At 46.7% G+C, this 72,089-nt stretch overlaps 3 protein-coding genes across 3 annotated transcripts; 2 read left to right on the top strand and 1 right to left on the bottom strand.

Annotated features, from left to right (window-relative positions):
• Positions 1-27,099: 27,099 nt before the first annotated feature.
• On the bottom strand, positions 27,100-27,578 carry LOC123440826 (RNA-binding protein 25-like). Its single transcript, XM_045117375.1, has one exon. It carries the CDS (start codon positions 27,576-27,578, stop codon positions 27,231-27,233), a length of 348 nt encoding a protein of 115 aa, XP_044973310.1. The 3' UTR covers positions 27,100-27,230.
• Positions 27,579-31,542: 3,964 nt separating this feature from the next.
• Positions 31,543-33,358, top strand: LOC123440825. Its single transcript, XM_045117374.1, has 2 exons — positions 31,543-31,716; positions 31,809-33,358. The coding sequence occupies exon 2, from the start codon at positions 31,857-31,859 to the stop codon at positions 33,108-33,110; it is 1,254 nt and encodes a 417-aa protein (XP_044973309.1). The 5' UTR covers positions 31,543-31,716; positions 31,809-31,856; the 3' UTR covers positions 33,111-33,358.
• Positions 33,359-68,247: 34,889 nt separating this feature from the next.
• Positions 68,248-69,842, top strand: LOC123445384. Its single transcript, XM_045122358.1, has one exon. The coding sequence runs from the start codon at positions 68,281-68,283 to the stop codon at positions 69,601-69,603; it is 1,323 nt and encodes a 440-aa protein (XP_044978293.1). The 5' UTR covers positions 68,248-68,280; the 3' UTR covers positions 69,604-69,842.
• Positions 69,843-72,089: the final 2,247 nt, after the last annotated feature.

Genomic DNA, 72,089 nt, shown 5'->3' with positions numbered 1-72,089 from the left:
CTCCGAGTGCCCCCACTGGTAATATTCGGGCAGACCAGCTCAGATCTTCTCAGATAACGGGAGATACATATAAAGACAACTGCCGGTGCAAGCACCCGACAGAAGTCTCGGGGACTACACCCACTGGGTTCACTCTGAGTGAACCCACTACAAACTAATCCTACTGTATCCGAGTATATCACTTGGACCCCCAGTGGGTTAGAAGAGGGAAGTAAACACTTACTAGCGCACTTACTCGGATATCGTCTCGGAGCTCCAAGCTTCTCTTGTACAAAGACGCGATGGAGTCGTACACTCCCTTGGCATCACCCACCATCAACTCCACCTGCACCATGGCCTCCTTGGCGGCTCCCACTTGGTCTTCCGGGAGGTGTCGGGCGTCGTACTCGACGGTCGATGGACCTAGCACGACAGAAGACTCCTTGGGCATCCCAAGTCCCGCTCCAGTCGGTTCCGCCGCGAGTGACACCGCCTCAGTCGACGGCATTGGCTCGGTCGGTGGTGCGTCCACGGTGGGAGCAGCAGCAGATGGAACAACCTCAAGGACAGGCGCCAAAGTTGGCCCTGATCCCCTTTGGTCGTCCTCCTCCAGATGAATCACCTCCGAAGGAAGCCCGACTGAACAACATGAGGTTGCAGAAAAAGGGCAAGATTAAAGACAGCACTCACGAAATAATAATGCAAACTCTCGGAGTCGTCACAACGTACCTTGCTGAGATGTGGCAGTGTTATCCGTATCCATGGGATCATCGTCCTGGCGCAGCAGAGAGGTGGCGGAGGTGGCAGCTCTGTCGAGTAAAATCCACTCGTCCGATAAGCATGAGTTCAGTCAAATATTGAAAGAAGATGGGAGAACAAGACACTTACGCTGAGGCAACTGGAACAGCGATCCTCATCCGAGGCAAAGCTTTCCGAGGCTTGGGCCCATTCGGTTTGGCCACCTTGGACGGTTGGTCTGTAGGCTCGGCAGCAGCGTCCCTGGTCCTCTTCACGCTCCGAGCACTCGGAGCCACGGGAGGAGCTGGCGGAGCACTCGGTGCCACGGGAGAAGCAGGCGGAGCACTCGGAACTGCTGGAGGAGTCGGCGGAGCCGCGGGTTCGTGACGGCGCTTAGTTCGAGGCTCTGATGGTGGAGGTGGCGAGCTCTGCTCCCCGGCCTCCCCCTCCTCCTCTTCAGACTCCTCCTCCGTCTCCCCACTGTCGGAGACGTACTCGGCGCTATCCACGCTGCCCTCCTGGCTGCCCTCCTCTTCCTCAGCGGGATTCCCGTTCGAGACGGGAGAATGCCAGTTGGTCCACTCCTGCACAAAATACAGTCAACAACGTCAGACACCAAGCGGCGACACAAGAAAAGAGATAAATCTAAGAAGATTGAAAGCACTCGACAAGATGCGCTCACCTCATTCGGAGGAGGGTTGTCAGCGCGGAAGGGCCTCACTCGCCGGGCTCCTTGGGGGTTGTCGCATGCGCCTGTGATGTCGCAGACCCACGCTGTCACCGTCTCACCGGTCACGCACTCTGGGTGAGTCCGAGTGGAATCCTCAGGCCCCACATAGTGCCACATGGTGTGGTGTCGGGCTTGCAGCGGCTGGATGCGCCAACCCAGAAAGGTCTCCAGCAAGTCCGTGCCGGTGACTCCCTTGCGGACGACGGCTATCAGCGCGTCGACCAGAGGCTGGATCTGGATCTTTTCCAACTTGGAGAGCGCAAGTTGCCTGGGAGGAGTCGGACGGTCTAGGCTAAAGGGCGGCAACCCAGTCGCAGCATTCGGACAAGCTATGTCCTGGCAGTAGAACCAGGTCGACTGCCAGTTCCTAACTGACTCGGACAACTGGAGAGGGGGGTAGCTACTCTTCGTTTTCTTTTGGAAGCCTAAGCCCCCGCAGAGCTGGAGGAGATGGGTTTTATCGTCCGACTGGCTAAGCTTTTTTACAGTCTGAGACCTAGCGGAGAAGATGTACTTAAAGAGCCCCCACTGGGGGGGGGACATCCAATAAAGCACTCGCACAGAGTGATGAATGCGGCGAGATGGGCTATCGCGTTGGGAGGAAAATGATGGAGCTGCGCCCCGAAGTGATTCATAATACCTCTAAAGAAGGGGTGGGGAGGCTAGGAGAAGCCCATGTACACGTGGCTGAGCAGCAAGACGCGCTCTCCCTCCTGCGGCGTCGGCTCCATCTCGCCCTCCGCCGGCAACCTCCACGACTTAATGGCAATCATGCCTTCTCCACCAGCTCCAGCAGGTCGTCCGCCGTCACCGTGGAGGGGAGGAAATCCCCCTGGATCCAACCCGCCGGTAGTGCTCAATGTCGCCGCTCAGCAGGAGCCGCCGCCTTCTTCTTCTTCTTCTGCGACTCGAGCTTGCTCGTCTGCCCCTTCGTCATGGTGAAGGTAGCAGATCCGTAGAGGAGGAGACGAAGGAGGAGGCTTGGAACGCGCAGGGAGCTATGGGAGAAGCGAGGCCAGTGCGAGTAACAAGGGCAGCGCAACAAGAAACCCCCACCGGAGAAGCTTAAATAAGGTTCCGACTGGGTCACTAACAGGTGGCCCCGAAATCTTATCCCCCGACCGGCTACTGCGATATTAGTGGAGAAGATAAAGGCCCGGTAATCGAGGCGGCAGAAACTACTCGATGACGATGTCGACATCCCCGCTGAGCGCGCGGCAACCGAAATTTGAAGAACCCAGAAAATCCACCGCTGTAAGTTTGACCGGTCACATCGAAAGATTCCTCGGAAGCACTCGGTCCCTGACGGTTCGTTTCCCTCGTATATTCACTCGGATCACTGGTCGAAAGGATAAAATGGATCGAGGCAAATAACACCAAAGTCACATTCATACCAATCGGATCCATACTCCAGGCACCACTTCGTCGTTCCAACCCCGATCCATTCGGGGACTAATGATGGGGTTATAGTCCCAGGGTAGGGTCATAGGCCTGCCCTATAGGTCCAACCCAAGGACTACCCTTCATAGAGGGCAAGGCCCTTAGACAGTTCCGACTAAACTGAGGACTTGTTGGGGAACGTCGCATGGGAAACAAAAAATTTCCTACGCGCATGAAGACCTATCATGGTGATGTCCATCTACGAGAGGGGATTTCCGATCTACGTACCCTTGTAGATCGCACAGCAGAAGCGTTAAGAAACGCGGTTGATGTAGTGGAACGTCCTCACATCCCTCGATCCGCCCCGTGAACTATCCCACGAACTGTCCCGCGATCCGTCCCACGATCCGCTCCGATCTAGTGCCGAACGGACGGCACCTCCGCGTTCAGCACACGTACAGCTCGACGATGATCTCGGCCTTCTTGATCCAGCAAGAGATACGGAGAGGTAGATGATTTCTCCGGCAGCGTGACGGCACTTCGGAGGTTGGTGGTGATCTAATCTCAGCAGGGCTCCGCCCGAGCTCCGCAGAAACGTGATCTAGAGGTAAAACCGTGGAGGTATGTGGTCGGGCTGCCGTGGAAAAAGTTGTCTCAAATCAGCCCTCAAACCCCACTATATATAGGAGGGAGGGAGGGGAGGAGGCAACCTCAAACCCTCAAGGTTTGGCCGAAATTTGAGGTGGAGGAGTCCTACTTCAATCCTACTTGGAGTAGGATTCCACCTTCCCACTTGGAAACTCTTTCCACCTTGTGTTTTTCCCTTCTCCAACCTTATGGGCCTTAGTGGGAACTTATTCCAGCCCACTAGGGGCTGGTTTATCTCTTCCCATAGCCCATGAGACCCCTTGGGGCGTGACACCCCTCTCGATGGTCCCCGTCACCCCTCCCGGACTCCCGGTACACTACCAATGAGCCCGAAACTTTTCGGGTAATGCCCGAAAACTTTCCGGTAACCAAATGAGGTCATCCTATATATCAATCTTCGTCTCCGGACCATTCCGGAAACCCTCGTGACGTCCGTGATCCCATCCGGGACTCCGAACAACATTCGGTAACCAACCATATAACTCAAATACGCATAAAACAACGTCGAACCTTAAGTGTGCACACCCTGCGGGCTCGAGAAGTATGTAGACATGACCCGAGTGACTCCTCGGTCAATATCCAATAGCGGGACCTGGATGCCCATATTGGATCCTACATATTCTAAGAAAATCTTATCGTTTGAACCTCAGTGCCAAGGATTCATATAATCTCGTATGTCATTCCCTTTGTCCTTCGGTATGTTACTTGCCCGAGATTCGATCGTCAGTATCCGCATACCTATTTCAATCCCGTTTACCGGCAAGTCTCTTTACTCGTTCCATAATACAAGATCCCGCAACTTACACTAAGTCACATTGCTTGCAAGGCTTGTGTGTGATGTTGTATTACCGAGTGGGCCCCGAGATACCTCTCCGTCATACGGAGTGACAAATCCCAGTCTTGATCCATACTAACTCAACGAACACCTTCGGAGATACCTGTGGAGCATATTTATAGTCACCAAGTTACGTTGCAACGTTTGATACACACAAAGCATTCCTCCGGTGTCAGTGAGTTATATGATCTCATGGTCATAGGAACAAATACTTGACACGCAGAAAACAGTAGCAACAAAATGACACGATCAACATGCTACGTCTATTAATTTGGGTCTAGTCCATCACATGATTCTCCTAATGATGTGATCCCGTTATCAAGTGACAACACTTGTCTATGGTCACAAAACCTTGACCATCTTTGATCAACGAGCTAGTCAACTAGAGGCTTACTAGGGACAGTGTTTTGTCTATGTATCCACACATGCACTGTGTTTCCAATCAATACAGTTATAGCATGGATAATAAACGATTATCATGAACAAAGAAGTATAATAATAACTAATTTATTATTGCCTCTAGGGCATATTTCCAACAGTCTCCCACTTGCACTAGAGTCAATAATCTAGTTCACATCACCATGTGATTCCAACGAATCCAACACCCATATAGTTCTGGGGTCTGATCACGTCTTGCTCGTGAGAGAGGTTTTAGTCAACGGTTCTGAAACTTTCAGATCCATGTGTTCTATACAAATCTTTATGTCATCTTATAGATGCTGCTACTATGTGCTATTCGGAAATACTCCAAATATCTACTCTACTAAACGAATCCGTTTCACTACTCATAGTTATTCGGATTAGTGTCAAAGCTTGCATCGACGTAACCCTTTACGACGAACTCTTTAACCACCTCCATAATCGAGAAAAATTCCTTAGTCCATCAGTTACTAAGGATAAATTTTGACCGCTGCTAGTGATTCCATCATGGATCACTCTTTGTACCTCTCAACAGACTTTGAGTCAAGGCACACATCAGGTGCGGTACCCAGCATGGCATACTTCAGATTCTATGGCCAAGGCATAGAAGACGACCTTCGTCTATTCTCTTTATTCTGCCGTGGTCGGGTTTTGAGTCTTACTCAAATCCACACCTTACAACACAACCAAGAACTCCTTCTTTGCTGATCTATTTTGAACTCCTTCAAAAACTTGTCAAGGCATGCATCTTGTTGAAACTTCCATTAAGCGCTTTCGATCTATCTCCATAGATCTTTGATGCTCAACGTTCAAGTAGCGCAATCCAGGTACTCCTTTGAAAACTCCTTTCAAACAACCTTGTATGCTTTACAGAAATTCTACATTACTTCTGATCCACAATATGTCAACCACATATACTCATCAGAAATTCTATAGTGCTCCCACTCACTTATTTGGAAATACAAGTTTCTCATAAACCTTGTACAAACCCAAAATCTTTGATCATCTCATCAAAGTGTATATTCCAACTCCGAGATGCTTGCACCAGTCCATTGAAGGATCGCTGGAGCTTGCATACTTGCTAGTATCTTTAGGATCGACAAAACCTCCTGGTTGTATCACATACAATGTTTGCTCAAGGAAACCATCGAGGAAACAATGTTTTGACATCCTATGTGCAATATTTCATAAATAATGCAGCAACTACTAACATGATTCTAACAGACTTTTAGCATAGCTACGAGTGAGAAAGTCTCATCATAGTCAACTGTTTGATCTTGTCGGAAACATCTTTGCGACAAGTGAAACTTTTCTTAATAATGACTTATCACCATCATCGTCTGTCTTCCTTTTAAAGATCCATCGTTACTCAATAGTCCTATGACCATCAAGTAGTTCTTCCAAAGTCTACACTTTGTTTTCATACATGGATCCTCTCTCGGATCTCATGGCCTCCAGCCATTTGTCGGAATCCGGGCCCACCATTGCTTTCTTCATAACTCGTAGGTTCACTGTTGCTCAACAACATGACCTCCAAGAGAGGGTTACCATACCACTCTGCAGTAGTACGCGACCTTGTCAACCTACAAGGTTTGTAGTAACTTGATCCGATGCTCGATGATCACCATCATCAGCTTTCACTTCAATTGGTGTAGTCGCCACAGGAACAACTTCCTGCGCCCTCCTACACACTGGTTGAAGTGATGGTTCAATAACCTCATCAAGTTCTACCACCCTCCCACTCAATTCTTTCGAGAGAAACCTTTCCTCGAGAAAGGATCCGTTTCTAGAAACAAACACTTTGCTTTCGGATCTGAGATAGGAGATGTACCCAACTGTTTTGGATATCCTATGAAGATGCATTTATCCTCTTTGGGTTCGAGCTTATCAGACTGAAACTTTTTCACATAAGTGTCGAAGCCCCAAACTTTCAAGAAACGACAGTTTAGATTTCTCTAAACCTCAGTCTATACTGTGTCATCTCAACGGAAATACGCGGTGCCCTATTTAAAGTGAATGCGGTTGTCTCTAATGCATAACCCATAAATGATAGTGGTAATTCGATAAGAGACATCATAGCATGCACCATACCAAACAGTGCGTGGCTATGACGTTCAGACACATCATCACACTATGATGTTCTAGGTGGCATGAACTGCGAAACAATTTCCACATTGTCTTAACTGCGTACCAAAACTCGTAACTCAGATATTCATTTCTATGATCATATCGTAGATCGTTTATCCTCTTGTTACGACGAACTTCACTCTGAAACAGAATTGAACTTTTCAATATTTCAGACTTGTGATTCATTAAGTAAATACTCTTGTATCTACTCGAATCGTCATTGAAGTAAGAACATAATGATATCCACTGCGTGCCTCAGCACCCACGGGACTGCATACATCAAAATGTATCACTTCCAACAAGTTACTATCTTGTTTCATCTCAATGAAAACAAGGCTTTGCTCATGTGGTATGATTTGCATGTCACTAGTGATTCAAAATCAAGTGAGTATAAAGATCCATCAGCATGGAGCCTCTTCATGCAATTTATACCAACATGACTCAAGCGGTAGTGCCACAAGTAAGTGGTACTATCATCATTACCTCGTATCTTTTGGCACCAATATCATGAACATGTGTAACACTACAATCGAGATTCAATAAACCATTGAAGGTGATTATTCAAGCAAATAGAGTAACCATTATTCTCTTTAAATGAATAATCGTATTGCAATAAACACGATCCAATCATGTTCATGCTTAACGCAAGCACCAAATAACAATTATTTAGGTTTAACACCAATCCCGATGGTAGAGGGAGCGTGCGACGTTTGATCATATCAACCTTGGAAACACTTCCAACACGTATCATCACCTCGCCTTTAGCTAGTCTCCGTTTATGCCGTAGCTTTCATTTCGTGTTACTAATCACTTAGCAACTGAACCGGTATCCAATACCCTCGTGCTACTAGGAGTACTAGTAAAGTACACATCAACATCATGTATATCCAATATACTTCTTTCCACTTTTGCCAACCTTCATATCTACCAAGTATCTAGAGTTGCTCCGCCTCAGTGACTGTTCCCCTCATTACAGAAGCACTTAGTCTCGGGTTTGGGTTTAATCTTGGGTCTCTTCATTAGTGCAGCAATTGTTTTGCCGTTTCACGAGGTTTCCCTTCTAGCCCTTGCCTTTCTTGAAACTTAGTGGTTTTACTAACCATCAACTATTGATGCTCCTTCTTGATTTCTACTTTCGCAGTGTCAAACATCGCAAATTGCTCAAGGATCATTGTATCTATCCTTGATATGTTATAGTTCATCACGAAGCTCTCACAGCTTGCTGGCAGTGACTTTGGAGAACCATCACTATCTCATCTGGAAGATTTAACTCCCACTTGATTCAAGCGATTGTCGTACTCAGATAATCTGAGCACACACTCAACGATTGAGCTTTTGTCCCTTACTTTGTGGACAAAGAATCTTGTCAGAGGTCTCGTACCTCTTAACAAGGGCACAAGCATGAAATCACAATTTCATCTCTTTAGAACATCTCTTATGTTCCGTGACGTTTGAAAACGTCTTCGGCGCCTTGCTTCTAAGCCATTAAGTATTTTGTACTGAACTATCGTGTAGTCATCAAAAACGTGTATGTCGGATGTTCACAGCATCCACAGACGACGCTCGAGGTGCAGCACACCGAGTGGTGCATTAAGGACATAAGCCTTCTGCGCAGCAACGAGGACAATCCTGTGCAAAGTTTGCTACTATCAACTTTCAACTAAATTTTCTCTAGGAACACATAAAAATAGTAGAGCTATAGCGCAAGCTACATCGTAATTCGCAAAGACCATTAGACTATGTTCATGACAATTAGTTCAATTAATCATATTACTTAAGAACTCCCACTCAAAAAGTACATCTCTCTAGTCATTTGAGTGGTACATGATCCAAATCCACTATCTCAAGTCCGATCATCACGTGAGTCGAGAATAGTTTCAGTGGTAAGCATCTCTATGCTAATCATATCAACTATACGATTCATGCTCGACCTTTCGGTCTCATGTGTTCCGAGGCCATGTCTGCACATGCTAGGCTCGTCAAGCTTAACCCGAGTGTTCCGCGTGTGCAACTGTTTTGCACCCGTTGTATGTGAACGTTGAGTCTATCACACCCAATCATCACATGGTGTCTCGAAATGAAGAACTGTCGCAACGGTGCACAGTCGGGGAGAACACAATTTCGTCTTGAAATTTTAGTGAGAGATCATCTCATAATGCTACCGTCGCTCTAAGCAAGATAAGGTGCATAAAGGATTAACATCACATGCAATTCATAAGTGACATGATATGGCCATCATCATGTGCTTCTTGATCTCCATCACCAAAGCACCGGCACGATCTTCTTGTCACCGGCGTCACACCATGATCTCCATCATCATGATCTCCATCAACGTGTCGCCATCGGGGTTGTCGTGCTACTCATGCTATTACTACTAAAGCTACGTCCTAGCAATATAGTAGACGCATTTGCAAGCACAAATGTTAGTTTAAAGACAACCCTATGGCTCCTGCCGGTTGTCGTACCATCGACGTGCAAGTCGATATTAACTATTACAACATGATCATCTCATACATCCAATATATCACATCACATCGTTGGCCAGATCACATCACAAGCATACCCTGCAAAAACAAGTTAGACGTCCTCTAATTGTTGCTGCATGTTTTACGTGATGACCATGGGTATCTAGTAGGATCGCATCTTACTTACGCAAACACCACAATGGAGATGTATGAATTGCTATTTAACCTCATCCAAGGACCTCCTCGGTCAAATCCGATTAAACTAAAGTTGGAGAAACCGACACTCGCCGGTCATCTTTGAGCAACGGAGTTACTCGTAGCGATGAAACCAGTCTCTCGTAAGCGTACGAGTAATGTCGGTCCGAGCCGCTTCGATCCAACAATACCGCGGAATCAAGAAAAGACTAAGGAGGGCAGCAAAACGCACATCACCGCCCACAAAAACTTTTGTGTTCTACTCGAGATTACATCTACGCATCAACCTAGCTCATGATGCCACTGTTGGGGAACGTCGCATGGGAAACAAAAAATTTCCTAGGCGCATGAAGACCTATCATGGTGATGTCCATCTACGAGAGGGGATTTCCGATCTACGTACCCTTGTAGATCGCACAGCAGAAGCGTTAAGAAACGCGGTTGATGTAGTGGAACGTCCTCACGTCCCTCGATCCGCCCCGCGAACCGTCCCACGAACCGTTCCCGCGATCCGTCCCACGATCCGCTCCGATCTAGTGCCGAACGGACGGCACCTCCGCGTTCAGCACACGTACAGCTCGACGATGATCTCGGCCTTCTTGATCCAGCAAGAGAGACGGAGAGGTAGATGAGTTCTCCGGCAGCGTGACGACCCTCCGGAGGTTGGTGGTGATCTAATCTCAGCAGGGCTCCGTCCGAGCTCCGCAGAAACGCGATCTAGAGGTAAAACCGTGGAGGTATGTGGTCGGGATGCCGTGGCAAAAGTTGTCTCAAATCAGCCCTAAAACCCCACTATATATAGGAGGGAGGGAGGGGAGGAGGCAGCCTCAAACCCTCAAGGTTTGGCCGAAATTTGAGGTGGAGGAGTCCTACTCCAATCCTACTTGGAGTAGGATTCCACCTTCCCACTTGGAAACTCTTTCCACCTTGTGTTTTTCCCTTCTCCAACCTTATGGGCCTTAGTGGGAACTTATTCCAGCCCACAAGGGGCTGGTTTATCTCTTCCCATAGCCCATGAGACCTCTTGGGGCGTAACACCCCTCTCGATGGTCCCCGTCACCCCTCCCGGCACTCCCGGTACACTACCGATGAGCCCGAAACTTTTCCAGTAATGCCCGAAAACTTTCCGGTAACCAAATGAGGTCATCCTATATATCAATCTTCGTCTCCGGACCATTCCGGAAACCCTCGTGACGTATGTGATCCCATCCGGGACTCCGAACAACATTAGGTAACCAACCATATAACTCAAATACGCATAAAACAACGTCGAATCTTAAGTGTGCAGACCCTGCGGGCTCGAGAACTATGTAGACATGACCCGAGTGACTCCTCGGTCAATATACAATAGCGGGACCTGGATGCCCATATTGAATCCTACATATTCTACGAAGATCTTATCGTTTGAACCTCAGTGCCAAGGATTCATATAATCCCGTATGTCATTCCCTTTGTCCTTCGATATGTTACTTGCCCGAGATTCGATCGTCAGTATCCGCATACCTATTTCAATCTCGTTTACCGGCAAGTCTCTTTACTCGTTCCGTAATACAAGATCCCGCAACTTACACTAAGTCACATTGGTTGCAAGGCTTGTGTGTGATGTTGTATTACCGAGTGGGCCCCGAGATACCTCTCCGTCGTACGGAGTGACAAATCCCAGTCTTGATCCATACTAACTCAACGAACACCTTCGGAGATACCTGTAGTGCATATTTATAGTCACCCAGTTACGTTGCAACGTTTGATACACACAAAGCATTTCTCCGGTGTCAGTGAGTTATATGATCTCATGGTCATAGGAACAAATACTTGACACGCAGAAAACAGTAGCAACAAAATGACACGATCAACATGCTACGTCTATTAATTTGGGTCTAGTCCATCACATGATTCTCCTAATGATGTGATCCCGTTATAAAGTGACAACACTTGCCTATGGTCAGGAAACCTTGACCATCTTTGATCAACGAGCTAGTCAACTAGAGGCTTACTAGGGACAGTGTTTTGTCTATATATCCACACATGCACTGTGTTTCCAATCAATACAATTATAGCATGGATAATAAACGATTATCATGAACAAAGAAATATAATAATAACTAATTTATTATTGCCTCTAGGGCATATTTCCAACAGGACCCCCCATCATCGAGTCGGCGACGAGCATTCGGAGCATATTTATCGTACCGACTGAATTCCACTCTGTACATCGTAACCTGCCACGAGGACAACGGTCATACTTTTTCATACACCATTATTAGCATTTAGGGTATACGTTACCTGTAACGTAGGCATTTATTCGCCACTACTCCACCCCTGTCCACCGGGCCGTTGTGAAGGGCAGCGCACTCTATGTAAGCCGCCCTTCCCCACTGGTGCAGGGGTTGGCATTTACTGTAATCCTATATTCCACTCGACACTAAGCTCCCAAGAGCACTGAGACGCAGGGCTTTTACCTCCACCGCAGAGGGGCCTGAACTCATACAACCTCGACGTAGCTAAGACTCTGCCCATCCTTTCGTACCCTACACATCTACTGTCAGACTTATACCCACAACAATAAGGTCAATGCGTGACATAAGATCGTCCGGGGGAGAAAGGCGTTTTGGCACCACGGCTTCATGGAGGCCGATTTTTTAAAAAAATAAATCAAAAATCAAAATTTTTGATTTCAAAAGATTTGGAAAAATTGTACATCTAAACAAATGTGTGATTGATGTGTATGTAAAATTTTAGGCTGAATTTTTTTAAGACGCAACCTATATAAAATAAATAAATTCATAGTCTGAAAAGATAAATAGTATAATGGGTTAAAAATCTTAAGATTTTACATAACCTTTTATTTCAACGTATTTAGTTCTGAAAATTTACATATTTGATTATTATATCTTCTTCTATCTATGTATTTTATTATTATATTTTAAAATATTAAAATTCAAATTCTATAAAATTTAAATTTTGCATTTAAAGGTCTCCATGGGGCTTGGCCACCAAAAGCAATTTCCGCGTCCGGAGGCCATTTAAAATTTAAAAATAACACTCGGTTGGGCACACCACATTCATCAGTTGGACGGGAGGCAAAATTGACAAAAATGATCCTGGGGGGAAAGAACGCACAGAGTGACCCCTCGGGGGAAAGATTTCACCCCTCCGACCCTTTTGTGTGGCGCCCGACACCTAGGCACCACACTACACTGTGTGACGCCTAGCCGTTCGGCGCCACACGCCCCGACCACCTGGCAGAGAGGGCCCATCCCCCAGGCCGTGTGACGCCTAAGACTCAGGCGTCACACATTGTAATGTGTGGCGCCGAACGCTTAGGCGCCACACATTGACTTATACAGCCATGGGCCAGCCCCCCTCCCCACCCCCTCCCCATTCCCCTCCCCCATTCAAACCGGCGGCGGCTGGCTCTACTCCAAGCCCGAATCCCCTCCCCCATCCCCTTCAGATCTGGTGATTTCTTCCTTGGATTGATCCCCCAAGTTTGGCTACTAGGTAATCTCTTCTGTTTCCCATCCTTGTATCCAAATGGAATAGGTTTTTGTTTGAGTAGATGAGTAGATTGATATGAGTAGATTCATATGAGTAGTTAGCATATGATTAGATTCATATGAGTAGTTAGGATATGATTAGATTCATATGATTAGTTAGGATATGAGTAGATTCATATGAGTAGTTAGGATATGAGTAGTTAGGATATGAGTAGATTCATATTAGTACTTAGGATATGAGTAGATTCATATGAGTAATATGTAGATGAGTGGATTAGTAGATGAGTAATTTTTTGTGATTTGTAGGATGGTGTGGATTTTGAATGATGTTTATGACGTTGAACACCGGGCCTATTTGATGTCGGAGAAGAAAATGGTAAGTAGTTTTGGGGAACGTCGCATGGGAAACAAAAATTTTCCTACGCGCACGAAGACCTATCATGGTGATGTCCATCTACGAGAGGGGATGAGTGATCTACGTACCCTTCTAGATCGTACAGCAGAAGCGTTAGAGAACGCGGTTGATGTAGTGGAACGTCCTCACGTCCCTCGATCCGCCCCGCGAACAATCCCGCGATCAGTCCCACGATCTAGTACCGAACGGACGGCACCTCCGCGTTCAGCACACGTACAGCTCGACGATGATCTCGGCCTTCTTGATCCAGCAAGAGAGACGGAGAGGTAGAAGAGTTCTCCGGCAGCGTGACGGCGCTCCGGAGGTTGGTGATGACCTTGTCTCAGCAGGGCTCCGCCCGAGCTCCGCAGAAACGCGATCTAGAGGAAAAACTATGGAGGTATGTGGTCGGGCAGCCGTGAGAAAGTCGTCTCAAATCTGCCCTAAAAGCTCCATATATATAGGAGGAGGGAGGGGGACCTTGCCTTGGGGTCCAAGGGACCCTCAAGGGGTCGGCCGAGCCAAGGGGGGGAGGACTCCCCCCCCCCAAACCGAGTTGGACTTGGTTTGGTGGGAGGAGTCCCCCTCCCTTCCCACTTCCTCCCTCTTTTTTTTTCTTTTCCTTTGATTTCTTTTTCTTGGCGCATAGGCCCCCTTGGGGCTGTCCCACCAGCCCACTAAGGGCTGGTGTGTCTCCCCAAAGCCTATGGGCTTCCCCGGGGTGGGTTGCCCCCCCCCTCCCCCGGTGAACTCCCGGAACCCATTCGTCATTCCCGGTACATTCCCGGTAACTCCGAAAACCTTCCGGTAATCAAATGAGGTCATCCTATATATCAATCTTCGTTTCCGGACCATTCCGGAAACCCTCGTGACGTCCGTGATCTCATCCGGGACTCCGAACAACATTCGGTAACCAACCATATAACTCAAATACGCATAAAACAACGTCGAACCTTAAGTGTGCAGACCCTGCGGGTTCGAGAACTATGTAGACATGACCCGAGAGACTCCTCGGTCAATATCCAATAGCGGGACCTGGATGCCCATATTGGATCCTACATATTCTACGAAGATCTTATCGTTTGAACCTCAGTGCCAAGGATTCGTATAATCCCGTATGTCATTCCCTTTGTCCTTCGGTATGTTACTTGCCCGAGATTCGATCGTCGGTATCCGCATACCTATTTCAATCTCGTTTACCGGCAAGTCTCTTTACTCGTTCCGTAATACAAGATCCCGCAAATTACACTAAGTTACATTGCTTTCAAGGCTTATGTGTGATGTTGTATTACCGAGTGGGCCCCGAGATACCTCTCCGTCACACGGAGTGACAAATCCCAGTCTTGATCCATACTAACTCAACTAACACCTTCGGAGATACCTGTAGAGCATCTTTATAGTCACCCAGTTACGTTGCGATGTTTGATACACACAAAGCATTCCTCCGGTGTCAGTGAGTTATATGATCTCATGGTCATAGGAATAAATACTTGACACGCAGAAAACAGTAGCAACAAAATGACACGATCAACATGCTACGTCTATTAGTTTGGGTCTAGTCCATCACGTGATTCTCCCAATGACGTGATCCAGTTATCAAGCAACAACACCTTGTTCATAATCAGAAGACACTGACTATCATCGATCAACTGGCTAGCCAACTAGAGGCATGCTAGGGACGGTGTTTTGTCTATGTATCCACACATGTAAATGAGTCTTCATTCAATACAATTATAGCATGGATAATAAACTATTATCTTGATACAGGAATTATAATAATAACTATACATTTATTATTGCCTCTAGGGCATAATTCCAACAGTCTCCCACTTGCACTAGAGTCAATAATCTAGCCCTCACATCACCATGTGAATTACATTGTAATAAATCTAACACCCATACAGTTCTGGTGTCGATCATGTTTTGGCCGTGGAAGAGGTTTAGTCAGCGGGTCTGCTACATTCAGATCCGTGTGCACCTTGCATATATTTACGTCCTCTTCCTCGATGTAGTCGCGGATGAGGTTGAAGCGTCGTTTGATGTGTCTGGTCTTCTTGTGAAACCATGGTTCCTTTGCTAAGGCAATGTCACCAGTGTTGTCACAGAACAAGGTTATTGGATCCACTGCACTTGGCACCACTCCAAGATCCGTCATGAACTGCTTCATCCAGACACCCTCCTTAGCCGCCTCCGAGGCAGCCATGTACTCTGCTTCACATGTAGAATCTGCTACGACGCTTTGCTTGGAACTGCACCAGCTTACTGCACCCCCATTAAGAATAAATACGTATCCGGTTTGCGACTTAGAGTCGTCCGGATCTGTGTCAAAGCTTGCATCGACGTAACCTTTTACGGCGAGCTCTTCGTCACCTCCATACACGAGAAACATCTCCTTAGTCCTTTTCAGGTACTTCAGGATATTCTTGACCGCTGTCTAGTGATCCACTCCTGGATTACTCTGGAACCTACCTGCCATACTTATGGCCAGGCTAACATCCGGTCTAGTGCACGGCATTGCATACATGATAGAACCTATGGCTGAAGCATAGGGGACGGAGCGCATATGCTCTCTATCTTCATCAGTTGCTGGGCACTGAGTCTTACTCAATCTCGTACCTTGTAACACTGGCAAGAACCCTTTCTTGGACTGTTCCATTTTGAACCTCTTCACAACTTTATCAAGGTATGTGCTTTGTGAAAGTCCTATCAGGCGTTTTGATCTATCCCTATAGATCTTAATGCCTAGAATGTAAGCAGCTTCTCCTAGGTCCTTCATAGAGAAACTTTTATTCAAGTAACCTTTTATGCTCTCCAAAAGCTCTACGTTGTTTCCAATCAGTAATATGTCATCCACATATAATATTAGAAACGCCACAGAGCTCCCACTCACTTTCTTGTAAATACAAGATTCTCCAACCACTTGTATAAACCCAAATGCCTTGATCACCTCATCAAAGCGTTTGTTCCAACTTCGAGATGCTTGCACCAGTCCATAAATGGATCGCTGGAGCTTGCACACCTTGTCAGCATTTTTAGGATCGACAAAACCTTCGGGTTGCATCATATACAACTCTTCCTTAAGAAAACCGTTAAGGAACGCCGTTTTGACATCCATCTGCCAGATTTCATAATCGAAAAATGCAGCTATTGCCAACATGATTCTGACGGACTTAAGCATCGCTACGGGTGAGAAGGTCTCATCGTAGTCAACTCCTGGAACTTGTGAAAAACCCTTTGCCACAAGTCGAGCTTTATAAACGGTCACATTACCGTCAGCGTCCGTCTTCTTCTTAAAGATCCATTTGTTCTGAATAGCCTTGCGGCCCTCAGGCAGTATCTCCAAAGTCCACACTTTGTTCTCATACATGGATCCTATCTCGGATTTCATGGCTTCTAGCCATTTGTTGGAATCTGGGCCCACCATTGCTTCTTCATAATTTGCAGGTTCATTGTTGTCTAACAACATGATTGATAAGACGGGATTACCGTACCACTCTGGAGCAGCGCGTGATCTCGTCGACCTGCGTGGTTCAACAGAAACTTGAACTGGAGTTTCATGATCATCATCATTAACTTCCTCCTCAACCGGCGTCGCAATGACAGAGGTTTCCCCTTGCCCTGCGCCACCATCCAGAGGGATGAGAGGTTCGACAACCTCGTCAAGTTCTATCTTCCTCCCACTCAATTCTCTCGAGAGAAACTCCTTCTCGAGAAAAGTTCCGTTCTTAGCAACAAACACTTTTCCCTCAGATTTGAGATAGAAGGTGTACCCAACTGTCTCTTTTGGGTAACCTATGAAGACGCACTTTTCCGCTTTGGGTTCCAGCTTTTCAGGCTGAAGCTTTTTGACATAAGCATCACATCCCCAAACTTTAAGAAACGACAACTTTGGCCTTTTGCCATACCACAGTTCGTATGGTGTCGTCTCAACGGATTTCGATGGTGCCCTATTTAAAGTGAATGCAGCTGTTTCTAATGCATAACCCCAAAATGATAACGGCAAATCAGTAAGAGACATCATAGATCGCACCATCTCTAACAAAGTACGATTTCGACGTTCGGACACACCATTACGCTGTGGTGTTCCAGGCGGTGTTAACTGCGAAACAATTCCACATTGTCTTAAGTGAGTACCAAACTCGAAACTCAGATATTCACCCCCACGATCAGACCGTAGGAACTTGATCTTCTTGTTACGATGATTTTCCACTTCACTCTGAAATTGCTTGAACTTTTCAAATGTCTCAGACTTGTGCTTCATCAAGTAGACGTAACCATATCTACTTAAATCGTCAGTGAAGGTGAGGAAATAACAATATCCGCCGCGTGCCTCCACGCTCATTGGACCACACACATCGGTATGTATGATTTCCAACAAGTCACTTGCACGCTCCATTGTTCCGGAGAACGGAGTCTTAGTCATCTTGCCCATGAGGCATGGTTCGCACGTGTCAAGTGAATCAAAGTCAAGTGACTCCAAAAGTCCATCAGCATGGAGTTTCTTCATGCGCTTTACACCAATATGAGCCAAGCGGCAGTGCCACAAAAATATGGCGCTATCATTGTTCACTCTAACTCTTTTGGTCTCAATGTTATGTATATGCGTATCGCTATCAAGATTCAATATGAACAATCCTCTCACATTCGGTGCATGACCATAAAAGATGTTACTCATAGAAATAGAACAACCATTATTCTCAGACTTAAAAGAGTAACCGTCTCGCAATAAACAAGATCCAGATATAATGTTCATGCTCAACGCAGGCACTAAATAACAATGATTTAAGTTCATCACTAATCCTGATGGTAGCTGAAGTGACACTGTGCCGACGGCGATTGCATCAACCTTGGAACCGTTTCCTACGCACATCGTCACTTCGTCTTTCGCCAGCCTTCGTCTATTCCGCAGTTCCTGCTTCGAGTTGCAAATGTGAGCAACAGAACCGGTATCGAATACCCAGGCACTACTAAGAGAGCCGGTTAAGTACACATCAATAACATGTATATCAAATATACCTGATTTTTCTTTGCCCGCCTTCTTATCTGCCAGATACTTGGGGCAATTGCGCTTCCAGTGACCCATACCCTTGCAATAGAAGCACTCTGTTTCAGGCTTAGGTCCAGCCTTGGGTTTCTTCGACGGATTGGCAACAGGCTTGCCGCTCTTCTTCGAATTTTCCTTCTTGCCTTTGCCGTTTCTCTTGAAACTAGTGGTCTTGCTCACCATCAACACTTGATGCTCTTTACGGAGTTCAGACTCTGCGACTTTCAGCATCGCAAACAACTCGCCGGGAGACTTGTTCATCCCTTGCATGTTGTAGTTCAACACAAAGCCTTTATAGCTTGGCGGCAGTGATTGAAGGATTCTGTCAGTGATAGCTTCTTGCGGGAGTTCAATCCCCAGTTCAGCTAGACGATTTGAGTACCCAGACATTTTGAGCACATGTTCACTGACAGACGAGTTTTCCTCCATCTTGCAAGCATAGAATTTATCGGAGGTCTCATACCTCTCGATCCGGGTGTTCTTCTGAAAGATAAACTTCAACTCCTGGAACATCTCAAATGCTCCATGACGCTCAAAGCGACGTTGAAGTCCCGGTTCTAAGCCATACAAGACTGCACATTGAACTATTGAGTAGTCCTCCTTACGCGCTAACCAAGCGTTCTTAACATCCTGATCAGCCGTAGCGGGTGGTTCATCTTCTAGCGCAGCATTAAGGACATAATCCTTCTTCCCAGCTTGTAAGATTAGCTTAAGATTACGAGCCCAGTCTACAAAGTTGCTTCCATCATCTTTCAACTTAGCTTTCTCTAGGAACGTATTAAAATTCAGGATGACACTTGCGTGAGCCATGATCTACAACACAAATATATTCAAAGTGGACTTAGACTATGTTCAAGATAATTAGAGTTTAACTTAATCAAAGTATATGCTAAACTCCCACTCAAAAAGTACATCTCTCTAGTCATTTGAGTGGTTCATGATCCACTTACACTATCCCAAGTCCGATCATCACGTGAGTTGAGTATACTTTCAGTGGTAAGCATCCCTATGCTAATCATATCAACTATATGATTCATGATCGACCTTTCGGTCTCATGTGTTCCGAGGCCATGTCTGCACATGCTAGGCTCGTCAAGCTAAACCCGAGTGTTCTGCGTGCGCAACTGTTTTGCACCCGTTGTATGTGAACGTTGAGTCTATCACACCCGATCATCACGTGGTGTCTCGAAACGAGGAACTGTAGCAACGGTGCACAGTCGGGGAGAACACAATTTCGTCTTGAAATTTTAGTGAGATATCACCTCATAATGCTACCGTCGTTCTAAGCAAAATAAGGTGCATAAAAGGATTAACATCACATGCAATTCATAAGTGACATGATATGGCCATCATCACGTGCTTCTTGATCTCCATCACCAAAGCCCCGGCACGATCTTCTTGTCACCGGCGCCACACCATGATCATCCATCAACGTGTGGCCATCGGGGTTGTCGTGCTACTTATGCTATTACTACTAAAGCTACATCCTAGCAAAATAGTAAACGCATCTGCAAGCACATATGTTAGTATAAAGACAACCCTATGGCTCCTGCCGGTTGCCGTACCATCGACGTGCAAGTCGATATTTCTATTACAACATGATCATCTCATACATCCAATATATCACATCACATCGTTGGCCATATCACATCACAATCATACCCTGCAAAAACAAGTTAGACGTCCTCTAATTTTGTTGTTGCATGTTTTACGTGGTGACCAAGGGTATCCAGTAGGATCGCATCTTACTTACGCAAACACCACAACGGAGATCTATGAGTTGCTATTTAACCTCATCCAAGGACCTCCTCGGTCAAATCCGATTCAACTAAAGTTGTAGAAACCGTCACTTGCCAGTCATCTTTGAGAAAAGGGGGTTACTCGTAACGATGAAACCAATCTCTTGTAAGCGTACGAGTAATGTCGGTCCAAGCCGCTTCAATCCAACAATACCGCGGAATCAAGAAAAGACTAAGGAGGGCAGCAAAACGCACATCACCGCCCACAAAAACTTTGTGTTCTACTCGAGAAGACATCTACGCATGAACCTAGCTCATGATGCCACTTTTGGGGAACGTCGCATGGGAAACAAAAAATTTCCTACGCGCACGAAGACCTATCATGGTGATGTCCATCTACGAGAGGGGATGAGTGATCTACGTACCCTTGTAGATCGTACAGCAGAAGCGTTAGAGAACGTGGTTGATGTGCTACTTATGCTATTACTACCTCTCCGTCTCTCTTGCTGCATCAAGAAGGCCGAGATCATCGTCGAGCTGTACGTGTGCTGAACGCGGAGGTGTCGTCCGTTCGGTACTAGATCGTGGGACTGATCGCGGGATTGTTCGCGGGGCGGATCGAGGGACGTGAGGACGTTCCACTACATCAACCACGTTCTCTAACGCTTCTGCTGTACGATCTACAAGGGTACGTAGATCACTCATCCCCTCTCGTAGATGGACATCACCATGATAGGTCTTCGTGCGCGTAGGAAATTTTTTGTTTCCCATGCGACGTTCCCCAACAGTGGCATCATGAGCTAGGTTCATGCGTAGATGTCTTCTCGAGTAGAACACAAAGTTTTTGTGGGCGGTGATGTGCGTTTTGCTGCCCTCCTTAGTCTTTTCTTGATTCCGCGGTATTGTTGGATTGGAGCGGCTTGGACCGACATTACTCGTACGCTTACAAGAGATTGGTTTCATCGTTACGAGTAACCCCCTTTTCTCAAAGATGACTGGCAAGTGACGGTTTCTCCAACTTTAGTTGAATCGGATTTGACCGAGGAGGTCCTTGGATGAGGTTAAATAGCAACTCATAGATCTCCGTTGTGGTGTTTGCGTAAGTAAGATGCGATCCTACTGGATACCCTTGGTCACCACGTAAAACATGCAACAACAAAATTAGAGGACGTCTAACTTGTTTTTGCAGGGTATGATTGTGATGTGATATGGCCAACGATGTGATGTGATATATTGGATGTATGAGATGATCATGTTGTAATAGAAATATCGACTTGCACGTCGATGGTACGGCAACCGGCAGGAGCCATAGGGTTGTCTTTATACTAACGTTTGTGCTTGCAGATGCGTTTACTATTTTGCTAGGATGTAGCTTTAGTAGTAATAGCATAAGTAGCACGATAACTCCGAAAACCTTCCGGTAATCAAATGAGGTCATCCTATATATCAATCTTCGTTTCCGGACCATTCCGGAAACCCTCGTGACGTCCGTGATCTCATCCGGGACTCCGAACAACATTCGGTAACCAACCATATAACTCAAATACGCATAAAACAACGTCGAACCTTAAGTGTGCAGACCCTGCGGGTTCGAGAACTATGTAGACATGACCCGAGAGACTCCTCGGTCAATATCCAATAGCGGGACCTGGATGCCCATATTGGATCCTACATATTCTACGAAGATCTTATCGTTTGAACCTCAGTGCCAAGGATTCGTATAATCCCGTACGTCATTCCCTTTGTCCTTCGGTATGTTACTTGCCCGAGATTCGATCGTCAGTATCCACATACCTATTTCAATCTCGTTTACCGGCAAGTCTCTTTACTCGTTCCGTAATACAAGATCCCGCAACTTACACTAAGTTACATTGCTTGCAAGGCTTGTGTGTGATGTTGTATTACCGAGTGGGCCCTGAGATACCTCTCCGTCGTACGGAGTGACAAATCCCAGTCTTGATCCATACTAACTCAACTAACACCTTCGGAGATACCTGTAGAGCATCTTTATAGTCACCCAGTTACGTTGCGACGTTTGATACACACAAAGCATTCCTCCGGTGTCAGTGAGTTATATGATCTCATGGTCATAGGAATAAATACTTGACACGCAGAAAACAGTAGCAACAAAATGACACGATCAGCATGCTACGTCTATTAGTTTGGGTCTAGTCCATCACGTGATTCTCCCAATGACGTGATCCCATTATCAAGTGACAACACTTGCCTATGGCCAGGAAACCTTGACCATCTTTGATCAACGAGCTAGTCAACTAGAGGCTTACCAGGGACAGTGTTTTGTCTATGTATCCACACAAGTATTGTGTTTCCAATCAATACAATTATGGCATGGATAATAAACGATTATCATGAACTAAGAAATATAATAATAACTAATTTATTATTGCCTCTAGGGCATATTTCCAACAGCAACAACACCTTGTTCATAATCAGAAGACACTGACTATCATCGATCAACTGGCTAGCCAACTAGAGGCATGCTAGGGACGGTGTTTTGTCTATGTATCCACACATGTAAATGAGTCTTCATTCAATACAATTATAGCATGGATAATAAACTATTATCTTGATACAGGAATTATAATAATAACTATACATTTATTATTGTCTCTAGGGCATAATTCCAACAAGTAGATCATATGATAAAAAATCATGTATTTAATAAGATGAAAATGTAATGATATCACTTACTCCTATCTGTTTGCAGGAGCTTATGCCCTTGAAGATCCGGTCTCACGGGGCATCGTCTGTAATGCAGTACGATGAGCGGTACACACCATACATCGAGATGACAGGACTCTTTCCATTCATTCAGCTTGTGAGTCGGTCAACGCCCAATCTGAACGCTGCGGTAGTCACTGCGCTTATTGATCGGTGGAGGCCGAAGACACATAGTTTTCACCTCCGGACCGGAGAGATGACAGTTACTCTTCAAGATGTTTCCATGATCACCGCACTTCCGATCGAGGGGAAGCCTCTTTGTATGAGCACTGATTCCGAGGGATGGCGGCAACAAATGGAGGCCCTTATTGGTATGTCGCCTTCAGAGCCGAAGGTAGAAGATGGAGGGAAGAAAGATAGAGTCCCGGCCGGCGCTCCTTTCACTTGAATTGCCGCCAACTTTGCTCATTGTCCTGAGGATGCAAATGACGAGGTGATCCAGAGGTATGCTCGTGTGTACATGTGGTACGTCATCTCTAGGACTATCTTCGGTGAGGGCACTGGCAAGAATGCTCCATGGATGTGGCTGAAGGCATTGACTGTTTTCGACAACAAGTTCAGTTGGGGCTCGGCCGCACTGGCTTACTTGTATCGGCAGGTAATAAATTGTTAATAGTAAGTACTCTCTGTTATCCTTTTCTGCTAAACTGATGCATGTTTGTTGTTACTTGTAGTTGGACGATGTTTGTCGCAGGTCCACAAAGGACGGTGGAGTTCGTGGTTGTATGCTCCTACTTTCGGTATGGAGCTGGGAACGCCTTCCTGTTGGACGCCCTAAAACCTCAAAGTGGAATACCTGGGATGACCACGGCAACCCTATCCGGCTTCCTACATGGGCTTACAAGTGGGACTTGGTATCGGAGGTGGCAAGCAAAGTGAACCTATTTTACAAGCAATACACCAACGAGATGGATTCGCTTACCGCCGAGCAGGTAAGATGGTTTCAGAGTTGACTTCCAGCTTTTATGTTGTGAGTAAAATGAATTGTGCCTTTTATGTTGTGTTGTAGGTGGAATGGCAGCCATATGGTGCCGGGCCAAACTTTGGTGATGCACACACGTTCGAGCTCAATCGACTATGCCTGCAGGAAAACATCTTTGGCTAATGCGTTGTCCCCTTATATGCAATTGGGCCGTTGAGTTTCATCTCCCGCATCGTGTGATGCATCAATTTGGGTTGTTTCAGCCACACCCGCCGGAGTGGGTGGACACGGACACACAGCTTCACAGGTAACAAATCATGCACAATAAAGAAGTACTGATAAGTTTTGTTTTTAGTGTTGAGCGAGCTACTGATGGGTTTTGTAAAAAGCAGGTTGGATAGGAGGAGGCAGCGAAAGATCAAGGATTGGCATAAGCATCATAAGAACTATGTCATTATGTTCGAGCAAAGTGTGCAGGCAGCTTCGAGTGCGCAACGAACCCAGCACCGCGAGCATTGTCCTCTTGCGTTCAACAACTACGTAAGATGGTTTCAGGAGAGTACTCGTGTCGAGATTTGTCCGCCGGCTTACGAGGAGGACATATTGGAAGAACCCACTGAGTACGATGCACTTGCCCATGGGGATTACAACAAGTTAATTCGTGAAGGGTACCAAACTTCCTTCGCCCCTGTCCCGAACTTTGTGGTAAGTGTGCTCACGTATTTTAAGTATGAATGCTAGTACATCTATTCACTTGCATGTCATTGCCTTGTGATCATAGCGCAAAGAGGTCAAGAAACAAGCTGATGAGTCCGAAGATATTCTAGGGAAGACACCTGGAGGAAAAAAGGGAGAATCTGCACTTCGTCTTTTCATAAAGGTGTTGTGTCATTATTATTATTTTGCTGACGAATGCAACATACGGTACCTTATATATGTCATTTATATTTGAATCTAACAGGAACAGGGCAAGAAGTTGCGGCGCCTAACCAACATTTTAGGTTGTCGTGACCCTGAATATGTTTCACCTTCGAGATCCGGTTCATCCCAAAGAAATATTCTAGACGATTCAGCTTCTTCGGGCGCTCGTATGGACGATGGTGACGTTACCTCGGCAACTAATACCCAAAGAAATACTGTAGAGGATGATGTTGACACTCCAGAGGTATGACATAGCCATAAAACATTGTGCACTTTCAACCTTCATATGTATGACGATATCGTTTTAGGTTGCGGACAGAATGACGTTGAAGGCTTTCCAACACTCCGCTTACATGTTGAAGCCAAGGAAGGAATTTAGGCGGTACTCACCGGATGATTATGCGAAAGGAAAGAACCCGGTCGCCGGGGGCTCTCGTTTGTCAAGGATGAGAAGCATGGATGATGAGGATGAGGATGACGATGACGATGAGTCGGATGACCCGGAGCAATTTGTAGTTGCGAGAAGAAAGAAGCTAGTTTCTAAGAGGGGACGAGGCCCCAAGATGTGAACCGAAGCCATTTGGAGTTGTGAAGCATTTTCACTTGTTGGTGTTGCACTTGTGTTGTGAACCATTTACTTTTGTTGTGAACCATTAGGAGTTGTGAACCATTTTCTTGTGTTGTGAACCATTTGCTTACGATGATTTATATGATGTCAAAATATATGCTTTCAATTGCTGTCAAAATATATGTTGTCAATTGCTGTCAAAATATATGATGTCAATTGCTGTCAAAATTCAGATTCCATCAGGTTTTCACATGTGTGGCGCCTGAGGCTTAGGCGCCACACATGTGCAACGCCCAAGGCTTAGGCGCCACACATGTGAAACCCTACTGCCACCTTTCCCTCAACACAACCCTTTGAGCACACCCTTTCCCGCCACCTTTCCCTCCTCCGTTCCCGCCAATATTTCCATGTCTTCTTTGCCGCCACCTTTCCCTCCTCCGTTCCCGCCAATATTTCCACGTCTTCTTTCCCGCCACCTTTCCCTCCTCCGTTCCCGCCAAATTTTCCATGTCTCCTTTGCCGCCATAATTTTCCCGCCAACATTTCCCGCCATGTTCCTGGTAATCTGAGTCTATAAAAGGAGGCATTGGACTGCCTTCCTCCATCATCCAGCCTCACTTGAGAACACTACCACCACTTTAGTCAATATGAGTTTGCCTTGCTCGGATCAAAGCATCAGGCCTAAGAAAATGAAGAGTGCGAGTTTGCCTCAGAGGGTGGAAGCAGTTCGATGTTGGTGTGGTGATCTCTGCAAGTTGAAGGAGGTGACGGATTTTTCAGATTGGTTGGGCATGAAGTTTTTCATGTGCGGCAATTATGAATCTGATCCACCCGAATCTATTTCTGCGTACATCAGGCCTCTGGTATGCTCAAGTCATCCAGATTATTGTTTGCTTGATATTATTGTTTACTTGAATCTGATCCATCCGGTAGTCTCCTCCTCCTCTCTGCATGTACTATCGTTGGATTGACACGGAAATGCCGGACTGGGTAGTGACCGAGATTCGTGAAAGAGGTCGCCGTGCATGGGCTAGCTGGGACTTGGAAGAGCGCCGCGAGAAGGCTGAAGCAGAGGAGAAAGCATCACAGAAGAAAGAATGGGAAGAGTACTGTGTGGAGCAGAGGGCTTTTATTGATGAGATGAAAAGGAAAAAACAAGAAGAGAAACTTCGGCTGGAGGAGGTTTACAGACAGTGGGAACAGGCCCGTGAAGCTGAGAGGGAGAGAAAGAGAGAAAGGGCTCGTGTGGCCAAGGCAGCACAAGAAGTCAGTGATGGAAAAGGAAAATACCCAAGGCTTAGGCGCCACACATGTGAAACCTACTGGCGTCTCAAGTGTGCACTTTCTGTTGCTCTCTGTTTCACATCTTTTTCACATGTGTGGCGCCTAAGCCTCAGGCGCCACACATGTGAAAAAGATGTGAAACAGAGAGCAACAGAAAGAGCACACTTCTGTTACTCTCTGTTTCACATGTGTGGCGCGTGAGTCTTAGGCGCCACACATGTGCAACGCCCAAGGCTTAGGCGCCACACATTCTGGCATGCTGAAAACTGTAGCACATAGTGGTGGAGGAGTTCAAATATACATCACAAATATAGTGGAGTTCAAACATACAGCACAATAATACTGGAGTTAAAACATACAACACAAATAGAGGAGTTCAAACATACATAGGGTTCTTAAAGAACATACGTCCAAAAGTGCATACATAGTGGAGTTTCATAGTAAGAAAGCGTGCAAGCAAACAAGGTTCAACAACACATAGGGTTCGAAGATGAAAGCGCGCATGAGAATAGAAGCATCCGGCTCTATTGGGTCGAGCAAGGCCCCTTTCCCTTCTTCTTCTTCCTCTCTTCTTCCTCTTCCTCTTCCCTTTTGCGCATTTTTTAAGCCTCTTCCTTAACCCTCTCCATGAAGCGTTGATGCTCCCGTTCTCTCTTTGTTGTGTCCTCTGTCGTCATCTTCTTAAAGTTAGCTTCCCATTCTTTTTTACGTTTCTCTAGCGTCTTCCTGTCATTCTCCTTTATCCTAGCCTCATATCTCTGGCGCTCAAGTTCCATTTGCCACTCCTCATCAATCCTTGCCTTATACTCCTCATCCTTCTTCCACGCTTCGGCTGCATCCTCCTCTCTCAACTTCTTTGCAGCCCTCTCCATCAACCGCTGCTCCTCACTAGCTGCATCCTTCTTCTCCCCCCACTCCGCTTTTTCCTTGTTGGGTTGAGAAGCTGCCATACCTACAAAACAGGCATCAAAGCTCATAGTTAGTAAAATAACATACAAAGGAGCATGAAAAACAAATGATAAAGATAAGTCAAATATGTGACATACGGAAATGGTCCTCGTAGGTATCCACGTATACCAATCCTAGTAAGTCCACCACCTATCCCACCACTGCCTCTAGCACCACCACCACCTATCCCACCACTGCCTCTAGCACCACCACGACCTATCCCACCCCTGCCTCTAGCACCACCACGACCTATCCCACCCCTGCCTCTAGCACCACCACCACCACCACGTCCTCTAGTAAGCCCAAGTCGGCTAGGAACATGTTGAGTAGGAACTTGTTGGGTTGTGCTTGCTTGAGTAGGAACTTGTTGGGTTGTGCTTGCTTGAGTAGGAACTTGTTGGGTTGTGCTTGCTTGACCCGTCCCTTGTTGGCTTGTGCTTCCTTGACTCGTCCCTTGTTGGCTTGACCTTGGTTGGCTATGACCATGTTGGCTAGGACTTGGTTGACTTGACCTGGAATCATTGTTTTTGGACTTCTTCTTTGGCTTCGTACACCTTCTTGTGTTGTGCCCTGTTACACCACACTGTCAACAATGTGATCTCTCAGTAGGCTCTTGGAATTGGTTGTTCCCCATTTCTCTGCCACCACCATGGCCCCATCCATCCATGTCTCCTCTAAAACGCTTTGTCTTTCGTCTTCCCCGTTTCACAACCTTCCACTCTGGGTCGGGCCATAGTTGTACTCCATGATACTCCGGCCATTGTGATTGGTCAAAGTATGGTTCAAATCTAGGAGCCCATGTATGCTTCGTGGTCATGATCGAGAACTCGGACTCCCTCACGGTTAGTGGATGGTTGACGTCCACATTCCTACTGCGAGCTGTCGTGTACAAATGCGAGCATGCGAGATGAAGCAACCTTGGCCTCCCACAAGAGCAATCACACAACGATAAAGATACCTTGAACGCATTGTTTCCGTGTTGCTGGCCATCGTTTGTCGTTCCTCCGGGCTCATTCACTTGGTATGTCCAATCCTCGTTGTTGTACAGGGTAGCCGTTTGGGAGTCAGCCTTCCGTGATTGAAATACCATCCATTTGTCAACCTTTGGTGGAAACTGGTACTTGTACTTTTTCTTGTTCTCTCCCGCAATCTGATCATCTGTTTCTTGCGAGTACTTTAGAAAGTATGCTATCAACTTGTCGAATGTGTATTGAACTATTGCCGTCACCGGCAACGCACGGACACCCTTCAGCACCCGGTTGAAGCATTCTGCCATGTTACTTGTCATTTGACCATACCTTCGGCCATCTTCGTCATAAGCTCGTGCCCACTTGGGCCGAAGTTCAATGTGCCTGTTGAGAAACTCAAGCCCACCTGCATCAAGTTTTTTGCTTACAAGCAAAGCGTTGTACAATCTTGCAAATCGTTTGTCCGAAAATGCTTGACAACAATCTTGAAGATCATCCGCCAACTCCTTGCTACCACATGCCCGGTAGAAGTTTGCACAGAAATGCCTCATGCACCATCGATGATGCAAAGGAGCATGGCCAGGAATGACAATGTCAACCGCGTTAAGTATGCCTTGATGGCGATCCGATATGACACATATTTCCCTCTCAAACGGTAATACTTTGGTTCTCAAAATATGCAAGAACCATTCCCAGTTAACATTGTTCTCTGCCTCAACCGAAGCAAAAGCTAAAGGCATCAACCGGTTATTGACATCACTTGCTATTGCAACCAACAAAGTGCCCTTGAATTGTCTGGTCAAAAACTTGCCATCGATGGAGATGACAGGACGACAGTGCTGAAAAGCCCTCACACATTGCTCAAATGCCCAAAATGCACGGCCAAATACGCGGACCCTATTTCCATTGAGAATCCTTGTTTTCTCCCCATACGGCTCGACCACATGAACCATGCCCGGGTTAGTGGCGGCAATAGCTCCCAACAACCTAGGTATGCGGTTGTATGCTTGCTCCCAATCACCATACAACATCTTGAATGCGGCTTGCTTTGCTTCCCATGCCTTACCATATTTCACCTCGTAGTGAAAGAGGGCTTTCACAAGGTCTTGTACGCTTTTTATGATCATTGTAGGAAGAGAGTAGATGGAGTTGGAAAGCCTATAAGCGATGAACTCGGAGGTGAGTTGTCTATGGCTTTGCAACGAAAGGGCACCATCAACCCTCTTGCCTCGACACATGTGAGGCATACAACTGACAATGTTCCATCCTGGCCCTCCTTTCCATGGTCTTGCACGGACAATCCAAGGACACCCTCTATCCTCACATGCAACCGTGTAACGCAGCTTCATGTTTGAATGAACAACTTTGTGTGGCCTATAATGCGTAACAGAATATTCATCCAACCACATCTTCAGTTCAAAGAATGTTTCGAACTTTGACCCCGGCAAAATAATATTCTTCCCATGTGTGTCCCGATGAGAAGGTGGCCTAACTCCAAACAATATGCATTCGCCTCTGTCAACCACGGCGTCACCCGCAAGGCTAAGATCCTCGAACAATGGTGTCCGGTGATCACGCTTTGATACCTTCGTGAAAGCTTCAGCCTCCTTTGTCGTGAACCCTTCCTCATCAACTTCTTCGACGGGACCCTCATCGTCAGACTCAGATGCATAGCCACGTGAGTACGAAATAGAATGGTCCATTGTCTCTTGCAAATTATATTTGTCCAAATCACCAAGATTGTTGTCATGAAGAACATTACCATCATTCTCATCATCATCGTGCTCATCATTAGCCTCTACCAATGGTTCATGTTCGACACAAGAAAGAGGTTCAATGTTGGCCTCTTCGTTGATGGGTGGAGGAATAGCTTCAACAATCGGAGAGGCAACCCGGTTCAAATCCAAGTGCAAGTTAGGACCATTTGTTTTGATGGCAAATAACTCTAGAGCCTTGTCTAGTGATTCGGCCACTGTATACTTGTATGCAAGCCAACGTTGCTCGGAGTTGACACGCATGGTCTTCCAACGAATGTGCATTCCGAATCCCACATTATGCCTACCATCAAACTCAACTACATCACTAGGGTCCATCCAATTCAAATCTTTTCGGGCTTGTTCCAACAATTCACCATAGCTAGGACACAAATCGAACACCATGTCAAGCTCATCCGGGTCCGGATCAATATTGCCTTTTAAAAAGGCATCCTTGTCCACGTGATGAATATGAACACATGTTCTTCCCATCCCTAAACAACAAAACATAGAACATTTTTATAAGCAATCATACAACTACAATATCTACTTACTAACTTCCAAACATCCATAACACTAACCCCATCATAACCCTAACACAACCATACATCCCTAACCCTAGCCTAACCATAGCCTAACCCTAGCCTAACCCTAAAACAACCATAATGCAAACATCCAAACAATCCTAATCCTAACCCCATCATACCCCTTATCCTAACATACAAACAAATACAATAATATCATATACATCCCACATTTCATGAAAAACTATGGTTTCCTCAAATTTGCAAAAAAATGACCACAAGAGATTTTTGTTTGGATGAGAATGAGGGGAGAGGTGGGGATTACCTCAGGGGAGTGATTGGACAACAAATGCCCGGTCCAAACCTTCACATTTGATGATTTGAAGAAGGATTTGAAGAGGGGCCCGTGGCTGGGAGAGGGGGATGGGGGAGGGGAATGAGGAGGGGGTGGGGAGGGGGGCTGGCCCGTGGCTGTATAAGTCAATGTGTGGCGCCTAAGCGTTCGGCGCCAAACATTACAATGTGTGACGCCTGAAGCTTAGGCGTCACACGGCCTGGGGGTGGGCCCTCTCTGCCAGGTGGTCGGGGCGTGTGGCGCCGAACGGCTAGGCATCACACGGTGTAGTGCGGCGCCTAAGTGTCAGGCGCCACAAAAAAGAATCGGGGAGGTCAAATCTTTCCCCCCGAGGGTTCATTCTGTGAGTTCTTTTCACCACGGGTCATTTTTGTCAATTTTGACTGGACGGGACGGGGCGTGCTCCTGCTGCTGGCGTGTGTCAGTTCACGAGCGTGCTCTGCTGCTCCCCCCTCCCTGCGCTCCAAACTTCCATCTGCTCGGCTTCTCCCCTTCCACCTCCTCTGCCGTTCTGGTTGCGTTCCTCTCCGCTAGATCTGGTAACCAAATCCTGCTCAAGTTGGTCGTTTCTTGATTAGATTGTGTGTGCTTTTCAGTTTCCCTTACAACTCTGTATCTTGTGTTTTCACAGCGAGGATCACAGCATTGGATTTGCTGACCGACGAGAAGGGCTGGGCTCATGTCGCGAGAACTGGAACGTGCGGCAATGGCGGCCCGTGAGGTTCCGACGCCCTTGTCCTCCGCTGTTCTTCTTCCGCCGGCCAAAAGGATGAAGCGAGATCCGAGTTGTTCGGAACCCTCGCCCGCCGGCTGGTCCACGCTCCCGGATGACCTCGTCCGCCGCATCGCCGACTCCTTCCTCGTCAACAACGACCTGGACTACTACATGTCCGTCCGCGGCGTCTGCCCCAGCTGGCGCGCCGCCACTGACGACCCCAGCAGCGACACCCGGGACCCCCGCTTCCATCCGCGCGGGTGGGTCGTCCTGGACGAGGACTTCCAGGGCGACGGCAGGCGGGTGTTGCTCAACACCCTCACCGGCCGCTTCCTCCGCAAGAAGCTGCCGGTGCTGCTGGATTACTACGTCATGGGCACCAGTGGCGGCTTCTTCGTTCTGGCAGACAAGAGTCCTCCTCACACCGCTCATGTCTTGAATCCTCTCACCTGCTGCATGGTCCGTTTCGCGGCGCCCGTGCCCCACATGGTGGTGCTCTCTGAAGTTGACTCCTCGCTGGGGCTCGCCCTGTTCTGCGACTCATCTCGTAGGATTTACAGGGCCGCGCCTGACAGTGAAAGTTTCGTCGCCGTCAAGACCAAGTCCAAAAAGGCAGCGGTTTACGATTGCTTCCGCAAGGCGGCCGTAGGTGGTGTCTATGCAGAAATCAGTGGCTTGAAATCAACCATATTAGCTGAGATGATTGCATTTTTACCCATGTTTATGCGGATAGGAGCACAGATGCAAAATAGAGGATTGGAGAACATCAATTTTTCCGACGATCCTCATACAGATGTGAAGGATATCCAGAGTTCCCTGGTGGTTTTATCTGGACAGATGTTGCTCGTCTCGGGTGCACCCGTTCCGTTTGTTTCCCAAGTGGACATGGATGCAGCTACGTTGCATCCTTTGAGGAGCATCGGCAGATTTGCCATCTTCATCAGTAATCGGAGGTGCCTAGCTGTGGACACTGACATGTTCCGGTCGATTGAGGCAAACTGTGTCTACTTCATTCAGCTTCTGGGTTCGTCTGCTTATATCTGCAAGTCCAACATCGAGGACAGGAAAGTACAGAGGATCTCTGAGAATCCAGATTTCGTGAAGCAGGGCAAGCGGTTTGTCCTCATCGCTTGCCGTCCTGTGACGGTCATCCAGCTTCTATCGAGCTACACAATCAATATCCCGGATTCTCAGCTGGCATGGCAACAGATGCTATAAGGCGCCCGGCAGATCTTCATTCAGCCCCTGGGATAGTGATCTTGATGGCTAACCGACAAGGCTATGCTTTTGCGAAGTAACTGCTCCTGTCTTTTATTGTTTTGTTATTTTGGACATGCCTTGCCTTGTCACGGTTAAGAAACAGGTTGATTGAAGGTTAGATCACCTGTAGTGGAACTACTGTTTGCTGTCTTAATTAGTAGGTACTTGGTATCAACCTAATGCTACACCTACTGTGCTTGATGCTATCTTTTGTCCATGTGTCCACTTCTTATCTTTTAGTATTATTATTACTTCCTAGCAATGCAATATGGTGCTTAATTTCTGGCTGTAGTAAATGTTTGTCCAAATTTTGACAGCTTCTGAATTAGTGAATCTAGCTCCTGCAATTGGACCATTGATCATATTAGCAGCCTCCCTGTTCTCTGTAAGCTTTGTTAATTTTGCAATACCATGTTCTAGGCAAGAAGTGGTTTGTAGAGTTGCTGTATGATGCGGCGTTTGATCTATTTTCTGAATACTCCCATGCATCTATGATTTAGCCTCTTGAACTAGTTGCATTTGTAGTATGTTCCTTGTGTTTCTGGGCATTACTGTATAAATACATAAAGAACTGAAGATGTGCTTTGCGACTTATCATTGCTGCAAAGAACTTAAGATGTTCCCAGCTTATAAGTATTTGTGACATCGATGCCTCCTTTTCGAAAAAAAAAAGTATTTGTGACATGGTTAGCAGTTGCTGTCTCTAAGGCCTTGTTCGGTTGCAACAGATTTGAAGGGGATTGGAGTGGATTGGGGAGGATCAAATCCCCTGTAAGCCAAATTCCACCTCAATCCCCTCCAATCCTCTCCAATCCTCTTGTGGTGGGGATTAACCGCACAAGCCCTAAAGGGGAATGGTAGATTCTTTACATACTTTTGCCTGGCATGGGTTGCACATTTACATAGTTATTATCCTATTTAGAGAATGCATGTGCTCTGAGCTGTTTTTTATTGTATTTAGTGCGGCAAAAGTTAGCACAGAACAGCTGTTGGAAGTAACATAAGCTGAAGTTGAAAGTAGTGCTGCCTGTAATGGACGAACTAATGAACAGCAGATCCATGCACAACTTAGTATAAAGGCTATGGAGTTTAGTAATTTGCACATAACCTGATCAAATGACATAATTTGTCAAAGTACCGAGATACAAGTTTGTACATCTATGAAACAAAACATTGCTAGTTCATAGAGAGCCAAACCATGAAGCTGCATCAATATCACATTCTTGCCTGTGCGGCTGTACCAAGCAATGTAAGGTACATGTGAAACCAGTCAAAGAACTCGTTCACAAACAAATCAGATGTGCAAACCACTGAAGATAGAACCAAACTTACTCTTAATAAATATTGTAATTTCATGAAAATAGAAGTTCATAGAACTACGATGAAAGATCAGATCATTAATTTATGGAAGTTTATTGGTGGTGAAGGTAGACTAATCTTAAGATTTATAAGACCAAGGAAAATGGACAAGAGATGCAAACAAAAAAGGAATCCATAAGTTGATGAGACGTACCTTCAAAAGTTTTTGCACTCCATAACTCCACAAAAATTTCGCCTGCCGTTAGCCTTGAGATAACTGTAACTCCCCCTGCCAAACAGTTGCAGCCATAGAATATGTTGACCATTCAGATAAACCGGAGCATTAATATGAATCTATTGAGAAAAATCAATGTGATGAATAGCTTTCTGAGATATCCATAACCTACTGTAATTCTCCACTTTATGTTCCAATGTCTCCATCATATAGAGCAATGTTTCATGTTATGCATGTGAATCATGAAAATTATGATCTGATGCAAAATGTGTTATGATTACACCGTAAGAATAAGATAGTCATAGTGTGAGTTAAGTCCCAATCAGTGCCTCTAGCTGAGGGTCAGGCATAATTATGTATTTGTTCAAATAAGTTAGGTTGATTTGTACCTAACACCTGCTAATAAGAACAAAAGGACTGTGTTACTGACTAAAATACCTTATCTTAAAAGGTGAAAGATGATATTCAACATGCATGCACACACCTTTTGTGAGGAAATAAAAGACAATTATGACTAACCTTTTTGAAAAGATGATCATAGTTGTCGTGAGCATACAAAATTGGCTACTTCTAAAATATAATCCTACAATCAGTAGTAGTATACAAAAGCAATGCCTGCTTATTTCAATGGACGCGCACTTTGCTACTGTAGGTTGGGGCTGCGTTGGGTTGGAGAGGCCATACCTTCATCAGCGCACTTCCAGGGGGTTCTCTATCCTCATCTTCCTCCCTAGCCCTCTCTTGTTCCCCACTCCATCCCCACATCTGCATCCTCCTCTTCCTGTTGGATCTTTCTGGTCGCGGCACATGCCACACGCGGTCGGTCGACACCTTAGTTACAAAACCTAAAGACTGTTAGTAAAAAAATGATTCTTATGTTTGCAATGGTCTCGTTGTCCCGGATTAATAACCACATGCAGGACGCTGGAGCGTGATCTGAAACAACAGTCAATACATTAAATTCGCAACACGCCTGGTGTCAAACAATTTTATATCACCTCAGCAAAGTCATAATAAGCAAAGTAAGTTAGATGAAACAAAGAGCATGCCCCCCTCCTGTCCACCAAACTAATGTATCTATCCGGCTGCCTCTATTTAAATTCGTGGATGGTACCCTAAAAAATCCATCGGTGAAGGTAGTGCGGGGAGCGGAGCCAAGCATCGGAGTGGCGTGAGATCTCATCTTCATCCACCTTTCTGTTGGTTGCAGTGACGCCCCCTCTACCATCGAAGGAGTTTGGGGTCCCAGAGCAAAATGAAAAATGGGACCCTAGTTTTGGAGTTTTATAACTTTCATATTTTACCTAATTATATAACTTAGTCTTCTTTCACACATGTTTAGAAATGTGTCCCGTATTATGCAAGATAGTAAAGACTGTATTGGATCAATAAACTGAAGTCCTATTCTATAGCAACATATTATGATAAGTAACGAATATATCTAGTATTGTTTAAATATATTCAATGCAACAGCTAGACAGCCAAAGTAAGGCCGGAATCCACTGATGAATAATAAATTGAACAATGACTCGGGGGAGTATTGACCTAGAGTGTCAAGATGGGCGTTTCCATCATGGCGTGACCCTAATATTACAAGTACATACTCAGTGGGGAAACTATTATGCAACCGAAATCAAGACCATGTCCCAGGTTAGGCTTGGTGTGGCACTAACAAGACACATAAGCACTCATAGGAGTAGAGTATGGGAACTTACAACGCATGTCAGCGACATGGTGACGCACACGGCTGTCCAGACTCCAGAGATCTCGTCCTGCTCGCGGAATAGGTGGGCATCTTTCATGACGTTGTTTTGCCGAAGTGGCGCTGCCCTGCCGGATAAAATATAAGTTCATGCTGCCATGCCGGTACCATCGCGGAGGAAAGTACATTTTTTCACCTTCATGATGTACGAAGCCAGATTTCTTGGCCCTGTGCGAACCAGCAGGGCAGCGTCAGCGCAGCCATCTCCACCGACGCCTTGCCCCTCCACCAGTCCCTCGTCGCCACCGGCACCAATGCTCTTGTTGGGGAGGAGCACTCCAGCGGGAAGAGCGGGCTCACCCTGCGGCTGCATTCCAGGTTCATCCCAGAGGAGCAGGGCCAGCACCAGAGCCACATGTCCATCGTGATCGCCCGCCTGCGCCGCGATTCTTCCTGGGTCGTCGCACTATCGACGCGCGCATCTCTGGCTGCCGATGGGATCTCCCGCACTTTGAAGCCGATCAACACCATGCCGATCTTCGAGGCGTCGACGATGGAGATACAGGTCCCGGTGCTGTCCGGTGTTGGCCAGGGCTGCGGCTTCTCTCATGCCAGCATGGGGCTGGACCACGCGGCAGCTTTGCATGGTGGCCGACAGTGGCAGGCGCGCGATGCGGCTGAGGCGGCAGCAAGGTAGGCGGCGGCGGGTGGGGCACCGCATCAAGTCGAGCAGGGGAGGGCATCGTGGGCAAAATTGATAAAAATGATCCCTAGAACGAAAGAACTCACGGATTGACCCCTCGGGAGAAATAATTCACCGGCCTGACCCTTTTGTGTGGCGCCCGACACCTAGGCGCCACACTGTACTGTGTGACGCCTAGAGGTTAGGCGCCACACCCCCGACCACGTGGCAGGGAGGGCCCCACCCTCAGGCAGTGTGACGCCTAAGCCTCAGGCGTCACACATTATAATGTGTGGCGCCTGACCCTTAGGCGCCACACACTGACTTACAGAGCCACGGGCCAGCCCCCTCCCCACCCCCCCTCCCCACCCCCTCCCCTTATTCAAACAGAAACTTTCATTGCGGCGGCTGGCTCTCATCCCCTCCCTAATCCCCTCCCCCATCTCCTTCAGATCTGAGGATTTCTTCCTTGGATTGATCCCCCAAGGTAATGTCCTCCCCCATCCCTTCCCTTTCCCATCCTTCTATCCAATTTTATTATGTTTTGGTTGAGTAGATTGATTTGAGTAGGTTCTTAGGATTTGACTAGTTAGGATTTGGTTGAGTATATGAGTAGTTAGTAGTTAGTAGTAGTAGTAGGTATAGGAATTGCATTAGGTTTTGGTTTTGGTTGAGTATATGAATAGTGAGTAGTAGTAGTATTTAGTAGTAGTAGTAGTTAGTAGTAGAGGTAGGTATAGGAATTGTATTAGGTTTTGACTAGTTAGGATATGAGTTAGGATTTGACTAGTTAGTATATGAGTTAGGATTTGCATTAGGTTTTAACTAGTTAGGATATGAGTTAGGTTTTGACTAGTTAGGATATGAGTTAGGATTTTACTAGTTAGTATATGACTAGTTAGTTGAGTATATGACTAGTTAGTAGTTAGTAGTAGTAGTAGTTAGTAGTAGTAGGTATAGGAATTGCATTAGGTTTTGGTTTGTAGTTAGTGGTAGTAGTTAGTATTAGTAGTAGTTCATATGAGTATATGAGTCTTATTTGAATATTAGTAAATGAGTAATTTTTTGTGATTTGTAGGATGGTGTGGCTTCTGAATGATGTTTATGACGCTGAACACCGGGCCTATTTCATGTCGGAGAAGAAGATGGTAAGTAGAAAATGATTAGTAGCTTAGTAATATTTTGAAAATGTAATAAGCACTTGATATCTTCTTCTCCTATATGTTTGCAGGAGCTTACGCCCCTGAAGATCCGGTCTCATGGGGCATCCTCTGTAATGCATTACGATGAGCGGTACACCCCGTACATCGAGATGACGGGACTCCTTCCATTCGTGCAGCTTGTGAGTCGGTCAACTCCATATCTGAACGCTGCGGCAGTCACAGCACTCATTGATCGTTGGAGGCCGGAGACACATAGTTTTCACCTCCGGACCGGAGAGATGACGGTTACTCTTGAAGATGTTTCCATGATCACCGCTCTTCCCATCGAGGGGAAGCCACTATGTATGAGCACTGATTCTGAGGGATGGCGGCATCAAATGGAGGCTCTTATTGGTATGTCACCGCAGGAGCCGGAGGTGGAAGATGGAGGGAAGAAAGATAGAGTCCCTGCCGGCGCCACTTTCACTTGGATTGCCGCCAACTTTGCTCATTGTCCTGAGGACGCAGATGACGAGGTCATCCAGAGGTATGCTCGCGTCTACATGTGGTACGTCATCTCTAGGACTATCTTTGCGGACGGCACAGGCAAGAATGCTCCTTGGATGTGGCTGAAGGCGTTGACTGTTTTGGACAACAAGTTCAGCTGGGGCTCGGCCGCACTGGCTTACTTGTATCGGCAGGTAATAAATTGTTAATATTAAGTACTCTCTGTTATCTTTTTCTGCTAAACTGATGCATGTTTGTTGTTACTTGTAGTTGGACGATGCTTGTCGCAGGACGACAAAGGACGGTGGAGTTGGTGGTTGTATGCTCCTACTTTCAGTATGGAGCTGGGAATGCCTACCTGTTGGACGCCCTAAAAGCTCAAAGTGGAATACCTGGGATGACCACGACAACCCTGTACGGCAACCTACATGGGCTTACAAGTGGGACTTGGTATCGGAGGTGGCAAGCGAAGTGAACCTATTGTACAAGCAATACACCAACGAGATGGATTCGCTTACCCCCGAGCAGGTAAGATGGTTTCAGAGTAGACTTCCAGCTTCTATGTTGTGAGTGAAATGAATTGTGGTATTCATCTTGTGTTGTAGGTTGAATGGGAGCCATATGGTGTCGGGACAAACTTTGGTGATGCACACACGTTCGAGCTGAATCCACTATGCGTGCAGGAAAGACATCTTTGGCTAATGCGTTGTCCCCTAATATGCAATTGGGCGGTTGAGTGGCATCTCCCGCATCGTGTGCTGCGTCAATTTGGTTACTTTCAGCCACACCCGCCGGAGTGGGTGGACACGGACACACAGCTTCACAGGTAACAAAAAATAATTAGTGATTAGTTTTGTTCTTAGTATTGAGCGAGCTACTGATGTGTTTTGTTCAAAGCAGGTTGGATAGGAGGAGGCAGCGAAAAATCAAGGACTGGCAGAAGCATCATAAGAGCTACGTCCTTATGTTCGAGCAAAGTGTGCAGGCAACTTCGAGCATACAACGAACCCAGTACCGTCAGCATTGTGCTCTTGCGTTCAGCAACTACCTAAGATGGTTTCAGGAGAGTACTCGTGTCGAGATTTATCCGCCGGCTTACGAGGAGGACATATTGGAAGAACCCACTGAGTACGATGAACTTGCCCAAGGCGGTTACAGCAAGTTGATTCGCGAAGGGTACCAAACTTCCTTCGCCCCTGTCCTGAACTTTGTGGTAAGTGTGCTCCCCTATGTAAATTATGAATTCTAGCAGACCTATTCACTTGCACTTATTTGTTGTCATTGTCTTGTGATCATAGCGCAAAGAGGTCAAGAAACAAGCTGACGAGTCCGAAGATATTCTAGATAACACACCTGGAGGAAAAAAGGGAGAATCTGCACTTCGTCTATTCATAAAGGTGTTGTGTCATTATTATTATTTTGCCCACGAATGCAACATTATAGGTTACCTAATATATGTCATTTATATTTGAATCTAACAGGAACAGGGCAAGAAGTTACGGCGCCTATCCAACATTTTAGGTTGACGTGACCCTGAATATGTTTCACCTTCGAGATCCGGTTCATCCGAAAGAAATACTCTTGACGATTCAGCTTCTTCGGGCGCTCGTATGGATGATGGTGACATTACCCAAAGAAATACTCAGGGGGATGATGTTGACACTCCTCAGGTATGACATAGCCATACAGTTTGCACTTTCAACCTTCAACCTTGAACCTTCAAATTTGAACTTTCAACCTTCATATGTATTAGGCTGCGGACGACATGACGTTGAAGGCTTTCCAACGCTCCGCTTACATGTTGAAGCCCAGGAAGGAATTTAAGCGCTACTCACCGGATGATTATGCGAAAGGGAAGAATCCGGTGGCCGGGAGCTCTCGTTTGTCAAGGATGAGAAGCAGGGAGGATGAGGTTGAGGATGACGACGACGATGAGTCCGATGACCCGGATCAATTTGTGGTTGCGAGAAGGAAGAAGCTAGTATCCAAGAGGGGACGAGGCCCCAAGTGATTGGAGTTGGTGTTGCACTTGTCGAGCTGAACTATTTACTGTAGTCTTGAACTATTTCGAGTTGTGAACCATTTAGTTGTTGTTGCAGTTGTTGTGAACCATTTAGTGCTGTCAAAAGATCCTTATTGCTGGAAATATATTGCTTTATTGCTGTCAAAAGATCCTTATTGCTGTCAATATATTGATTTATTGCTGTTATAAGATCTTTATTGCTGTCAAAAATTGCTTTATTGCTGGCCAAATTCAGTTCTAGCAGGTTTTCACATGTGTGTCGCCTAAGGCTTAGGCGCCACACATGTGCAGTGTGGCGCCTAAGGCTTAGGCGCCACACATGGACTTATACTGGGGGAGGGGGTGGGGAGGGGCCCTGCGCTGAGGCTGTATAAGTCCATGTGTGGCGCCTAAGTCTTAGGCGCCACACTACACATGTGTGGCGCCTAAGCCTTAGGCGCCACACACTCTGTCATGCCTAAAACTGCATCTTAATGGAGGAGGAGTTCAAAAATAGTGGTGGAGGAGTTCAGATACATATGTTAAAACATACAACACAAAGCACATAGTAGTGGTGGTGGAGTTCAAACATACATACGGTTCTTGAAGTAACTTACGTCCAAAAGTGCATACATAGTGGAGTTTCATTGTCATAAAGCGCGGAACCAAACAAGGTTCAACAACACATAGATTACAAGCATCCGGCTCTATTGGGTCGAGCAAGGCCCCTTACCCTTCTTCTTCTTCCTCTCTTCTTCCTCTTCCTCTTCCCTTTTGCGCAGTTTTGAAGCCTCTTCCTTAACCCTCTCCGTGAAGCGCTGATGCTCCCGCTCTCTCTTTGCTGCGGCCTCTGCCAACATCTTCTTAAAGTTAGCTTCATATTCTTTTTTACGTTTCTCTAGCGTCTTCTTGTCATTCTCCTTTATCCTAGCCTCATATCGCTTATGCTCAAGGAACATTTGCCACTCCTCATCCTTCTTTGCCTTATCCTCCTCATCCTTCTTCTTTCGCGCTTCCGCTGCATCCTCCTCTCTCAACTTCTTTGCAGCCCTCTCCATCAACAGCTGCTCCTCACTGGCTGCATCCTTCTCCTCCCCCCACTCCGCTTTTGCCTTGTTCGGCTGAGAAGCGGCCATACCTACAAAACAGGCATCATAGCTCATAGTTAGTAAAATAACACACAAAGGAGCATCAAAAACAACATGATAAAGATAAGTGAAATATGTGACATACGGAAATGGTCCTTGTAGGTATCCACGCATACCAATCCTAGTAAGTCCACCACCTATCCCACCACTGCCTCTAGCACCACCACGACCTATCCCACCCCTGCCTCTAGCACCACCACGACCTATCCCACCACTGCCTCTACCACCACCACTTCCTCTAGTACCACGTCCTCTAGTAAGCCCAAGTCGGCTAGGAACATGTTGAGTAGGAACTTGTTGGCTCGTGCTTCCTTGAACCGTCCCTTGTTGGCTCGTGCTTCCTTGACCCGTCCCTTGTTGGCTCGTGCTTCCTTGACCCGTCCCTTGTTGGCTTGAACTTGGTTGGCTAGGACTTGGTTGGCTTGACCTGGAATCATTGTTTTTGGACTTCTTCTTTCGCACCGTACACCTTCTTCTATTGTGCCCTGTTACACCGCAATCTCCACATTGTGATCTCTCAGTAGGCTCTTGGAATTGGTTGTTCCCCATTTCTCTGCCACCACCATGGCCCCATCCATCCATGTCTCCTCTAAAACGCTTTGTCTTTCGTCTTCCCAGTTTCACAACCTTCCACTCTGGGTCGGGCCATAGTTGTACTCCATGATACTCCAGCCATTGTGATTGGTCAAAGTATGGTTCAAATCTAGGAGCCCATGTATGCTTCGTGGTCATGATCGAGAACTCGGACTCCCTCACGGTTAGTGGATGGTTGACGTCCACATTCCTACTGCGAGCTGCCGTGTACAAATGCGAGCATGCGAGATGAAGCAACCTTGGTCTCCCACAAGAGCAATCACACAACGATAAAGAAACTTTGAACGCCCTGTTTCCGTGTTGCTGGCCATCGTTTGTCGTTCCTCCGGGCTCATTCACTTCGTATGTCCAATCCTCGTTGTTGTACAGGGTAGCCGTTTGGGAGTCAGCCTTCCATGATTGAAATACCATCCATTTGTCAACCTTTGGTGGAAACTGGTACTTATACTTTTTCTTGTTCTCTCCCGCAATCTGATCATCTGTTTCTTGCGAGTACTTTAGAAAGTATGCTATCAACTTGTCGAATGTGTATTGAACTATTGCCGTCACCGGCAACGCACGGACACCCTTCAGCACCCGGTTGAAGCATTCTGCCATGTTACTTGTCATTTGACCATACCTTCGGCCATCTTCGTCATAAGCTCGTGCCCACTTGGGCCGAAGTTCAATGTGCCTGTTGAGAAACTCAAGCCCACCTGCATCAAGTTTTTTGCTTACAAGCAAAGCGTTGTACAATCTTGCAAATCGTTTGTCCGAAAATGCTTGACAACAATCTTGAAGATCATCCGCCAACTCCTTGCTACCACATGCCCGGTAGAAGTTTGCACAGAAATGCCTCATGCACCATCGATGATGCAAAGGAGCATGGCCAGGAATGACAATGTCAACCGCGTTAAGTATGCCTTGATGGCGATCCGATATGACACATATTTCCCTCTCAAACGGTAATACTTTGGTTCTCAAAATATGCAAGAACCATTCCCAGTTAACATTGTTCTCTGCCTCAACCGAAGCAAAAGCTAAAGGCATCAACCGGTTATTGACATCACTTGCTATTGCAACCAACAAAGTGCCCTTGAATTGTCTGGTCAAAAACTTGCCATCGATGGAGATGACAGGACGACAGTGCTGAAAAGCCCTCACACATTGCTCAAATGCCCAAAATGCACGGCCAAATACGCGGACCCTATTTCCATTGAGAATCCTTGTTTTCTCCCCATACGGCTCGACCACATGAACCATGCCCGGGTTAGTGGCGGCAATAGCTCCCAACAACCTAGGTATGCGGTTGTATGCTTGCTCCCAATCACCATACAACATCTTGAATGCGGCTTGCTTTGCTTCCCATGCCTTACCATATTTCACCTCGTAGTGAAAGAGGGCTTTCACAAGGTCTTGTATGCTTTTTATGATCATTGTAGGAAGAGAGTAGATGGAGTTGGAAAGCCTATAAGCGATGAACTCGGAGGTGAGTTGTCTATGGCTTTGCGACGATAGGGCACCATCAACCCTCTTGCCTTGACACATGTGAGGCATACAACTGACAATGTTCCATCCTGGCCCTCCTTTCCATGGTCTTGCACGGACAATCCAAGGACACCCTCTATCCTCACATGCAACCGTGTAACGCAGCTTCATGTTTGAATGAACAACTTTGTGTGGCCTATAATGCGTAACAGAATATTCATCCAACCACATCTTCAGTTCAAAGAATGTTTTGAACTTTGACCCCGGCAAAATAATATTCTTCCCATGTGTGTCCCGATGAGAAGGTGGCCTAACTCCAAACAATATGCATTCGCCTCCGTCAACCACGGCTTCATCCGCAAGGCTAAGATCCTCGAACAATGGTGTCCGGTGATCACGCTTTAATACCTTCGTGGAAGCTTCAGCCTCCTTTGTCGTGAACCCTTCCTCATCAACTTCTTCATCGGGACCCTCATCGTCAGACTCAGAGGCATACCCACGTGAGTATGGAATGGAATGGTCCATTGTCTCTTGCAAATTATATTTGTCCAAATCACCAAGATTGTTGTCATGAAGAACATTACCATCATCATAGTGCTCATAATTAGCCTCTACCAATGGTTCATGTTCAATGTTGACCTCTTCGTTAGCCTCATACACACAAGAAAGAGGTTCAATGCTGGCCTCTTCGTTGATGGTTGCAGGAATAGCTTCAACAATCGAAGAGGAAACCCGGTTCAAATCCAACAAGTTAGGAACATTTGTTTTCGTGGCAAATAACTCTAGAGCCTTGTCTAGTGATTCGGCCACCGTATCCTTGTATGCAAGGCAACGTTGCTCGGAGTTGACACGCATGGTCTTCCAACGAATGTGCATTCCGAATCCCACATTATGCCTACCAACAAACTCAACTACATCACTAGGGTCCATCCAATTCAAATCCTTTCGGCTTGTTCCAACAATTCAGCATAGCTAGGACACAAATCGAACACCATGTCAAGCTCATCCGGGTCCGGATCAATATTGCCTTTTAAAAAGGCATCCTTGTCCACGTGATGAACATAAACACATGTCCTTCCCATACCTAAACAACAAAACATAGAACCTTTTTATGAGCAATCATACAATTACAATAACCATAGCCTAACTTCCAAATAACCCTAACCCCCTCATAACCCTAACACAATCAAACATCCCTAACCCTAGCCTAACCATGGCCTAACCCTAAAACAACCATAATGCACACATCCAAACAACCCTAATCCTAACCCCATCATACCCCTTATCCTAACTTACAAACAAACAAAACAATATGATATACATCCCACATTTCATGAAAAACTAGGGTTTCCTCAAATTTGCAAAAAAAAGAACACAAAAGATTTTCCTTTGGATGAGAATGAGGGGAGAGGTGGGGATTACCTTAGGGGAGTGATTGGACAACAAATGCCCGCTCCAAACCTTCAGATTTGGTGATGTAGAGAAGGATTTGAGGGAGGGGCAGTGGCTGGGAGAGGGGCTGGGGGAGGGGAATGAGGGAGGGGGTGGGGAGGGGGGTGGGGAGGGGGCTGGCCCGTGGCTCTGTAAGTCAGTGTGTGGCGCCTAAGGGTCAGGCGCCACACATTACAATGTGTGACGCCTGAGGCTTAGGCGTCACACTGCCTGAGGGTGGGGCCCTCCCTGCCACGTGGTCGGGGGTGTGGCGCCTAACCTCTAGGCGTCACACAGTACAGTGTGGCGCCTAGGTGTCGGGCGCCACACAAAAGGGTCAGGCCGGTGAATTATTTCTCCCGAGGGGTCAATCCGTGAGTTCTTTCGTCCCAGGGGTCATTTTTGTCAATTTTGCCGGCATCGTGTGATCGGGATGTCGTAGGTGAGGCGCGGTGAATGTTGCTAATGACACATTTTACGTATGCCACGGGATCTGTTTCTATTTTTAGGTTTTTTTGCTTAGGTTGCGCGACTCTAGGAGTTGAGGTCGCGGGCGCATGGAGTTTGTATTTTCTTCTGTGGTGGAACACGGTCAGTCAATGTAAATTAGTAAGTGCACACCAAAAACACAACAGAGTAAGGCTAGGTGTTAGATTAGGAGTAGTGGATCTAAACAAACGGTGATAATGAATTTGTGTATGTTTTATCGGATGCGTTTAGTGAAAATAACGTTTGCTCTTTTATAAGTAGTAGAGATGAATGAGGACACAATTCAAAGGGTAGCAGCAGTAATGCAACATTTTGATGGTACCTATCAGCACAAACACAAAACCCAAAGGGTGATATGATTCTTCATCATATTTTATATTTTACTCTGAATCCTATCCACAGCCATACAAACCCAAAGGATGATACACGCAAGATTCATAATTGTGTAGAGCAAGGACACATTTGTGAACCTGAAGTGTAATAAAGAATAGCAACTTATATCATTGTTTTTTTTTGTAGAAAGGTTTTTATTCTACAACTACGACATAGACCTCAAACACAATTATTTATGAAAACAGATCTTCTCCATGTGCATTTGTTACAGTTGTCTGTTAATTTTGATGAAATCATGAAGTATGTACTTTCTGTAAGTTGTTGGACATGCTATATACGATACAACGCTACAAACATACCTTCAATAAAACAACACACCAGGACATCATCGATTATGGTAGGACCTGTGGCCAAGCGGACTCCGTGTTCTACATGGATGCCAGGATAGCTGCTGATGTAGCGGTGTCATCAGTTGGGCGAACAATTGAGGACGGATCACGGTGGGATCAGGCTCTCACGCGGACGTTACCGCATTGAGATGGGCTCGCGTGGTGGGCAGGCTATCGCGCGGCAGCGGCGGGTGCAGCACATGCGGGCTCGCGAGGCGGAAGTCTCAACGGAAGCCGGTTGGCGCGGCGACGACAGGCTCATGTGGCAGCGGCCTCAGCAGAGGCGGGCTCGTGGGGCAACAGCGGCAGGCTCCCGTGACTGCGACGGGCTCGCATGTAGGGCGACCGCGATGTTGCGGGAATCGGCATGCGGGACGACAATTAGATCTTGAATAGGCGAGAGGATAGTATGATCGTGGAGGAACATCCGCGTACTCGGCGGGGCGGTATAAGGTGGTGATGGACGATAGGGAGGAGATGGGGCTGCGGGCGAAGGGAGGCCTGTTTCCTTTTCTTCCTACAATTATCGCGCAATGGGAGAGCCTGCGCATGCGGTGATTTTTCTCATGATGGAGTACGGCGAGTCAAGATAAATTGCTAAATATACACACTGGTGGAAAAAGGGCCTTTGGTCGCGGTTCGCAACTGCCATTAGTCGCGGTTGCACAACCGCGACCAAATAGGCGCGACTAAAGGCCCCCCCCCCTTTAGTCGCGGTTGCTTAAGAACCGCAACTAAAGGCCCGTCCACGTGGGCGCCAGGCGGCCGTCGGGGCGGAGGACCTTTAGTCGCGGTTCTTCTGGCCAACCGCGACTAAAGGCCGTCACAGGGTTTAGCCCCCCCCCTAAACCTGTTTTCTGTTTAATTTGTATTGTTTTATTTCTTTTGTGCTTTATTTTAATTTTGAAGGAGTTTCACATATTCTACGGTACTACATACATGCATATGAATGTACAATTTCAAACAAATTTGAAATTAGAACCAAAAAGAATTCAAGAGGAATATACAATATATATTCAATATCATCGGATGACCATATACAATTTTGAACAAGTTTCCAGACATAATTTAATGCATATAAAGTTCTACGTCCTCGTAATGGTGTTCTCCTTTACGATGGAGGACTTCCCTCCTGAACCATCCAGCTAGTTCCTCTTGAAGTGGTCGGAAGCGAGCTTCTGGACTAAGCATCACCCGGAGGTTATTCCGCTGAGCATTGGTATCACTCGGAACCCGCTCAGAGGTGTATCTCCGGATCATCTCACAGACATAGTATCCACATAGATTGGTCCCTGCTGGCTGAATATCCCCACCATTCTTAGCCTTTGACCTTTTGAATTCTAGCTCTTTTTTGAATTCACCGACCTTTGTATCTACGAACCGTCTCCAAACCCTACGAGGCAAAGAAAATTAAATGAACAAGAGAGTTATTAGTTACTTGATATTAGGAAATGAACGAAATAGGCCGATCGATATAGAGCGCAAATGAATGAAAATAATTACTTCTGCAGCATTCTTCTCATGCCGCCCCAAAGCTTTGGATCCATATTCAGAGAGTCGTGGACGAGACATTCTGAGGTGTCAACTTTAATTACTAGCAGAATCCAGTGGAACCTGCGGACACGATACATGCACAGTACGTCATGCATAACTCATCGATTAGCCGGCCACATACCATGGATGGAGTAAACAAAAGAGAATGTGCTCAAGACAGAAACACTCACCCAAAATGGTAAGGAAATAGAATATCACTTTTGAGTTCCTGCTTTGTAAGAAACTGCCACAGGTCTGCCTCCATGTCGGCGGGGTGATGCTCCAACACATATCCATTAACGATGTGTGGGTCAATGAACCCAACATCATGGATGTTCCTTACTCTGCATTCCTTAATCTTCATTCTGCATGTATAATAGCGGACACAACAATATAGTTACGATATATATATAGTGCAGGCAATATGAACGAGATGGGGTATAAATAAATCACTTACAGAACGTAGCAACTGATGATAGATTTGTCGAGCTCGCGCAGATTGAAAAGCTGGAACAATTCACTCAGATGAATTTGTACATAGTAATGTTTGAAGTGATGCTCATATCTAACTTCCGCATAAATATAATCTTTGGCGTTTTTATTTTTTATGTTTTTATGTAATCTTTGAGATGATAAGAAGAGATATCATCTTCTTGATCTTGTCCGGTCGGCACATATAGAATATCGCCGTTTATGATGCCGAACATATGTGCTTCACCGTCCGGATCATAGTTGTCCATAATCGGGTCAGCTCTATCGTCCGCCATTATGTCAGTCCTGAAAACATGTAGTAAAAACAAATTAATTAAGTGAAGAAGGGGTGCGGTGGCGGTGGCGGTGGCGAAAGGGCGGTGGCAAAAGGAGGGGGCGAGGAAGGGGTGGGAGAGGGTGTCCGGATCGTGAAGTTTGTATGCTTGCAATCTATAGAGGTTGTGCTTTTGATCTTTTGTTCGAGGGGTTGTTGTGGACTGTTCAAGGGACATCAAGAACAACCTACACCAACTCTTCTTCCTCTGCATCTCGAAGTTGGTAAAGATCCGATCTAACCTTATATGCATCTTCATAGTGATCCAGGACCTTGATCGTAGGGCTATTTTTCTTTTGTTTTCTACTGTATTTCAAAACAGTGACATCATGAGCAATTCTATGAGTACATGCAGGTTACAATCTAGATCACATGTGATTATGAGGGTATTGCACAAAGTTTTTAGTGATGAATTTCATTTATTGCTAAAAAGAATTAGGAACTAGATGAGTTCTAGTGCTTAATAAAATTGTGCGAGTAGAAGATAAATCTATTATGTTAGACAAAATCTTTTACTTGATGTTCTTGTTTTCTTCCCTCAAGTGTTACTTCGGCTTCGTTCATTAGAGGCATGATATAGCTTTCTACAAAGTTCTGACAATCGATTGACTTTGGTTGTCAACGATTTGCTACCAGTTATTTGGACAACCTCATAGTCAAGAATAGTGAATTCTCGCAAACACGAAGTGGCATGTAGATGATGATCTGCACGGGGTCACGCGTATTGACAAAGATTAGTGTGGGGATAGAGATTTTTAACTAAGTCTCGTCCCACAGATACTCCGCAAAGTTAATCTAGCAATAAGTCGTAGGTGGCTAGTGTTATCTAAAACCCTAGAAGCCACGTAAACTAAAATTTGCCAAATCGATTAGAGGACATCTAACTTGCCAAATCGCAAGATTCACAGTGCAATTCGGACAAGAGACGGCCGGCGGCGAGGGCGAGGGGCGACGGCGGGCGACGGCGGGCGGCGTACGTGGGCAAGGGCGACGGCGGGCGGCGAGGGCGGCGTCGAGGGCGAGGGCGACGGCGGGCGACGGCGGGCGGCGTCAAGGGCAAGGGCGACAGCGGGCGGCGAGGGCGGCGTCGAGGGCGAGGGCGACGGCGGCAGGCCTTCGGCGCGCGCGGCAGAGAATCGGAGAAGACGAGAATCGGAGAAGATGGCGGCAGGCCCTTGTATTTATAGCCCCCCACCTTTAGTCGCGGTTGGGGAGGCGACCCGCGACTAAAGGTTACCTTTAGTCGCGGGTCGCCTCCCCAACCGCGACTAAAGGGTTTTTGGCGGGTTTTTGCGTTCCCGCGCCCCCCCCCCCTTTAGTCGCGGTTGGGGAGGCGACCCGCGACTAAAGGGTTTTTTCGTTCCCGCGCGCAACGACCTTTAGTCGCGGTTGGTCTGGCCAACCGCGACTAAAGGTATTTTTCAAAATACTTTTCTTTTTCAATATCTTAAAAATACAAATAATATATCAAAAAACTCAGAAAAATAAAACTAATTCAATTCAATATGTTAAAAACACAAAAATTATATCAAAAAATTAAGAAAAATAAAACTAATTCAATTCAAAATGTTAAAAATACAAATAATATATCAAAAAATTCAGAAAAATAAAACTAATTCAATTCAAACGTCCTTATCCCACCGACAGTTTTCTTAGATGACACAAAAACCACATTTAGTCCCGGTTGCACCAACCAGCCGGGACTAAAGGTTAGATGACCAGCTCTGGATTCCTCTTCTTCCCGCCATTTCTTCCCTGTCTTCCCGCCTCTTTCTTCCCGCCACTTTCTTCCCGCCTCCTGTCTTCCCGCTCCCATTTTTCCCGCCATTTCTCACTACATATATGTAGCCCGGCTTGGCCAGCATTATCACATCTCTACAATCTCTCATCACTCTCTCATCACGTGCCTCTTCTTCCCCTTCACCTTCCCCTTCACCTTCCCCTTCACCTTCAGCATCCTCCATGAAAGTATCACCGAAATGAGCAAGATAGCTTTCATCCATGAAATCATCCCCTTCTTCATCTTCTTCCATTATAACCCCTCTTTCTCCATGCTTGGTCCAACAATTATAGCTTGGCATGAAACCGTGCCGAAGCAGGTGCAGGTGAACTTCTCTTGAGGAAGAGTAACCCTTCTGATTCTTACAGTCAACACATGGACAGATAACAAAACCCTTCTGCTTGTTCGCATTAGCCACTACGAGGAAATCTTTCAAACCCGTAGTGAACTCGCGGGAGAGTCGGTTACCGTACATCCATTGCCGATTCATCTGCATTATTATAATATAAAATATATAATTAATCATCATGCATTTGTTAAACTAACTAGCTATAAACAATAGAAATTAAACAATGAACAACACACATGCATATTTTATCAATGACACACATGCATGAAAGGTTCAAGTTGCTAACCGCGATCGAGGAGGAAAAAATAAATGAGGAACCTCAAGTGTGGCTCCAACACTTCATATCATGTTTGTTTCACGCTCTTGGGGCATTTCATCAAACACCTTGTGTGCATAAGAGGAACCAAAAGCAAACCTACACCCCCTTGTGAAGCTTGTGAAGAGAAGTGGCACCAAATGGCTAAGTGAGTGTGCTGAACTGGTATCTATAGGGGAGGAGATTTAGTCGCGGTTGGCATGGCAAACCGCGACTAAAGGCCTTTGGGCACCTTTAGTCGCGGTTGGCCTGGCCAACCGCGACTAAAGCCCCTCACGTGCACCAGCTGGCCACCGAGCGCCCTGGCCCAGGCCTTTGGTCACGGTTCGTCTGCCGAACCGCGACTAAAGAAATCATTAGTCGCGGTTCCTACAGTGTCGCGACTTATGGGGCTGGACGGAAGCCTCTTTTTCTACCAGTGACACCAGACCGTGATTAGATTAATGATGACTGTTAGGTTAGATTTGTGAGACTAATCATGTGGTGTTGGTCGGCTGTGGATCAATTTCTTGGGTGCTGATAAAAAAAGTTTTTGTTTGTTTGTTTAATAATAGTATAGATAAGTGAAAACCTGTGTGTTTAGAAGTTGTTCAGCCTCTTGGGCCGCTATTGTCGCAACTATAAAGGCACTGTGTTGGCGCTACCACAACCATCAATATTTTGAATGGCGTCTGCAGTAGGATCCACCACAGGTGGTGTGACATTCATGGCTCGCCCCCTCGGAGCCGGAGTCCATGAGAGGGTACGTCGAGTCGGAATGCACCATATCGGCCAGTTGTGTACAACGATTGTAAGCACGGAACCTCTTTTTTTTTTTTCAGAGGATACATTTGAAATTGTGAATGGATTCTTCTTCCGCAGCTTCAAGATAACCGCTGGTGTTATTATCTCTTGAAGAGCAGCGCTGTGTCAGTGATTGAATGCAGTTATCGCTGGACTACCTGTGAGGTCAACTAGAACCTTCTACTGCTTCAAAAGCTGCCTGGTCAAAGGGAAACTCAACATTTAGGGACCTATCTGTGGTCAAAATTGCTACTACTAAGGACATTGATTCTGCTCTTACTGACGACGATGCAACAAACCCTCATGCCGATGGGGAGAATCATCCCGTTGCATATGCGGAAGGGGAGAATCATCCCGACCATGCGATGAATAATCATGCGGTAAGAGTCATCCTGACGATGCGGTGAACCATCATGCTGACAAACTGACCATGTCCGCGCGACTCCGAGTTAAACCTAGTGCTCGACTCGACTTCTAGCGGAGTAGGAGGCCGACCGGTCACCCAATTGAGAAATCTCGTTGTTCTGCTCTAGGGCCGCCTTTAACAAGGTGATCACATGGCGAATATCTTCCGCTACTGTCTATCTCTAGGCGTTTGCATGGTACTTCCTCCCTTCCTAAATATAAGTTTCTCCCTTCCTAAATATAAGTTTTTTTGGAGATTCCACTATTAAACTACATACGAATGTACATAGACAGATTTTAAAATGTAGGTTCATTCATTTTGTTTCGTATGTAGTCCCCTATTAGAATGTCTAAAAAAACATATATTTTAGAACGGAGGGGGTATCTACAAGTCACGGCCGCAACTACATTTTGCGTTGGAGTACAAAGTACATGAAAATTGCATGGCCCCAAGTGACGGGGGAATTGTGAATGTTCCGCTCGCGCCTGGCCAGCGATGGGGAAGGTTATCTATGACACCGACTGGTACCAGCCGCCTCATGCTCCCGAGTCTCCAGGGTGTGCTCGAGTCGGGCTAGACGATCACGCTTACGCAAAGTTCCTAAATGTGCATGCTCCATCTTTCTTCCCTCTAGAGTATAAGTGAGGGCTGGTGTGTTTAGAAGTTGTTCGTCCTCTCGGGCCGCTATTGTAGCAACTATTGTGGCACCGTGTTGGCTCTGCCACCATCATCAGAATTTTTGTCAAAAAGACCACTAGCCGAATATTATTGTCAAAAAAGACCACATGCGATACAAAATGCGAGAAAAAACCCCTATTTTCCGTGACGGCAGGCGCGCCAGATGACGCGTGGCACCTGCCGTCACGGGCCGAGGCGGCTGGGCCCCGCCGCCACCCGACGAGGCGGCCGGCCGGGCAGGTGGCACCTGGCGCCACCATTCCAGGCGGCAGGCTGCCATGCTCTTGTACATGCATGCATCAACAGCCGGCTGCCATGCCTCAAGCGTTGCATGCTACCATGCACAGCAGCCCGCCTGCCGCCTGGAGTGGTGGCGGCAGGTGCCACCTGTCCGGCCGGCCGCCTCGCCGGGTGGCGGCGGGACCCAGCCGCCTCGGCCCGTGGCGGCAGGTGTCACGTGTCACCTGGCGCGCCTGCCGCCATGAAAAATGGGGGTCTTTTTTCGCATTTTATACCGTATGTGGTCTTTTTTGACAATAATATTCGGCTAGTGGTCTTTTTAGACAAATTCCCATCATCAATGTTTTGAATGGCGTCTCCAGTAGGATCCACCATAGGTGGCGTGATATTCATAGCTCCACCCCGGAGCCGGAGTCCATGAGAGGGTACGTCGAGTCGGAATGCACTATGTCGGCCAGTTGTGTACAAGGATTGTAAGCACGGAACCTTCGGGAACGCCTCTGATTGATCCTTCCTCCTAGCCAGTAAGAAACCAGATGAACATGTGTCATTGACGTGGAGATGCATACCCCCTCGCGTCGGCAGTGCGACATCAACCAATAGAGCATTGGGATGCCATGTTGACTCATTGGTGGAGGAACCGAGTGAACAAAAGTGAATGACCTGCCCACAGACCAGTCCGTCGATTGTCATAGATGGAGAAGAAACCATATGCATCATAGCTAAATAGACGCTAGATTTCAAGGTGGGTGCTAACTTTCGCCGGTAAAATCCTGAAATGAGTATACAAGTGTGAATGGTGGAGTGTATAGACTATCAAGGTACAAATGAGACTACACAAAGACATATGGTCCATGTCTTCGGCAATGAAGGTAATACCCTACGTCCTGTTGGTGTTGTTCGCCCTTGTGTATAGGCTAGGATGATTGCATAATATTTGGCTAGTGCCTCGGGTATAGCTTTGTATAGTGTTCCATGCCCGTGAGCCACAACGGTTGGTAATCTTTACTATTAAAGCAGGATGTACCGTCGTGATGGTTCAACCTCGCTCATGGTTCGACCTCCCAGCGATCCCACCTCCCCACGTAAAGAAAATCGACGATCCCACCTCCCCACGTAAAGAAAACCGGCAATCCCCACGTAAAAAAAAAGATAGAAAAACCCACCGTCCCATCGCTCCCACTCCCACCAACCGACCAACCGCTCTCTCCCTCTCTCTTTTCCCACTCCCGATCCAGAGATCTACATGTCCACCGCCGGACTCCCCTTCACATCCATCGCCGCCGCGTTCCCCTGCAACCCACTCTCCTTCCCGCTCCTCCCTCCCAGATGCACCCCATCATCTCCTATGCCTCCCACGTCGACGGCTGCCACCAATTCCTTCCTTCACCTCCCCTTCTCCTGGCCCGTCCACCACCGGATCCGGTCATCGCAGGTCGCCCGACGTCGAGGACCACGTCGGCGACTCCACCGTCCATCTCATCTCGCCTCCGCAGTTATCCCTTACGGCAGGAGTGCGACGTCCCACGGCGACCTAACCATCCTCCTGGATCTCATCTCACCAGGGGATGGAGCGAGCATGGCAAAAGGATGAGAGGAGGACGCGTCCGATGGCGACCTGACCGTCCTCCTCGATCTCGCCGGCAACCCCCTGGAGGTCGCCCCCCGCCATCACTCCTCGTGCTCGTCCTCAACATCCGGTGAGTCTTTCTTCTCCCCGTCCCCTCTGCTCCACAATGTTTTTTTGTTCTACAGGCCCCAGAGTTCCACGGTTTTACCACGAAGCCGACGGTCCTCTCCATCCCCAGCCCGTGCGCCGACGAGGAGGTCCTGACCCTCACCGGATCTCGTCGTCCCCGTGGGCAAGTGTTTTCCCGACATAGCCACTGTCTTCCTCTGCTCCTACGTGGTCGCTGGTAAAGGCCTTCTCCCCAAATTAGAATACTGTCTATGATTTGCCGAGGCTTGCGAATCTAGAAGAAGATTTGTCTATGATCTGTGGCAGTACGATTCAGGAAGTTCGGTTGCCTAACTTGATCAGATGCTTCCATGGTTCTTACCTGGATCAGAACAGAGCAGAGGAGGTTGTCTGGAAATTTTAGGAGTGTGGTTAAATGTTGTCTGGTTGTTCCAGCATTACGAGTTACTTCCTTCCCAAATTATTTACTAATTTTCCTTTTGATGTTAGGGTAGTTATCTGATTGTTGTTACTTTTTATTTTATCCAGAGTACTTCTGTTCTTTCAGCAGATGCAATACAAAGCTTTTGCAATGACTAAATACATTTGTGTTTCCTTTTCCCAGAATTTTCTATTCTCATCAAAGGAGGAAAACTCACCCTTGAAGGTCATAGACTTTGGTTTGTCTGACTTTGTAAAGCCAGGTTAGTCTAACATATTTCCATTCATATTTTTGTTTAACATTTTGTTTTTACTACATTAAAATGTGGTTGTATTGTGACACACCACAATTGTTACATCTTCAGATGAAAGACTCGATGACATTGTTGGAAGTGCATATTATGTTGCTCCTGAGGTTCTTCATCGATCGTATGGCACTGAGGGAGATATGTGGAGCATTGGAGTAATTGCCTACATTTTGCTTTGTGGGAGCCGATCTTTCTGGATACGCACAGAATCTGGAATATTCCGAGTTGTCCTTAAGGCAGAACCAAGGTTTGATGAGGACCCATGGCCTACTCTCTCTGCTGAAGCCAATGACTTCGTAAAAAGGTTGCTTAATAAGGATTACCACAAGAGGATGACTACCTCACAAGCTCTCACTAAGAACTATATTTGTTTGGCACTGGTGTACAGTAGTGTCCTCCTTAGGAAGACTATCCTTCTGCATAATGATGCTTAACTATTTACTTGTGCAATGGTACCTGCAGGTCACCCACGGATCCGAGATGCACAACAAGTGAAGATTCCTTTAGATATGATAATCTACAAGCTTATGAGAGCTTATATCAGTTCATCTTCATTGCGGAAGTCTGCTTTGAGGGTATACACTATGCACTTGAAACAGACTTGAGAAAACAAAGCGTATAGGATTCTATGCATATTATTTGTTACAAATTTGTTCTACAATATGCAATCCAACATTAACAATACCCTAATTTTTGCCCTTTGTTACTTTTCTGGGTAGCAACAACCTCAGCTTCGGCAACATATCATGGAGCAACACTGCATTGTCGTGGAATTGCAGGGCCGCGGCGCAGCGGAGGCATGTCTGCAGGGTCGTCTAGCAGTCGAGAAAGTGCAAGGTTGCCGTCACGCCATTCGACTTCGGGAGCGCCAAGGAGCCGTCTCCATCGACAAGCCCGATGGGCCTTATATGGCCACCATCATCTTGGTCAAGCGGGTAGTAGGCCCTAAAACTCCGGGAGAGACGTGCCATGTCGTCATCTACCATGGCAGCAATGTGCCATACTGGGTGGGGCAGAGCTATGGGATTATTCCTTCGGTAAGCGTCTAGACATTTCCACCATTCCCAGTTTTCCTCTCTTAGAATGCTGAACAAGGAACTCTTGGTGTCATTAAATAGGAGGATAAACATATCAAGTTCTCACGTACTGAAAGAAATTATGTTCCAAACTATACAAATTTATTTGAGTTTATTGAAACAAGGGACTCTTTGTGTTACTAAATGAGAGGATAAACATACCAAATTATGTTGTACTGAATGAAAATATGTCTGAAGTTATAGACATTGATTTCAGTATGCTACTTGACTTTATTCATAGGAGAATTACTTTAGATTAGCTCAAGTATCGAATATATATTCATTACATCTGCTATCGTCCTTGATTTCACCATCTATATTCATCACTCACTAAACCCATTGGGTATATATCAGGGAGAGAACCCAAAGACGCATGGAAACCCACACAAGGCATGTGTGTATTCGATTGCATCTACTAGGTATAAGGGCTCATTTGATAGAAATACCGCCAGTTTATGTGTTTGGCATGCAGTTTATTCTGATCCTGAAACTAGCAAGGACGACCCCTCAAAGAGTTGTGTCTGCAGTAATTTATTATGCAAAGCTCGGGGACAAGATTCACCTGACAGGTTAGTTGATTTCTTTTAGAATGTTTTGAAGACTTTCCTGTGTGTTGGAAGTGTTATATGAGTGCCTCTATCTTACTTTAGAAGGACCAAGTTTTCTCAGTTACATTTTCCTGAAGTTCATTTGCACTAAACTATCTAAATTTGAATCATTCTAAAAAAAGGCGTTAGTACATTGTAACCATTGTTCGAAAACATTAAGAAGGAGTGGAGTTTTTCACAGGCCACTCGTGTGCAGTGTACATTCTGACTAAGATCAAATTATTATGCACTAACTAGAGAAATAACATTCTGTGTATCCAAGAGCCTCTTACAATATGGCTATCGCTGACACTAATATGGGTATCTTCTTTCTGTCCTGCTGCCAACTAGATATTTTATAAAGTCCTGATTGGCTTCCATCCACCCCACGGAGGACGTCTCTGGTTTCCGGCTATCTGCAATGCCAAGAGGTGACTTTAGAGTTCTTCTAGGCTTGCACGGGAATGGCATCGGGTGCCGTGCGGTGCTCGGGGGAGCCACCACGATTGATGGGGTCATAGTCCTAGGGTAAGGTCATAGGCCTGTCCTACAGGTCCTACCCAAGGACTACCCCACACAAGGGACAGGACCTTAAGTATGCCCGACTGAATTAAGGTGCCCCCATCATCCAGTCGGTAACAGGCCCAGAATCATCCAGTCGGAAACTAACATTCGGAGAACACCGGGCCTACCGACTGGATACGCTCGGTGCGCCGTAACCTCTCTGGAGGGAAACTGCTGTACGTTTCCGGGTGCATTTACTAGCATTTAGAGCATACGTTACCTGTAACATATGCATTCAATCGCCACTACTCCACCCTTGAATCAGAACCGTTGTGGAGGGCAGCGCACTCTATATAAGCCGCCCTCCCCCACTGGTAAAAGGGTTAGCAAATCTTTGTACTCCATATCACAGTCGGTAACAAGCTCCGAGAGCACTGAGACGTAGGGCTGTTACCTCCACCGCAGAGGGGCCTGAACTCATACAACCTCACCTTAGCTAGGACTCTGCCCATCTCATTCGTACCCTACACATCTACTGTCAGGCTTATACCCACGACAACGATAAAGGCATGAACAAGCTAGCCTATGCATGGTTCTCTCGCAGTACCGCAGGTACGATTGCAAGGTGTCCCTTCCACTTCTATCCCGTTTCAATTGTGCCAATGCATACTTATCTTGCATACCAAGCCTCTTTGAGGTTCATGTTGAGGTCAGTTTGAATCTCTTAAATTCGGTGTATTATGGAAAGGTTTCAAGGTCTTATATTTATTTCGAATCACATGTCTAATATTTTGCATGAAGACACTCTTTGCGGGGATGTCATTCCACTTCTCCACTCCTCGGGACTAGACACCGTTGTCTATTGCATATCGAGTAAACTTTTGTTTATTATAAGAGGTGTCAATAAACCACGAGAGCATTTTGATGGAGAAGACACGAAGATAAGCAAATAGGTATCACGGTTGTTACTGTCGAGAGAGAAGTGTAAATAAGATAAGATACAACATGGAGCGGTAGACCATGAGATATATTACTTGTCGCTTCCCATCTACTTTGGCTTAAGACTTCCTACAAGATTGATCTTATCGTGACATGGAGGAAGTCGAGAATCTTGAGGTTTTTCAATGAGTGTTTGATTACATACATAGGCTCTTTCTCATGGCCCACGCTTGGACAATGAGTAGGCATACTATTTTCAAAATGAGTAGGTATCTTTCCTTTCTTAGTAAGTACTATTGTTATGCCAACCTGCTCTGTATTGGTTATCATTTGCTTCAGTTTCAATGTGGTTGAGTTGTCTGTTATCACCCGAACAAAGTTTATTACCAAGTTCCGTTGTTCCATGTGTGCTGCTAATTTGTCTGTTAATTTTTCATTGTTAAGATGCCGCGGCTGAAATTCTAGCTGTTAAATATTTATCTGCAGTTTGCAATTACTCTCGGGGTGTAATCTAAGTTTTATTTATGTGGTTTTCATACATTTAGCTGTTAAATATTTGCTGCGCCAGCTCCCGCGCGCTGGACTCTCGCGCGCTCGCTCTCCCACTCCCACCCCCCATCCGGCCGCGCCGCCGCCGCCGCCGCCCGCGCCCCCCGGCGACCGTTCAGGCGCTTCGCCGGCCTATCCCCGCGCCGCCGCCGCCGCCCGCGCCCCCCGACGACCGTTCAGGCGCTTCCCCGGCCTATCCCCGCCGCCGCCGCCGCCCGCGCCCCCCGGCGACCGTTCAGGCGCTTCCCCGCGCCGCCGCACTTCCGCCCCACCCCTCCTAGTCCCGCCGGCCCTCGCGCACCTCCGTCGTCCGAGGAAGAGCGCCCGAGCGCTCGCTGCTGCGCCGCGCCCGCAAGGTGTTCGACAAAACACCTACTCCCTCCGTCCAGAAAAAGCTGTCCCCGTGGCTTTTTTGCAGAAAACCCCTTGTAGAAACTCCGACCGAACCCGCAGTCCTGCTCCCTTTCCTCAAACTCCTTCCTCTCTCGCGACGCCGGCGACACCCCTCGCCCCCGCCCCACCCCGACGATGACCACACCCCCGCTCCACCCCGGTGACACCCCTCCTTCCCCCTCCCCTTCCCTGTCGCCCACGTCGTCGCTGCCGTCTTGCTTCGGCCCACTCCGCGCTACCGCCTCGTTCCCCTCCGTCAAGTGTGGATTTTTGTGTCGATCTGTGGCGAGGCGGAACAACGGGGCCGTGCCGGAGCAGCGCCAGCGTACCGGAGCAGCGGCGAGCCAGAGCCGGGCCTCGACCGGGAGGTTGGGTCCGTCATGATGGCTCGCCTCCGCATCGGAGATTGCCCCCTTGCCGGAGATCCCCCGCTTGCCCCCGCGTCGGAGAACCACGACGAGGAAGGCTAGATTTTTTTTTCAGCGGGACCACGCCGGAACACGCCATGCACCACGCCGGCGGCGCCGCTTCCCCCGCCGGCTTCCATCCCCGCCGTCGCCCTTCGCAATGCCTCCACGCCGCGACCACGTGCGCCGCCTCCCGACCCTCCTCCTCTCCGGCTCCCAAAGCCCTAACTGCGTCTCTCCTCCGCAGGGCAAGCAGGCGCAGCAGACGGCCATTCCCACCCCGCCCCCGCCCCCTCGTCCACGGCCGCCGGGGGCATTGAGGAGAAGACGACCCCTGCGCCACCCAACACGGACACTGTCGGGGTCGTGGCCGAGCAGGGCGGCGCCGGCGCCGAGCTCTCCGCTCTGTTGAACGAGTTCTCAGCTGACAGCAGCAGCGCCTTCGCCGAGGCGCGGATCCGGGCCACCTTCTACCCCAAGTTCGAGAACGAGGAATCCGACCAGGAGGTGCGTGCTTCGTTGGCTATACAGGAGATGTTTCAGTGATAGCGGGTTCCGGCTCATTAGGGGTCTCTTATCCCCATTCACTAAACAAGACATTAACTGCTGTCTGTGTGACTGCAGTCAAGAACCCGGATGATTGAGATGGTGTCGCAAGGATTAGCAACCATGGAGGTATACCTAATTCGTCATTTTCCCCCCATTCTAATTAACTGTTCTGAAATTATAGCTTATGCTGACTGTTCGATGTGTTTGCCCTCGTGCCTTAAAAGAAAGTGTTTATCCTGCTTAAGATGTTTTGTTTTCTTCAGGTTACGCTCAAGCATTCAGGGTCTTTGTTCATGTATGCTCGTAACCGTGGTGGTGCATATTCCAAGAACTGCTTTGGATATAGTCCTTCTGTACTAGCATGGATAGATATTTGGGAGCCGGTGTAAATGCTGTTTTCAATGGATTTTGTATGTTGGAGCTCTTTTTTTCATCCAGATTGAAAACAACAACAATGTTTACAAAGAGAAAACAATTGCTCTGAGAAATGGCTTCACTTCTGTCTAACTTCAGCATGGCCGGCCAGCTCCCGTTGTCGATTATCTGTGTGCAGTACTTGCTAATCCACAATGCCCAGGATGGTTGTACAAGAAAATAGTTCGTGATTATAGCAGAGCATTCTGAATTTGAAGTGGTCTGATCCAATCAAAGGTGGCTTTTTAGACAGGTGGTTTGTACCTGTAGTTAGATGATTATTGGAGATTGCAAGTCTACAACACACATATGTCATGAGATGTGTTGATTTACCGCTCTCTATTATGTTATCAACCTTGAAAATTTCAAAGGGGAGTACCTTCTTGCGGTTAGTTCAAAAAGGACCTGCAGTATTATTGCAATGGTTATTAATTAGTTCAAGAAAACCCTTGTAAAATGATTATAGTGGTGCATTGTGATCAACCCTGATTGTGATAGTTCCGTGATATATTTCCTTGTTGAGGTAGACTGTAGAAATGCTCAAATGAAGTCACATGGTATCATGGTAGTATACACTATTCAGTAGCCTGTTATGTGCCTGTTTAGTTGCAATGGTATTGGAGTCACATGGTATTGGAGTTTCTGCAATGGTTGAAAAGATAACATTTTGTTTGTGTACTGCAGAATTTTTTGGATAATAGGAAACTATCCTGTCTATTGAAGAAGAAGAAGAAGAAGAAGAAGAATATGAAGAAGAAGAAGAAGAAGAAGAATATGAAGAAGAATAAGAAGAATATGAAGAATATGAAGAAGAATATGAAGAAGAAGAAGAAGAAGAAGAAGACGAAGAAGAAGAAGAAGAAGAAGGAGAAGAATTTATTCTAATGATCTTATACAACTTGTAATGACCCTTATGAAGATATTTCTCTTCTTCCAACTCCTTGTAATGACCTTGTACATCTTGTAGTGACTCTTAATAAAGATATTATTTCTCTCAACTCGAGTTTTTGTCTTTATATCTTGTCATAAGATTTTATTGTCAAATTAATTTCAATAATTCAAATAAATTCATAAAATCCAAATAATTCAAATAAATCCAAATAAATTCATAAAAACCAAATAAATCCAAATAAATTCATACAAAACCAAATAATTCAAATAAATCCAAATAAATTCATTAAAACCAAATAAATTCATAAAAATTCAAATAAATCCAAATAAATCACATGACATACTCCAATCTTATCTCATTGAACACATGGCACAAGACATACATATCACACATGGCATACACATGACACATGACACGAATTCCTATCCTTTCTTTTCATATCCTTTCTTTTCATTTTCCTATCTACTCCTTTCCCTTTCCTTAGTCTATTATCCTTGTTCAAGAATGACCACTGTGTCGGTAATTAGCTCGGCACTGCAATACACACCGATTATTTCCTCTCCGGCATTTTGTAAGCGATCTTTGTGCAAACGAGGCATTTTGTAGCTATTTCCTCCTTGATCTTCCATGACTCTTACCATGAATGCTTGGAGTGTGATGAAGCTCTTGAACAACTTATGAGCGTCATAGTTCTCAAACTCCTCCTCTACACCCTGTATAAGTTCCCGGATATTCATAGGCGCTCTGCAGTCGGTTAGGGATTGGAGAGATCGGTGGAAGCACAGGTCTAAAACATTGAACTCGGGGCTGTTTGGAGGTTGTTGTAACAATCGAATGTCCAAATCTGTTTGTTCCACTGCTTCTCGAAAACTTTCATCATTAGGAAGAACATGAGGCTTTGCATTGTCTTGTTGAATCAAGATTGTGGTGCCCTCGTCATCGTCGGGCCACTTGTCTTGGCTTGCCGGGGTTACTTTATTGATCAGGTACTCTCTGCATACATGTCTGGTTACCTTCACTGATTTCACCTCAATCATTCCTCTATCTCTGTTTTGACTGTTCCGTTGTGCCTCTGTCTCAACAACAAACGATCAAGTTCCGATCTTTCCATCAAATGTCAGCTGTCCTTCATCATTGTACCGGGGCTTTGCCACGGCGGTCAAGAACATGACCTTCCCAATACTGTTAGTGTTTAACACGGTGCGCTCAGGTTTAGGTTCTCCAGGCAGTACATAGTAAGTGTTCTTAACCCTGGTCGTGTCATACCATTTCTCATCTATATGAACCATATTATTCATTGATTTGAAGCTAGGATAGGGGGTTGATATCGAGTGCTCATCCATCATGGATATGCAGAATTTCAGTCTCGCTATCTTGTTGGCTGGCTTGAGGAAGGGCTTGACAGTGTTAGTGATGCGTTTCAGCTCTTTTAACTGAAACCTATCATGTAGCGTCGAGCGGGGAACACCCAAACACCTTGCAAGAGATCTGATTGTCCTTCTTCTGTTCAGTGGGATCGTAGCTGTTCTCGCCAAGTCTAGCTCTTTTCTCTTTCTCCCAACATTCACCTTCTTCTTGCTTGAAACGTTCACTTCTTGGCCTAAGTCAAGTTGTTCTTTCGCTAGATTCCATATTCTTGAAACTGTTCTTACGCATACATTCATCAGCGTTGCGACGAGCACCTTGTCATATAGATGAACCTCCCCATCTCTGAGCTCGATTACTCACAGAGCAAAGTAAATACCAAACCTCTCATTGTCTGTTAGCTCCTTCTTTTTTGCATTACCTTGTGCATCTGCTTCTTCCTCTCGAGCTTGTTCCTCCTCTTCAACCATCAAGTTCATATCCATAGCATGACCCTCTCGAGCTCCTTCCTCCTCTTCAGCCATCAAGTTTAAATCAATAGCATGACCATCTCGAGCTCCTTCCTCCTCTTGAGCCATCAAGTTCAAATCAATAGCATGACCATCTCGAGCTCCTTCCTCCTCTTCAGCCATCAAGTTCAAATCAATAGCATGACCATCTCGAGCTCCTTCCTCCTCTTCATCCATCAAGTTCAAATCAATAGCATGACCATCTCGAGCTCCTTCCTCCTCTTCAACCATCAAGTTTGTATCCATAGCATGACCCTCTCGAGCTCCTTCCTCCTCTTCAGCCATCAAGTTCAAATCAATAGCATAACCATCTCGAGCTCCTTCATCCTCTTCAGCCATCAAGTTCAAATCAATAGCATGACCATGTCGAGCTTGTTCCTCCTCTTCAGCCATCAAGTTCAAATCCATAGTCGTTCCTCAGCTTCTATCTATAATCAATGATAAATGGAAAACATCACAAGCCATCATAAGCCATCATAAAATTGAAACCAATTAGAAGTACAACAGGAAAAATATTGCAATAGAAAACCAACTAAACCTGATAGAACCAAAATAAACACCATGTCCATGCATGCTAAACCAAGTGACAAGCAATCTAGCACAAAGTAGTCATCATACTACAAATAAACTTTAATGGGGCCAACACAATTCAAAGTACACAAACTTTCTGATCCACACCTACGCAAAGTGAAAGTTTCTCATAAACTCGCATAGAAGAAGCTATTGCTAATCACATGAGCCATCACATATAGCACTAACTGAAAATATTGGGCACGGCCACATAGGTTCCATCATTTGTCTACTCCATATAGAGATGTGACCCCGTAACTCATTACATCACGCTAGTAACTGCTAAGATTCAGCAAAATTGGCATGAACTCATGAAACTGATATAATCCCTATGCGGATTTCTAACAGTTACTAGCCGGTTGCTAACAGTTACTAGCCGGTTGTTAACAATAGAAACAATGTGGTGTTACTAGCCGGTTGAATATAATGCCGTTGAAGGGAATCTATCATATTTTGCTTAGAGATGATGCTGCTGCTGCCAAGCTCATTCCTGAATATGGCAAAGCTCGGTTACTAAATTCCTGAATATTCTCTCCATAACAAGCAGCAACACATTTAACTTCAAAAATGGCAAAGCTCGGTTACTAAATTCAGTGTCCACATATGGTTTCAATACCTACTAAATTCAGTGTCCAGATGACATGAAACACCACATGAGATTTCGACAGTAATTACTCACAGCACACTCAAGCAGGCTCATTCCTGAATATTAACAATACCTACAGCCAACAGTACCTACAGCCAACAGGCGCCAGCAGTGGTACCTTCGGCGCGGGAGGATGCACTCCTCCTCTGGGGCGCCCGAAGCTGCCCCCCACTCGCCCGACGCTGCCCCCACTCCTTCCTGGCAGCAGAGGAGGTCCATTCCTGGAGATGCTGATGCGCACCAACAGAGGAGAACAGTACAAGCATAACTGATGGCGCCTGTATTGTCCGCCGCAGAGGAGGTCCGTTCCTCCTGGGGACGGCGAGGGACCTGCGCCGTATCCGCGACGACGACGGCGACTCCGAGGAGAGGCCGCAGACGCGGGTCCGTACGCTGATGCGCACCGGTCGTCGAGGGTTCGTTCCTCCTGGGGCCGGCGGGGACGGTGGCGGGGGAGAGCAGGCGGGCTGGTGGGGCGCCTGCGGGCCGAGGCGGCGGGCTGAGCAGCGGACAGGCTGAGCGGCGCAGGTGGGCGACGATCACCCGTTGCATCTACGGCGGCTGCCGACGATGGCGAAGATGGCCGCTTGATCCAGCCACGGGCGAAGGAAGAAGAAGCAGAGGAGGGGGGATTAGCACGAGATTTAAAACCAAAAGGGTGTATTTGCAAAATTAAAAATGAACTAAGCTTTGGACAGCTTTTTCCGGACGGAGGGAGTACAAGGTATGTATTGCTCAAACTTCATGAATTTGGTGCATGTTTTGAATTGTAGTTTTTATAGTATAGTATTGAACATTGTAGATGAGTTCGACGTATGATTCTTCCGAAGAAGAATTTGATATGGAAGAGGAGGAAGATCTTGCAATGATCATAGCTATGCATATCAATCAAAAACCGAAGCACGGTGGTTCGGTTATGGGTCGGGAGAAAATTTGGAGAGATAGGATTGATGCCCATAACAGATTGATGAAGAACTATTTCGTGGAGAATCCCATATACCCGGAGTCGTATTTCCGTCGCTGGTTTAGGATGAGCACCGACTTGTTCAGGCGCATTGCAGAGAAACTAGCGAGCCATGACCGATTTTTCCAGCAAAGGAGGAATGACGCCGGAGAGCTCGGGCATAGCACCTTTCTGAAGGTGACAGCCGCTTTGCGTATGTTGGCATACGGTATCCCGGCTGATCTAGTTGATGATCACTTGGCTATGGGTGAGAGCCAAGCCATCATGTGTGTCAAGCGCTTTGCAGTGGGAATTGTTCAAGTGTTTGGCAAGGAGTATTTGAGATCTCCCACTGCTGAAGACGCCGCAAGGCTATTGGCGATGAAAAAATCTCGCGGCTTTCCTGGCATGCTTGGCTCAATAGATTGCATGCATTGGAGTTGAAAGAATTGTCCAAAGGCATGGCATGGGCAATTCCACGGCCAAAAAAAGGGTTCCACTATAATCCTTGAAGCGGTGGCCGATCAGGAGACTTGGATTTGGCATGCATTCTTTGGAATGCCTGGATTTTTGAATGACATCAATGTTGTCAACCGGTCACCACTGATGAATAAGTTTGCAAATGATGAGTTGACACCGGTGCAGTTTGTAGCAAATGGTCGTACGTACAACTATGACTATTATCTAGCGGATGGCATCTATCCAAAGTGGCAAACCTTCGTGAAGCCGTTGAAAAAGCCGGAAGGTAAGAAAAAGCTTGATTTCCACAATGCTCAGGCGGCGGCTAGAAAAGATGTGGAGAGAACATTTGGGATTTTGCAAGCCCAGTTTGCTATTGTGAAAGGACCGGCTAGATTTTGGGATCAAAAAATGCTTTGGTACATCATGCACGCTTGTGTGATCATGCACAACATGATCATCGAGAATGAGCGTGGCCAAGATTTAGACTACTCACAGTATGAGCTCTTGGGACATCCCGTGCGAGTGCGACGGAGGGCTGAAAGGGTAGCCCGTTCTGTTGCCTCCTATCATGCCATTCGGCGTCCCGCAACGCACAATGAACTTCAGAAGGATCTGATTGAAGAATGGTGGGCATGACATGGACGACAAAGAGCATGATTTCTGCATTCGACATGGTATTGTTCATGAACTATTGCTTGTGTTTATTGCATTATTTGTTGTACTGAACGATAAACTATTTGTTTGAGTTGTAATAATGACTATTTATTGTTGATTTATTTTGTTTGTTTGATCATTTTTGCTCCTATTTTTTGAAATGTATACGTGATTTGTGCGTGCTGCGCGCGCTGTATTTTTGGGCGCTGCTGGAGCGGCGCGCGCTGCATTATAGCGCGGCCGTTGGAGCCAGCGCTAGCGGCCGCGCTAAACCAGCCGAAGCGCGCGCGGCAAACAGGTTTTTTGCACGCGGCGCGAAACGCGGCTGTTGGAGATGCTCTTATCTTGACAACATCCACAATATCTTTCGAATTCTTTTGAAACTTCATGTTGTCAATTCTGTGAGCACCCAGTCCTAGCCTCCTAGGCAGGGTGTGGGTGTGTGTGTGTTGCGTGCATGATTGCATCATTAATGTTAGACCTACAAAAACTTACAAAGGTTTACTTGACCTTTCAAACTAATTTTTCTTTCTCCCCTGATTTTCAGTAGGGTTGGGCCCCTCATCCCCTAATTATCAATCACAATCCTTCATATCAGCTTGTACGTAAAATCTTTAAGTAAGTCTTTGTAGGTGTAACATTACTCTGATTGCATCCTCCCTCGCACAGAGACAGAGGCAGCAGGAGTCCATCTTCACGGACGAGCGAATCCCGCAGCCGCACCGGCTTGCCGTGTGTCAGTGCTTCAAAGATTTTTGACCCGCTTCCCTCCATTTCCTGTTCCTCTTCCCTCCGTCAGCCCCGTCCTCTGGTATGCAAATCCTCCCCCATTTCCCCATTTCTCGTCTCGCTCTCTGGTACGCCGCTGCCCCTCCTTCACAAGCCGCACCCACCCCTTCTCCTTTTGCAGGGTCGACCGAAGGGGGCGTGTCATGTCCCAAGAACCGGAGCGTGCGGCAATGGCGGCCGCGCCCGCAAGGGCTCGCGCGCCGTCGGCTGCCTCTGCACCCCCGCCGGCCAAGAGGAAGAAGAAGGGCCCGGCAAGTCGTCACCGTGCCTCGCCGGTCCTTCCGGCCGCGGGCTGGTCCGCCCTCCCGCCAGACCTCGTCCGCCGCGTCGCCGACTGCCTTCTGGCCACCAACGACCTGGACTGCTACATGGACTTCCGCGCCGTCTGCCCCGGCTGGCGTGACGCCACCGACGACCCCAGGAGCGACCCCTCCGACCCCCGCTTCCGCCCGCGCCGCTGGGTCATCCTCCTCGACGAGGGCTTCCAGCTCCAGGACGACGCCAACGCCGACGCCGCCGGCGGCGGCGAGCAGCTGCTCCTGCTGAACGCCGCGACGGGGCGCTTCGTCCGCAAGAGGCTCCCGCTGCTCCGCCGGTACTACGTCGTGGCCACCACCCTCGGCGGCTTCTTCGTCCTGGCGGACAGGAACCCTCCCCACGCCGCCCGCGTCTTCAACCCGCTCACCGGCGTCCTGATCCGGTTCGCGGCCCCCGTGCCCGCCGAGAAGGAGGTGGCCGCCCTCCTTACAAGTCACCGCGACAGCCCTTGGCCCCTGCTCTGCTTGCTCTGCGCCTCATCTCGCAGGCGGTACCTCGCTGCTCCCGACAGCCAAAGCTTCGTCCACGGGGAGCGCGAGGGCAAGGAGGATCCTAACTACAATTTCACACGGATGGCGGTCGCAGGTGGCATCAACACCAAGCCAAAACCAGAAGACTGGTTCCCCAAGATCTTCGATCTGGTTCATGTCGATCCTCGTGAAGAAGATGTCTGGCATTTCCTGGTGGAGCTCGGTGGACAGGTGCTGATCGTCGTCAAGCTGCGGGGGCGCGTCAAGGTTTTCAGGTACGACGACGCCGAGCTCGAGCTCATGCCCGTGGAGAGCATCGGCAGCCATGCCGTCTTCGTCGGTCACCACAGGTGCCTGGCCGTGGACGCCTCCAGGTTCCCTTCCGTCGAGGCAGACTGCATCTACCACATTGATCGACGGGGGCTGTCAGCCCACATCTGCATGTACAGCCTCAGGGACGAGAAAGAGGAGAGGGTCTCGGGTGGTGCCGTCGATTTCGTGAAGCCGCACAAGCTCTTCGTCCTCGTCGCCGACCGCCCTTTCACCATCGTCCAGCTTCTCTGCAGCTACACCATCAACGCCCGGGATTCTCAGCTGCCTCTGCCAAAAGAGCCGACAACTTTGACAAGAAATCGTTTTAATTTTCTCTCTAGTCTTCGTTCTGTTAATTGGGGCTAAGAGCTTAAGAAGAGGCTGACTCTAGGTTAGATTCCTCTGGTGGTGGAGGGATCTACTATTTGTGGGGCTTAGTTAATTAGGAACTGATATGAACCCAATGCTCCATCTATTTTGCCTGATGCTATCTCTCATATCTGTTTGTGTGCACTTGTTCTTCCATTGTTTCACTTCGCAACGCAGCCCTGCAACTGAATCGTTGAACACTTTGAATATATGCGGTTCGCTGCAGGATTTGTTTATTTTTCAGTAGCAAATGTAGGCTCTGTTTTTATGCTTCTTTCTGAATCTGGTTCTGCCGTTGAACATTTGTTGCGCAGCTGGTAGTTCTCCGAAGGTTTTGTTTCTTGTTGCATTTGTCATATCTGATTGCAGCTCAACATTATGTTAAGATGTGCAGTGCATATGCAAATTTCTGGTGATTGCTGCTTCTAGAGGGGTCTCTTAGATTCAGATGTTTTACATGTTTTTGCGAGGCATGCAGTGCAGTTTCACATATATGTTGTCTACTGTTTCAGAATACAAGTGTATTGACTAAAGTTGGTTCCGGGTCATTCATGGCAAACTTATACCACCATTCTTTTTTTTTTTTAATGAAAGGGGTTTCCCCCCTGCCTCTTTTTATTAAAATGAAGCAACCATCCATCATTCATTCTAGATAGATAGGTTGCTATCCAAACTATTCATATATTCTCTCTAGTCTTGCTAAGAAACCAGTTCGACTCTTGGTTAGATTACCTGTTGTGGTACTACTGTTCGTGGGCTTAACTAAGACCTGATATTAACCCAATGCTCCATCTGTTTTGTTTGATGCTATCATGTGACTTATTCTTCCCTTATGTCACTTACTAATGCAGTGTGGTGCTAGCAAATGTTGGGTCAACTTTTTTGGAAGGTAGCCCTGCAACTGAGTCGTTGAACATATGCGGTTCTCTATAGAATTTGCTTTTTTTTCCAGTAGCAAGTGCAGTCTCAGATGTTTTTTTTTCCACCTTTCTGAATCTATTCCTGTAGAATAGTTGAACATTTCAGTGCCAAATGTAGGCTTTGTTCCTTGTTGGCTTTTTCATATTCTGAATTTATACTAGGCGAATTGTTTGCTGTATATGTCCAAATTTCTGACAGTTTTGTGATGCTGCTTCCAAAGGGGTTTTATAGACTCCGATGTTTTACGTTTACATATTTTTGCCGGAGGATACATGGACACCTGATTGAATCATGCTATGAAATAATGTTGGTTCAATAACAAATTCACCCTAAATTGATAAATAGGACTATATTTCAACTGTTCTCTATCCTGGTATCGGTGTTTCAGGGCTATTTGTATATTCTATTTTTCCTGTTGGCCATTTCTGCTTTTATATCTAGATTCAAACCGGGATCAGATATCATCTTATACATACTCATTTGGCCAAATTGCTCTAACTTTAATCATATAATTTGAACATTAGTCAATGGACGGTTGCAACTTCACTCTTACTCATCCCATTCACAATCATAGGGTACATAATTACTCCCGCCATTACATAATACTTGTCGTGGTTTTAGTTCAAATTTAAACTAAAACCACGACAGATATTTGAACATAAGGAGTAATTTTTATGTCTAGTGCCCTAGATAGATTCTAACTGTCAGCCATCCTATTGCTGGTGTAATGGTGTCGTTTGATATCTATGGATGGCTGGTTTTGCACTTATGCAGTAATGCAAGGGTAGAAAAAACATAGCCGCCAAAATATACATTGAAGTCTGGGTGACTTTTTTTAAGGAGAGCAATTAAGTATTTGACCATCATGTAAGCAGTTTTGTAGTCTCTGTTCTTAAAGAGAAAATTGGCTTTTTACCACTTTCAATACGAGTCTTCGCAAAGATGCCACTTTCAAGATTGGCATTGTAAAAATGCCATCCAGCTCAAGTGCAGTTTGATTAACATGCCATTCCACTCCTTTTACAGATTTCTTTCTTCTTTTCCCATTTCCAGGCACTGAAAAAGACTAAACTGCCCTTGATATTATCTACACGTACTTGGGATATGATCAACACTTGAAATAGAAGAGCGTGCAAGCCCATTCTCGTGCTTGCCGGATCCACTATCTTTTAGACCCCTTGCATCAATCTTTGTAGGTATACATACTGACTATACATACACTGTAATTAGATAAATGCAATTGCCATATTGCCATGGAAGACAAGTCAAGGATTAGACCAAACGTCACTTACAGGTTCCTTGCATATCCATCTTCAGAACATGCGCACACATCCACCTCCTCCTTTAGCTGGTGCTGCCATCACGCCACTGGTGGTGCTGTTATGCGACGCCCTCGCATGTCTTGGCTCTCAGGACGAGTTGAGCCAACGCGTGTAGGGGAGGGTGAGCACCGGCGGCGAGCTGCGGTGTCTCGTGCAGGCATCCGCGAGGCTACGCCAGCACGTGCAGACGTGCACAAGCACCGCCGGCGAGCTTGAGTTGCTCGCGCATGCATCAACAAG

Source organism: Hordeum vulgare, chromosome 3H, assembly GCF_904849725.1.
Source record: "Hordeum vulgare subsp. vulgare chromosome 3H, MorexV3_pseudomolecules_assembly, whole genome shotgun sequence".
Lineage (NCBI taxonomy): Eukaryota > Viridiplantae > Streptophyta > Magnoliopsida > Poales > Poaceae > Hordeum > Hordeum vulgare.
This window is presented reverse-complemented; position numbering and strand designations above follow the sequence as displayed.

Bases quoted from the DNA above. Each gene is read 5' to 3' on its own strand.
- LOC123440826 (XM_045117375.1), bottom strand. From the start codon at position 27,578: ATGGCAGCTTCTCAACCCAACAAGGAAAAAGCGGAGTGGGGGGAGAAG.
- LOC123440825 (XM_045117374.1), top strand. From the start codon at position 31,857: ATGTCGCGAGAACTGGAACGTGCGGCAATGGCGGCCCGTGAGGTTCCG.
- LOC123445384 (XM_045122358.1), top strand. From the start codon at position 68,281: ATGTCCCAAGAACCGGAGCGTGCGGCAATGGCGGCCGCGCCCGCAAGG.